Source organism: Oenanthe melanoleuca, chromosome 12 (assembly GCF_029582105.1).
Source record: "Oenanthe melanoleuca isolate GR-GAL-2019-014 chromosome 12, OMel1.0, whole genome shotgun sequence".
Classification (NCBI taxonomy): domain Eukaryota; kingdom Metazoa; phylum Chordata; class Aves; order Passeriformes; family Muscicapidae; genus Oenanthe; species Oenanthe melanoleuca.
This window is the reverse complement of record NC_079346.1, coordinates 19,913,669-19,974,318: the sequence shown is the minus strand read 5'-3', so window position 1 is coordinate 19,974,318 and position 60,650 is coordinate 19,913,669. Positions and strand designations below refer to the sequence as shown.

The 60,650-nt window shown below is 48.8% G+C and overlaps 1 protein-coding gene across 3 annotated transcripts; it reads left to right on the top strand.

Annotated features, from left to right (window-relative positions):
• Window positions 1–4,969: 4,969 nt before the first annotated feature.
• Window positions 4,970–59,348, top strand: PHF2 (PHD finger protein 2). 3 transcript variants are annotated; one of them, XM_056501945.1, is made up of 22 exons: window positions 4,972–5,538; window positions 29,471–29,556; window positions 35,343–35,457; window positions 37,759–37,919; window positions 38,441–38,582; window positions 40,877–41,063; window positions 41,619–41,781; window positions 42,555–42,642; window positions 43,180–43,286; window positions 43,578–43,669; window positions 44,068–44,157; window positions 44,915–45,277; window positions 46,061–46,180; window positions 46,785–46,903; window positions 47,240–47,418; window positions 47,625–47,698; window positions 48,770–48,927; window positions 53,184–53,461; window positions 54,431–54,526; window positions 55,400–55,509; window positions 56,653–56,914; window positions 58,468–59,348. In XM_056501945.1, the coding sequence occupies exons 1-22, from the start codon at window positions 5,441–5,443 to the stop codon at window positions 58,554–58,556; spliced, it is 3,177 nt and encodes a 1,058-aa protein (XP_056357920.1). In that variant the 5' UTR covers window positions 4,972–5,440; the 3' UTR covers window positions 58,557–59,348. The 3 variants fall into 3 exon arrangements, with proteins under 3 accessions (XP_056357921.1, XP_056357920.1, XP_056357922.1); XM_056501947.1 differs by lacking the exon at window positions 4,972–5,538 and adding an exon at window positions 6,485–6,589; XM_056501946.1 differs by lacking the exon at window positions 56,653–56,914 and having other exon boundaries at window positions 4,970–5,538; window positions 58,468–58,786.
• The last annotated feature ends 1,302 nt before the right edge of the window (window positions 59,349–60,650 follow it).

Here is a 60,650-nt window from a genome sequence, read left to right as displayed (position 1 = left end):
TCAGCGGCAGCACCGGAGCTCCTCCCTCTCTAACTCTGCGTTAAGGAGCAGCGATGCTCGGCGTGTGCCGCAGCCGGCCCCGGCAGTGCGCACTTTACCCCGGCCTTCCCCGGCTCCTCGCCCCGGCAAGGCCGGCCGGCGGCCGCGGGGCGGCTCTCGGGCCGGCGGAGCCCAGCGCAGGCGTCCCGGCCCGGTTTTGTTGTCGGCTCCCGCCTGAGAGGCGTGTCCAGGCAGCGGAGAAGGGCAGCGGTGCAAGAAGGCCCCGCCGCCGCCACGGCCATCGCCATCGCCACCGCCACTGCCATCGCCATCGTCATCGCCACTGCCACTGCCATTGCCATCGCCATCGCCACTGCCACCGCCACCGCCATCGCCACTGCCACCGCCACTGCCATCGCCACCGCCACCGCCGCTCCGCCCCTTCCTGCCCGGGGCCGGGCGGGGAGGCGGGGCCGGGCCGGCCGGGGAGGGATGCTCCCGGTCCGTGCTAGAGCTGCCGGTGGGTGTCGGGGGGCTCTTCCTCTCAGGGAACAGCTCTGGTCATCCCCGCACGGAGCCCCAGCGCCTGGTGCAGCCGGGAGGGGGAGTGGGGAGTGGGAAAATGGGGAGTGGGAGAGTGGGAGAGTGGGGAGTGGGAAAATGGGGAGTGGGGAATGGGAGAGTGGGGAGTGGGAAAATGGGGAGTGGGAAAATGGGGAGTGGGGAGTGGGGAGGGGTGAGTGGGGAATGGGGAGTGGGAAAATGGGGAGTGGGGAATGGGGAATGGGGAGTGGGGAAATGGGGAGTGGGAAAATGGGGAGTGGGGAATGGGGAGTGGGAAAATGGGGAGTGGGGAATGGGGAGTGGGGAGTGGGAAAATGGGGAGTGGGGAGTGGGGAGGGGTGAGTGGGGAGTGGGAAAATGGGGAGTGGGGAATGGGGAATGGGGAGTGGGGAATGGGGAGTGGGAAATGGGGAGTGGGGAATGGGGTGTGGGGAGTGGGGAGTGGGAAAATGGGGAGTGGGAAAATGGGGAGTGGGGAGTGGGAAAATGGGGAGTGGGGAAATGGGTGTGGGGAGGGGGGAATGGGGAGTGGGGAATGGGGAAATGGGGATTGGGGAGTGGGGAATGGGGAGTGGGGAGGGGGGAATGGGGAGTGGGGAATGGGGAATGGGGAGTGGGGAGGGGGGAATGGGGAGTGGGGAATGGGGAAATGGGGAGTGGGGAATGGGGTGTGGGGTGTGGGGAATGGGGAAATGGGGACTGAGGAGTGGGGAAAGGGGAGTAGGGAATGGGGAGTGGGGAATGGGGAGTGGGAAAATGGGGAGGGGGGAATGGGGAGTGGGGAGTGGGAAAATGGGGAGTAGGGAATGGGGAGTGGGGAGTGGAGAATGGAGAGTGGGGAATGAAGAGTGGGGGATGGGGAATGGGGAGTGGTGGATGGGGATGGGGGATGGGCATGGGGAGTGGGGAATGGGATGTGCAGCCATCACTCCTGTGCTGGGATGAGATGGGGATGGGGCTGTGGCTCGTCTTTCAGTGCTGCCGGTGTCCAGGAGCACTGTTATCCAGTTCTGCAATTATCCAGCGCCATGGCAGATGGTAGTGCTGCTGGTGGTGAGAGTCTGTGAGATCCTTTAGGTTGCACCCGGTCGCCCTGACCTGCCAAGTACAGGCAGGTCCCACCCATTGGATGGAGATGGGATGAAGTGGAACAGTGTAGGATCCCAGAAGATAAGGGGCTAATAATAATGTGTGTGTCCAAAGCACTGATAGCTGGATAGCTGTGGAGCCATCCAAGGATTGTTGGTAATAACACCCCATTGGAAAAGAGCAAGATGTGGCTGGAGAAGGGGCCATGCAGAGGGAGGGCAGCACTTTCCTGGGACAAACATCCTTATTCCACTCTCCGGAGATAAGCACAGCACAGTCCAGTGCGAGCACAGGAATGAGGCTGAGGAGTGAGCATCGGCTGTAGGAGGTGATCAAAACCACCCTCTGACCCATTTCCAGAAAGGACTGAAAGAATGGACTGCATGGAGTGGGATGGTGTAGCATGGCATGGCATGGCATGGCATGGGAGCAGAGGGCTCATCAAACAGTGATTCTTCTTTTACTTTATTCCAGTTTCTGGTTCTTAACAGCTCTCAGCAAACAGAATAAAAGTTCTAAACACTTAGAAAATCTCTTTTACCTGGGAAATTCCTGGACACTTTGAGTTTGGGAAAAGTGAACGTTCTGATGTCTCAGGAAGTGTCCTGATCCCTAGTGAGAGATTAAATTAGTGGGGATCACCCTGAGGCAGCAGTGGGCTCATGTCTCCTTCTTCTGTGGAGTTTTGGGCTAGAGAACGCTTGTGGCCATGCATAGCCACACTGTGAGGGGCTCTGCCCTCTGTTTGGGCCTGTGCTGCTTTCTCCCAGTTGGTTTAAAAATACATACTAGAACTCACTTAGGTGTTTCAAACAGTGAACTCTGTGATCAAATGATGTTTTGCTGAGGCACCTGGGCACTGCTCCACTGCTCACCCTCTCCAAAGAGCAGCCAGGCACCTTCTGGATTGAAGCATTCTGCTCATGGAGGGCTCAGGACAATGGGACAACCTCATCCATAAGTTTCTAAATCCACTAATCCCTGTTTAAACCATGAGTAAGATGTCTGAGATGCCAGAACAGAGCCTCTACATTTCCATGCAGTGTCAGCTCCAGCATCCTCCAGCACAGCTACAGATGGCCCAACTCACTATGGCACTTGGCCGTATCTGTAGAAACGTGGACACTGTAAAAAACAGGGCTAAAAACACAGACACATCACTCTGCTATTAGGTATGGCATCACCTGAGGGCTAGTAATGGACAATGGAGAGCTGGACATGATTCCAGCCCCTAGGAGCACCTGGCTGCACTCAGGCATAGCCCTCCTGCCCTTTGTAGTGAGCACCAAATCCCCAGGGCATTCAGAGGGTCAGCTCACCCAGCAGCTGGGGCACGATAACACTGGAATTCGGATGGTGCCTTGGAAATAAAGCTGTTTGCATGGAGATGCTCATGGGACTGAGGAAAGTAGATGAGAAAATTTCTTCTCAGCTGATACAGGCTGGGTGAGCAAAGCCAGTAAACAACAGGGAGAGGGAACATGGGCACAGAAAGTGGTGTGGAGGAGCTGCTTCAGGGAATAGTTATTTTGTTTAGAAAAGGCCTCCAAGATCGTGGATCCACCTGCTGCTTCCATGCTCGGTAACATGAGCACACTAGTTTCAGGAAGGGAGGGAGCTCTTCAGGTTGCAGCTGTCGGTGTGCAGGGACTGCAGAGGCAAAAAGCCCACTGTCCTCGTGACCATCCTCTACCAAAGAACGTCCCAGTCTCTAGAGGTTCATTTAAACCCTGAGATGAGTGGTGCTGAGAGATGTCCTTGGCATTGAGGAGCAGTGGAAAGGTGTGTGCAGCTCTGTGATGGCTCCCAAGCTGTTCTGCCCCATGCTGCCTTACTCCCAGGACTCACTCTTCTACTTTCTGGCTGAAGCTCTGAACATTAAACCCATGACCAATAGCTTTAACTCTAAAGAGGGCTGGTTTTAAGGAGCAGGTTCTTACATGGTGTAATGAGATGAAGAAAACAGGTCCCTTGGTAGGTAGGTACACTTTGAGACACAGAAAAGTACTGAGTGACAGTTTAGGATGCAGGCCTGGGGCCTCCCGCTGTGTCACTGCACTTCCAGCTGTGTCAGAGGCCACCTGTGGTGGGGCTGAGTGTGTCACTCACGCATAGCCCTGTGTGTGACAGTCCTGTCTGTGGCATATACATGCAGTGGGCAAGGGGAATGATCCTGACAGCCCCTCTTAAGCCATTCAACAACAGCTGCCTCTCTGTAGAAAAACTTGAAAAGGAAGTTTTTGGCTTCATGAATTACCATTATCTTCTACAGGTGATTCTGAGGAGCTTTGCAGACAGATGAAAAAAGTCTGAGAATTGTCAGTTTTAGTTTTTTGCTCAAATTCCCTTCCACACCACCAAATGTAACGGATTCAAGCTACTGAATCCATTGTAGCAAAATTAAAATCCCACATTAGTTGGGAGGCCCTTTGTGAGCACTCTGTAGGAAGCTCTCGCTCCTCAGGGGAAGGGGCCACTGGCCTTGGAATACTCTGGGAATAGAAGTCAGTCCAGAAGCCCCCAGCCCGTTTGCTTAACCCCTGTCAGAGCCTCGGAATGGCGGGGTAGCAAGGTTCTGCATCCTCAGCCCCGGCTTACTCTTCATGGAGGATCCTCTCTGGCCCCTGTGTAGGAGGAGGTCGGTGGGGCTGTGCAGTGTTGGAGTACATGGTCAGTCAGTGCCTCAGTGTCCCCCCCACAGCCCATATGGTGCTGTGATCTGGTTCTTGGTGGACAAGGTGTTTATTACCATCCCCGTGGTGTCACAGCAGGGAAAGGGCTGCTGTGAGCAGAGGTGGTGACTTTAAAAGCAGAAATCACACAAATAGAGAATCACAGGGTGCTTTGAGTTGGAGGCAATCTTAAAGACCATCTCGTTCCAGTAAACCCCTCAGGTGGTTAAACCCCCACTAAGATCATGTTACTGAATAGAAAGAAGCTCGTTCTTTTGGGTTCTTTAGATGTGAACCAGCCGCGGTGTGTTTCTGGTTGCCCCGACCGCACACCCAGCCGGGCCTTGTTCCCGCGGGTCGCACCGCACTTGCGGCCACTTCTCCGGGCTTGCTCTCCCTTGGGGCGGCCCGGAGCCCTCCGCTCCGGCGGGCACCCGTCTCCCCGCTCCCCGCGCGGGCTCTGCCCGCTGCCGCAGACACCCCCGGGCGCCCCGAGCGGGGACCCCCCGTTCCCGCAGCCCCCCGAGCGCTCCCCGCTCCCGGTCCCCCCGCACCGCCCCCCAGGCCCCCCCGGCGGGGCGGGCGGGGGCGCTCGGGCTGGGCAGCTCCCTCCCGGCAGGCGCGGGTTAACAAAAACACGCGTTTTCCGCCGAGCCCCCGCCGCGCCCCGGCCCCGAACGGGGACCCCGCTCCGCCGCGCTCCGCTCCGCCCGGCCCGGCCCCACTCGGCCCCGCTTCCTCCGGGCTGACGCAAGGCCGGGCTCGCCGCGGAGGCCGCGCCGGGCTGTCACCAGGGGGCACCGCCGCGATCGCCGAGCACCGGGAATCACCATCCTGGAGGGACAACAACAACAACAACAGAGAGCCCCGGCCCGCGGCGCCGGCGGGCGGCGGGACCTGGACATGGCCCCCGGCTCCGGGCAGCGCTTCCCTGTCCTCCGGCACCGCTCGCCCGCCCCTCTGGAGCCCTAAATCCGCTATCGCGGTTTTGTAGCGTTTTTTTATTATTTCGTATTATTTCTGTTTTTCCGCTCTCCCTCCCCCGTGTCTCCCCCCTCGGCGCCTCGGCCCCGCCGCGCTCCGCTCCGCTCGGCCGGGCGGGCGGGCGGCCGCGAGCGGAGCGGATCGGCGCGAACATGGCGACGGTGCCCGTCTATTGCATCTGCCGGTTGCCCTACGACGTGACCCGCTTCATGATCGAGTGCGACGCCTGCAAGGACTGGTTCCACGGCAGGTAACGCACCGCGCCCGGCACCCCGGCCCCGGCCCCGGCGCCCCCGGCGCTCCCGCCGCCGCGCTCCCTCCCGCAGGCCTTCCCGTAGCGGCGAAGGAGGAGCCGCGCTCCCCGGCGCCGCTCCCGCGCTCCCAGCGCGCTGGTTTTGTGTGTTTTGTGGGTTTGGAGCTGGATTCCCGACACAAAGCTGCTCCCCCCGCGGTGACACCGGAGCCCCGGGGTGGCGGGGGCCATTGTGCGCGCCCGGGGAGGGGATGGGGCCACCCCGCGCCGCCCGCCCGCGGCTCCGCGCCGCGTCCCTCCCGGAGCCGGAGCCGGGCCCGGGGCGGGCGGCGCGGAGCCGCGGCGGCGGCGGCTGCGGGGCTCGGCCGCGCTGTCAGCGGGCTCGGTCCCCGCGCCTCGGCCTCCCGTCCGGGCAGGGCTCGGGCACCTTGGCCGCGGGGTGTTCTCCGGTGACAGGGCGGCCATGGCCGGGGAGGGCCGGGGGCTGCGGGGAGCGCCCGCCCTGGCAGCCCCTCGGCGCCGCGGCCGGGCGGGGCGGGGGGAGCGGGCGTGGAGCCCTCGCTGGCGCAGCGCCCGCCCCGGGCCCCGCCGGGCAGCGCCCCCGCCCCCGGGGACCCCCGCGCACCCCCGGCTCTGCCCGGAGCCGGGGCCTGCCGTGGCGGGGCCGCGGGCAGGGGAGCGGCATGGGAGGCCGGGCGGGGCGGAGGACTCGGCTTTTCGGCTGGTTTCTCCCCAGAGCGCCTCACGGCGCGCAGACAATGGGCGGCCGCGGCGGAGTTGGGCGGGCGGCGGAACTTCGGTGGCGCCTGGTGTGATGGGGGCGAGGGCGGCGACTGGGGACCGAGAGCCTCAACAGCCACCTCAGCGGCCGGGCAGTCGTGCCGGGGACGGGGGTCACCGGGCGAAGGGGGATACACGCGGGTTCAGGCCCCCGACAGGACGCCTCACTCCCTTCGGATGTGACGGAGCAGGAGGAGGATGGAGGGTCAGCGGCATCGCAGCAATTCCCCAGGAGTGATTGAAGTGTAAAAAGTGCAATTAAAATCAGGTAAATCACCTGGATGAGCGCTTTTTACGGCAGGGGTCCGGTCGGGTTGGGCTGTCGCTCTTTCATCGGAACCAGCGCCCAGCAGCGTCTCCAAACAGCTGCGGGGGAGGCGGAGGCGAGAGGCTCTGCCTGGTGCGGCTCACGGATGCCCGAGCGGGACCTGGGGCATCCGCGGATCTTCCGTGCGCGGGATGAACTGTTCAAGACGCCTTGCCGTGGCATTAGGAATGATGCTCTGCCGTTTATTTTAGAAGCTGTGTAGAAACAGGAAGCGAAATGCAGAAACAGGCAGTCCTAGTGCCAGTGTTGGCAGAAGGGTGCTCCGCACCTGTGGTCCGGGACGTGAGGCTCGCAGGACTCCCGTTGGCCGTGCCGCTGGGGACTCGGGCACACGTGGTGAGGTGAGGCTGGAGAGAAGCCTCAAGCATGTGTACTTGAAACTTTGAAAGTTTAAGGACATGAAAAAAATAAAGATTTTCAGGCAAAGTAATGACGGAGTGGATTCCTGAAGAGTAAACAGCGAAAGGAGTTAAGGTGCCTGCACAGGATGGTGAATTTCCATTGAAACTGATGAAGAGAGGTTACTTGGAGCTGATCAAGCAAAAGATCATGTTGTGGGCAGCTCGGGGTCAATAGCACAAGGAAAGGTAGTTTAATTTTGTGGCATGAAGGGCAGAATTGATTCGTAGCGCTTCTGGGGTGGAGTCTGTACCCTTTTCCCTTAGATTATGGTAGTGTCCAGAGATCGATTTTAGAGAAAGAAAACCGAGGAGTTCACTTCTTAAAATGTCAAAACCTGAGATAATTGTATCAGAGACGTTCACGGAGTGTTAGAAGCAAACGGCTTTTCTATTGTACTGTTTGCTTTTCTTGGTAATATACAAGCAAATAAATAGAAAAAAAAAATCAGGATTTAGTTGTATAAAATCGTGTCTCTGCTGGATGCTCAAAGCGCTGATGTTAATATTTATACGGAACTGAAAAAAAAATATTCAATCTTATATAGTACTGCAACCAAAAATACAATGTTACATAGGTGTGGCAACCAAACATGAGTGTTAGTGTGCCAAGCTGCACAGTTCTCAGAAGGCTTGCCCGGTGTTTTAATCATATTTCTTTTTCTTTTTAGCATCATGTACAGTGTGCAATTCAGAAAGAAAAAGGTGTCATTTCTGGTTTGGTTTTGTAGAAGTAGATCAGTTGTTTTCATGTTTCCCTTCTGACCAAGGTTCCCAAATATTTAAAATAAATATTTTTCATGGGTTTATCCCTGCAGCAGTCACAGTCTTCCTTTCATCTAAGGCTGGGCAACATCTCTGTGGCAACTTCAGAAGTTCTGATGGCAAATTGATATTTTCAAAGTATTTAAAGTGTGTTAAACTCATGTAATGTAGTTTAGAATTTGGGCACAGGGCAGTGGAGCTCTCTGCACATCTGAGACAAATGCAGTGGGGACCCTAGGACAGTGCTGAAGTGTGCTGAGCCGTGGAGCTTTTGGTGTGGTCACAGAATCCTGTGACTCCTGAGGCTTTATCATTCCTGGTCTATCCGTTTCCCTGAGCTGCTCCAGACAAGCAGCTTCCAGCTGTCTGGAAAGGACAGAGGTGGTCTTAAAGGTGAAGGACAATAATGCCAAAGTGAGCACGGGGCTGTTTGACTCCTCTTTGTGTGTTCTTTGGTGAGGCTGTTCGGGCTGATGAAGTCCCACACACCTCAGTGCTCTGCCCTGAGCTGCCACCCTGGTGAAACCCCTCTCCCCTTGGGTCCCATCCCACGGAGGAGTCCTGGTGTTGTTCTGCCTGGCACCAGGTCTGCAGGCAGCAGGGACAGCTGGGGTGCAGAGACTGCTTGGCATGGGAGCTGGCTCTGAAGAAGACCAGGAAGGGAGGAGGAAGAGGGAGTGGTCTTGATGTGTGAAGAAGGTGAAACTCAGCAGGTGCCATGGGTAGGCCTGGCTGGACAGAAAGATTGGTGCCAGCTGTGCCACAGGCCTGGGCCAGGGTCCCTGGGCCAGCCACGTGTGCTTGGGCACAGGGGATGTGGGACAAGGGGGTTCAGCTGCGTGCTGTGACGAGCTTTGCCTTTTCCACAGCTTGCAGGTGATGCTGCTGGCTGTCCATGCCTGGTGACACTGTGCTGCCCCGCAGGGACACCCTCCATTCCCCCTTCCTAGGAGCAGGGATGGGCTTGCTGGCAAGTTGCTGGGGGCTGGAAAAAGTCCTACATGATGACAGGTCTCCAAGTGTCTCATCTGCAATGGAAACTTTACAGAATCTTGTATCCAAGACAAGTCTTCTTGTACCAGTTTGTTCAACTAGAAATCTGTTCGAGGTTACTCATTACAGCTGTAGGTGAGGGGAGGTAAATTATTCATTTTCTCTGCAGTATTTTGTTACCTGTTCTTAAAACCCACACCTGGTGCTGTAGGGTGGGATCCTGCTCACTAAATGAAACAAGTATTTTTATTACCTCGTGTATATTTAAACTTTGAACCTTATTGCTCCAGGCCCAGCAGTGGTCAATAACTTAGTAAAAGGTTTAGTTACCTAAAAGCAGCTCATGCAGTTATCAGAGCAGCCTGAAGTGGTGGTGGGAGTTACTCGGGATGCCCTGGCACACAGAGTGAACATGGCTGGCTTAAGGAAAGCACTTCTCTGTTACTCTGCAAATCTAAACCCTGTGTGTGGGCAGATTTTATGCTCATAACAGAGCATTCATCGTTTTCCCTTTCAAAAACAGGTCTGATTTTACACGGCAGCATCTAGTTCCACTCTATTACCCAGGCTTATAACTAGCTATGGGCAAATTTGGAAATCTGGCTAAAATTTGAAGATGAGGATAATCCTTAAAAGTAGCATGCTGTTTGCTTTGGTTTTATGACAGCAGAAGAAATCCCTGAGGTTAATCGTGCTGTGTCCAGAAATATTTCCTTTCTTGTGCCGAGTTCTGATAGGACCGAGGTGTGTAAGTTTTTCAAATAACTAAAAATCTTAGGTTATTTCAATTTTTCTTGTTGACATGACAGGCTCCATTTTTCTGGGAGCCTGCCCACAGCAGGTATCATGAACAAGCCATGCTAATGACTATACTAGAATGCTTTAGAAAATCCAAGTCTAATTAATACCAAGAATGTGAAAAGGCCTACATGAACATTGACTGGCCTGCTGGTACCTGAGAGCCAGTATAGATCACAGAAGATTTTTGTATATAAAGATTTTTCTAATTCTGGAAGGTTTTACCCAGATTTTATCTCTGAAAGGATTAAATGATAGAAATATTAAACACAATTCATGTTTCATTAAAAAAAGAGAGAGATACTGTGTTTTAATAAGTACTCTCTAGCAGCCCAAGGCTTTAGCTGCACTGTTTTGTGAGCAGTCCTGTGGACACCTATGTACCTGTTGAGTTCAACACTAGCAGGATGGCAGCCTTACCAGCCATGTCACAGCAAAGAAATGAGTTCTGCAAGCAGAGGAGAACTTCCTTAGTGCTGAATAGCTCCATAATAAAGGAACTTGGTAAAGATGTCTTGACAAAAATTATCAAAGGACTTTTTAACTGCATATGGGGAGATGCTGGTGAAGAGAAGAAATGTTATACAAACACTATAAGGCTTTCCAAAACTCACAGGCCACCATCTTTAATATTACCTTAATGGATTTTCTTCTTTCTGACCAATATAAATTTTGTAGTAGCAGTGTAGTATATTTACACTGAAAACTGAGGGTGTGCTCCTTGCCCAGATAGCCCTCTCCTGAATGGGGGCAGCCCTCTCTTGTATGGCAGCCTGTAGGTCTACAGTTCTCAAAATATTTTATTAAAACACAGTTTGTAGCCTTAAAAAGAGCCCTAGAAATGTGCTCTGTAACAGTGCTGGAGGTTTGTTTGTGCTACAAGTGAGCTGATGCTTTGGGATCACATGGGTTTTCATAGTGACCACTTCATGCATCTTATCAGTGACTGATAACACTGTAATGTGGGCATACATTTGCAAATCTTACACTGGCTGATTGATACCAATAGTAATTCCTGAAAAAAATCTAGGCTGGTCACAGTGTCACAGTCCATTTTACAACTTTATGCATGGCTATTTTTGGATGTTAGCTGGCTGTTGCATGCAAATACCTCTGGTATACACTATAATGCCAATGACAACGTGTTTGGCAAATCTCACCAGGTGTGTTGCGTAGATTTTTCCTGGGGTGGTGATCCCCCACCCTGTGTGATGGCTGAGCATCTTCCCCCCACCCAGAAGGGCACTCTCTGAGGGAAGGGGTATCCTGGGGGCTGTGGTCTCCAGCAGAGTGGTGTGATCAGTCTGCAGCATTTTGAGACAAATGGCTTAAGTTGTGCCAGGGGAAGTTTAGATTGGATATAGGGGAAAGTTTCTGCATCGAAAGGGTTGTCATCCCTGGCACAGACTGTCTGGAGTCAGCATCTGTGGATGGATTTAAGAGAGGTGTAGACTAGCAGTGCTAGTGGGGGTGGCTGGACCTGAAGATTTTGAGGTTTTTCCAACCCAAAGGTTTCCACAATTCTGTGATCCCCAGCTTCGTTCTGGTGCTTGGTGCTCTCCAGCACTGGGACCACAGCCTGGGGCACCCAGGGTGCCAGGGATTAATATTTGCTCCTGGGCTTGGAGAGTGCAAATCCCTCCTTGTTGCACTCTCCTGGGTCTTTGGAAGAGCTGTTGGAAGAGGCTGACAACATGTGCAGGACTCCTAGCAGCCCATGGAGGAGTTCCTCCTTCTTTTCCTCTCAGGCACATCCCCAAAAACTGACAGATGCTGCTTCTCCAGGTGAGGCCAGGCCTTAGTCCTGTGCTTACAAGCAGAACAGGAGTGAGGACATAGAGTTTCCCTGGCTGACCAAGCCAGCTAACCAAGATAGGCTTCTGCTGGGATAGTCAGCAATTTTTAGTACTTCATCCATTAGTTTTAGCAAGAAGTCAAGACGAGCAAAAAATTAAGCAATAGTAAATTTTGACAGGAAGAAATAAACCAGAACTGCAGAAACAAAGATATTTTAAAATTTCCTGTTTGCAATTGTCGACCAAGTAATCTGGAACTATGTGAGAGCTGCCTTATTGTTTTTATGGAATTGCTCATGGATTTCATTGTGTTTTCCTCTTTTAGCAAAATACACAGTACATTTACTCTCAGAGCATTTCACCTCATCTGACAGAGTGGAAGGATGTAACAAGTGAAAAAAGTGAAATACTTCTGCTAGATAGCAGTAGCTGTAATTTTTTGTTAAACCTCCATTTTTGCTGTTAACATCTCAATGGAAGGGAATGGAAATTGGCTGGAATGTTGTTCCTATGCCATATGTGCTGTGACCCTTGTATCAGCAGCACATGGAACAGCCAAGGATCCTTGTGCAGGAGCACAGTCCCCACAGCAAGGTTGTGAATGAGATTTAATGCCTTTATTGAGCATCTCAGCAAAGCCTCTGGGTCAGGGCAGGTGGTGGAAGCAAAAGGGTTTGCAGTACTGTTGCTGCTGGGCCTGTGTGTTTATAGGGACAGTGTCTCCTGGATCACCATACTATCCACTTGGGGTTTCCTCTCCATTCATGATCTCTAAGTACCCTGAAATACAATTGCAGCAGTTAATAAAGAATGTGGAGGGTATCTAGTGTACTTTTAATTTAGCCAAAAGGAGCAGTTTACTGGCTGGGAGCAGGACTACTGGAACCCCTAGCTCCTTGCAGGCCATGGGAACAGCATATGAACAGCATCTGAGTTCCTTCACATCCCAGAAGTGTTTCCCAGGGAATTAAAGAACACTGTCACCAAAGAGTCCTCCTGGTTAGCTGAATGAAAAGATATTTAGCAAAGAATGGTGAACAAGTGGGGTACTAAGTCTTTTGTTCCGTGGTCACTTCAGAAATCCCAGTCACAGAGGTGCCGTCAGAAGCCACAAGCCCCCCAGAGAGCCCAGGGGCTGCCTCTTGCCAGCCTCTGCTCTCTCATCCCTGCTGTGTGGATGGAACACTGACGTGCTACTGTGCAGCTGCTTACTGATAAGGGATTCATCATTCCAAAGACTTGACTAATTCCTGCTCTGATTTTGCCTCTCAATGAAACTTCACCCTGAGAGATGTAAAGGTGGGTAGAGCATGTGAAAGAGGGTTGGAAAATTGAGAATGCCATTTCCTTTCAGGCTAATATGGGGCTTGTTCTACAAGAGGTGGATTTGCTCTTGTTGAGATGGCTGAGGAAGTCTTAAAACACTCAGATGTGTTCTGAGAAGATCCTGAATTCACAGCTTTTGCTGCCCAAGTGGTTCTTGGCAGTATTTGGAGCTCTTATCCACCAACTCTTTTGCATCAGGACAAACACATTGGCCGAACGAAAGCACAGCTGTTCTTGAGGGAAAGTCAACAAATCCACTAATGAGTTGTCCCAATGGTTTATTAGTTCATTATTGGAAAAAATAATGTGTATTTCCAATCCAAGTTTATTTTCAGTTTCCAAGTGCTCTATTATTGCATTAGTGAAGAGCCTCTTTCTCACTGAGGTGTTTCTATCAATGTTTTGATGTACTTCTGCTCAAGTCATCTTCTTTAATTGTGAGATGATAAAATTGTTCATCTGGGTTTGGCTGAAATAGTAGAACATTTCTTCTACAGTCCAAGAAATACTCTTAATTATATAGGACCTTTTAACTTTTGACCATATTTCAGTGGATATTTTTCCCATCTCTTCTACTCCACATTCAAGTTTCCCCTTTTCTTTGTTTATATTTGCAGTAACTTATCAGACAAATGTTGGTTATCTGCATTAAATTTGTAAAGGAGCCAGGTATGGCTGCACTAGTTACTTTTTAAACAGTCTGATTTTGAAATAGGGTTTCTACCTTTGGAATGGCTCATGAATAACAACAGAAGGCCTCAGCCTTCTTCTGAGTTGAAGCAAGAAAAAACCTCTCCAGTCTGCTGAACTAGCACTGATAAGTCAAAGTGATGAAGGACCAAGGAAAGCAGAAAGAAACATGTAACAGTCCCTCAAAAACAAATTTTTAGACTGTTGCCTGGGAGTGTGACAAGTTCAGCCTGCTAGAATCACGAGGCGCTGCAGTGGGTGCACACCAGCTCCTGCTGAGGAATCCTGCCCTCGGCACTGTCCTTCCAGCACCCACAGGAGCAGGCTCCACATAAGCCAGGGCAGCAGCTCATCATGCCCTGAAACCTCACTGCCAGCTTCACCAGCACACCCTCTGCCCTGCCTGCACCACTGCACCCCTGCTCACCCCTCTGCACCACTGCACCCCTGCTCACCCCTCTGCACTTCTGCAGCCCCTGCTCACCCCTGTGCACCCCTGCTCACCCCTCTGCCTGTACCACTGCAGCCCCGCTCACCCCTGTGCACCACTGCACCCCTGCTCACCCCTCTGCCTGCACCACTGCCCCCCCTGCTCACCCCTGTGCCTGCACCACTGCACCCCTGCTCACCCCTCTGCACCACTGCACCTCCTGCTCACCCCCCTGCCCTGCCTGCACCACTGCACCCCGCTCACCCCTGTGCCTGCACCACTGCACCCCGCTCACCCCTGTGCACCACTGCACCCCTGCTCACCCCTCTGCACCACTGCACCCCCTGCTACCCCTGTGCCTGCACCACTGCACCCCTGCTCACCCCTCTGCATGCACCACTGCACCCCTGCTCACCCCTGTGCACCACTGCACCCCTGCTCACCCCTCTGCACCACTGCACCCCTGCTCACCCCTGTGCACCACTGCACCCCTGCTCACCCCTGTGCCTGCACCACTGCACCCCTGCTCACCCCTGTGCACCACTGCACCCCGCTCACCCCTGTGCCTGCACCACTGCACCCCCTGCTCACCCCTCTGCCTGCACCACTGCACCCCTGCTCACCCCTGTGCCTGCACCACTGCACCCCCTGCTCACCCCTCTGCCTGCACCACTGCACCCCGCTCACCCCTGTGCACCACTGCACCCCCTGCTCACCCCTGTGCACCACTGCACCCCCTGCTCACCCCTCTGCCTGCACCACTGCCCCCCTGCTCACCCCTCTGCCCCACTGCATCTCCTGCTCACCCCCCTGCCTGGCCTGCACCCCTGCACCCCGTGCCCCCAGCTCCAGGTGCCTCGGATGGAATGGATGTGTGTCGATAGATGCAGCAATGTCCTTAGAAATCGAGGATTGCTGGAAGGTGTGGGAGTAAAACCGCAGGGCACTATGAGCAATACCGGGGGTGAAACGCAGCTGTGGGTGGAAAACTGTTACTATTCCTGATACTGCTTGTAAATCACAGTCTGGAGGAGACAGCGCCAGGCTCGGTTTGCCAGGACATGGATGGAGAGGGCTCTCAAGCACTTGGATACATTATTTTACTTCATTCTTTGGACACAGAGTTGCTCAGGACTGTTACAAACTGAGCAAACGCTTCGGAGACATCCCAGCCCCGCTCCCGGGCTTAGCAGGACCGTTCTCTCGCAGCATTATCCGCTTTTATCAAGTTTTGCCCTCTTTTCGACACCGCACCAGACTCACCAGAGAACAGGATAATTTTGCCCAAACAGCTCCTGTAAAAGGCAGCGTGCTGAGGTTGGCTGTGCAGTGGTGATTCCCGCTCACCTGAATATCTCGGTACCTCTGCGGTGTGGCTGTGATCAGCTGTGTGCTGCTCCTGCACCTTCACTGCTCCTGGGGAGCAGGTCACAGGGATTGTGGGGATATTCCTTGGCTTTGCAGGCTGGACGCAGCCCACTGCCCCTGTGGGATGCTGTGAGTGTTACTGAAAGTGGGAGTTCACGTTACAGATTCACTTGGGATGTTTTCAGCCTGCGTGGAGAGGGGAGCAGGTAAGGAAGTGGATGCTGTGAGTGACAGCAGCAGGAGGAGATGGTGTGAAGAGCAGTCCTGCACCGAGGGTGGTGCTGGGCAGAGTGTTCTGCTCCCAGTTGCCATCTGGGGCTGCCCTGAACTGGTGTTGGCTGCTGCCTAAATCCCATATACAATTTATGTCCCTTTTTAACATACTGCTATTTTTTTCCATTTAAAAAATGCTGAACTGAAGTAATTGCAGGAATTCAGTTACAATGCTATTTGAAAAATACCCAAAGGGCTGGAACGAGCTGGAGCTGGGGTTGTTCCCTGATGCTTCCAAAGCAAGGGGCTGTAGGAAATTATCTATTCAACATGTCACTTGCAATCACAGCTCCTGTTGCCTGTAGTGTTCAATGACAAACCTTAATGTTTTTAAGTTCTCAAGCCTAAGCTTTTTCCATGGAGGCTTTCTGCAGGGAGGGTGGGCAGGTTTTGTTGTTCATTTGTGAGGTTTTTTTTGGTTGCTTGGGACTTTTTGTGTAGAACAAGCAGAAGTGTTGTTTTATGCTTTGGTGCAAGGAAGTTTTTCAGATACAAAGCACTCACAAATGTTCTTCAGAATAATTGTTTCTGCTTTTGTTGTGGTGTGAGAGTTGGCAAATGGTTTGAGGAAGGAAAGCGTGTGTCAGGGAGGTGTTTCTGAAGAGCACTTACCCAGAATCTTGCAGTGAGTGGGAGCAGAGCCAGTCTGGCTGCCTGCAGTCACAGCCTGAACCTGCTGGCTGCTGCTTCTGCCTTTTTATTGTTCCTTCTGAATTTCGTGTTTCTTTGCATTCTTGGAGATCTGAAATCCCTCTCAGAGCAGAACATGGCTGTAACTGCAAACCATGCTGATGGGGAGGCCCAGTGGCACTGGCCTGCTGGCATTCCAGGTCCTGCTCATGGCACAGGGCTTCAGGGTGACAGAAATGTCACAGAAAATGTCACAGAAAATGTAATTTTTTAAGGAAGGATGTCTTGTGGAGCACATCCTGCATGGGCTGGAAGGGTTCAGTCAGGTAAAGTTTTCCCTTTAAGAAGAGCAAGGCTGAGGTCTGATTTGTGTTGAAAAGTTACAAGCAATGAAACAGTATTAACACTTCATGTCGTGTTTGTAAAAAAGCAAGAAAAGTATCTGGAGAAAAAGAGGAAATTTATGACTTCCCATAGAATCCCAGAATAATTTGGGTGGCACCTTAAACCTCACCTTGCTCCAGCCTCCTGCCAGAATGCAATGATGTGCAGATGCCTGAATCAGCTGAAGAAAAGTGCACTTTACCTCAGTTAGCAGGTGGAGCAAATCCTTCCATGGACATGAAGGACACCATTTCACAGCAGCCCAGTGCCCAGTCTGGATGCCTGATCTGAGGATGCTCATGTGGTTTATGGCTGTTGCTACCATGGTTTTCTTTCTAAACACACAGGTTGTCTTTGTTTCCCTCTATGAAGGAGGTTATCCATCATTCCCACACGCACATGCCATGTACTGTGTCAAGGACAGCGTGGGCCTTCTCCACCGTGGCTGTTTTCAGCAGTGGGGCAGTGCTGAGCATGCCGTGGGCAGGGACCCTGTGCTGTCACCTGGTTAGTGGTTGTGGAGGCGAGCCAGCTGGAGAATGGCATGGGAAGAACATGCAGAGCATAGCATGGATGTACATGGAGACCAATAAAGCCAGTTTGCATCTTGAAATAGGAATAAAATGTGATAAAGCTGCAATTAGGTCATTTGAAATTTGATGTTAATCTTTTGAAAATGTCTTTGAAATGCTGAAAAGATACAAGAGGAGGTTATGCATTTCAACAACAGAAACAATCAAGAACAATTTGGAGGTTTTGTTAATAATTTATCATTCTTTAATTGTGTGGTTGTTTGGTTTAATACTGTAAGTTCTTTGTAAATATGCCAGTGAAAATTATTGCTGTTCCTTCTCCCTCCTTGTACTGTCGGCTCCTTTTGGAGCTTCCCCTGTGAGCACTGCAGCTGGTTCAGAGCATTTGCCATGAAAAACAGAGCATGGAAAGGTAACATCAGGATACTATCAGGATTGCCATATGTTTATATATTTATAAATATATATATATATCTATAAAGAATACATGAACATGGTCCTGTGACTGAAATGGACAGCCATTGACCAGTATTTTTAGCGAGATCTGAGCATGCTTATGCAAATTACAGTGATGTTACCTCAGATTTAAAAGTAAGTTATATAAATGGTTATATAAATGGGTGTCACAATTAAAGCAAATAAAAACCACACAATACTCAGATATGTATTAATGTGTATAAATACATACATAGGTGTATAAATACATACATGGACGTATAAATAGATATACAGGCACAAGTAGCTGTTGCTGTATGAAGTTAATGATGTCTGGGGCTTTGCTACTGTTTAGTTTATTTGCATTTATCTGTCATTTAGTCAGATACATACACTGCCCATCTCCAGCCTGCTCCTGCCATACATTTGGCTGTGGATGTTACATGCAGGAAGAGCAGATCCTTGATGTGGTCAAGAGCTGTGACGAAGGAACAGGAAGTGCAAAGGAATGGTGTTGCTCTGGGTATTGTGGCTTTTGGAGGACAAGTCACAAAATAAAAAATTCCAGAGTGATCCATTGGTTGCAGGTGTGAGTTTGTAGCAGGCCAGTGTTACAGGAGTTTGTTGAGTTGTGGGTTCTGTACAGCAGTGGTATTTATTTGCAGTAATATTCCTGTTGGAGGGAGAAATGGAATGACGGGGTCAGGGCAAGGCTCAGTTTGGAGGGGTTTTACACAGTGGCTGGTTTCCTGGTGTGTATGTGCTCATTTTTAAAAGGTAATTCCTAGAATTGCAGAGGGCGAGACATACAGAGTATGTTTTACCAAGCAGTGCTTGGTGAACACAGGTTTGCATTACAGCACAGCTGATCCTGGCTCCTGCTCCTCAGGGCTTGGGTTTAGCCCAGCTTTTGGGGTTCCTTCTGCTGTGGGGCTCTCCCAGGAAAGTGGCCTACCTGCTTGGCCACTTGGGGGGTGCCATTCCTGATAGAGATGCTTTTAATCTTCAAATCCTTGGGCCACCAGAGAAAAGCTGAGGTGAAATCCAGTCTCGTTGGCAGTGCTGCTGCTGCCATGCTGGGCTGGTGGCTGTCAGCACTGACTCAGACCTGTCTGCCCTGGGAGTTGGTTCTGTTGCTCTGTAGGGTCTGGACACGTCCTGATTAGAGAGCTGATAGTGCCCACCCTCCTCATCCCTTGTGGATGTGTGATGTCATATGGAACCTTGAAACGGAGATCGTTCTGTAGGGCCTCAAGGAACTGAGCAGTGAGCCCTGGTTGATCTTGGGGGTTCTGACTTCCAGCTTTGAATAACAGATTTGCTGCTGGCATGGACAGGTTCTAGTTAGGCCACATAACAGTATGATGCTGGCAAAGACTTGGGCTGTGCAGTAGGTGCAGTTTGCTGCCATCTAGAAACTTCATTTATTTCTGTTTGGTTGATTTCTTTTTCCCGAGGTGGGTGATATTTCTTTTATACAGTGTCACCAGTTGGTTTTTGCTGAGGAACAAAAGGCACGTGCTAATAGTAGATATTTTTGCAGAGTAATTTGGCTTGTGCTTGGGCAGAAGGTGCCCTGTGAGAGAAAACACAAGAAGGCTGGATTGCAGCCTTTCCCTGTGGAGGAGGATTTGTGCTGGGTTTGTACAAGGCTGGTCTGACAGTGGGCTGTTCCCAGGGCCTGCCTCCTGAGGCTCTTCATGGAGCAGTGGTCAACAGCTGAGGTGACATGTTGCATGAGGAAGAAGTGCTAAGACAGTAAAATCACAGAATTTTGTTGGTCATACAATAATTCAAGGATTATTTTCCCTGAGACAATTCTCCTTCCTACCCCCTTCTGCACCAGACAGAATATAGCCTGTGGTTTCTAAAATGCTCTTGAAAATCAGTTTATTTCCCGGATCTTTTGTTTACTGTTGTGCTTGCCCCAGTGCATGTGAGAGAATGCACTCTATCACTCCATCCCTCAGTTATATGCAGCAGATAAACAAGGATTTATTTGATCAACCCAGCACTAATTCCATAGAGAAGTTTTGCAGTATGTTTGGAGATAGAAGAGGAGGTTTTTAGGCATCTGAGGAGTTGTCTATGCTGACTGGGATGAGCTGAGAGCCAGAGGGAGGAAGGGTAAAGGGCAGTTTTATGCATGAGTTTCTGGTTGTATGGCCACTAACCTGACACAGCATTTTTGCCCAGGCAGAGCCTCAGGGCAGGACTCCTCCTGCAACTGCCCTTTGCTCTGTAAAACTCTCAGTGACCTCAGCAGGAACACCTCAGTGTCCACCCCACTAGTGTTTAGAAGGATATGGGGAAGCTCCTTGTGAGAGGTTATTCTGGTGACAAGGCTCTGGTTATGGGTGTCCTGTGAGGATGGCAGGTCTGAGGACATGCAGCCTGTGAGTGTCAGGCTCATGGAGCAAACTGGCAACAACCCCCAGTGCCACTGACCCCATCAGGGCATGGAGCTGTTGCTCTCTTAGGATGGAGCAGAAAGAGTTGAGGGCACTTTGGGACGTGAATTACTGGTGGCATTGGTAGTGCTGGCGTTGGATTCCATGTCCTTCAGATTCTTCTCCAATGTGAGTGATTCTGTGATTCTGTCATTCTGCTGAGCCAAGAGTCCTGTGTGGGTTGTGGGTGGAGGGGCTGCTGTGTTGGTCACAGGGTTGAGTGCTTCAGGCTGAGGAGATGAACTGTGGGGAAGGGCCCCTGCACTGCCCTGGCTGTGGCTGAGGAGCCAGGACATGCTGCCTGCTCACTGGCTTTGTTTCTGAATTCTGCAGAGTGTCTGCTCAGGTGTGTCTCTTTGAAGCTGTCTGGAAGCAGAGCAGAGCTGTGTGGATGCTGGCACAGAGTGGGACGGGTGTCTGAGGTTCTTGGCTGACACCTGTGTGTCAGTTGCAGATGAAATAGAAACCATACACAGAGAACAGAAGGTGACTGCTGAAAGGAGTGGGAGAGAGGAAGAAAGCAGCAGAGAGAAGACATGTGCAGAGCAGCTCACTTTTCACACCTGCAGCCTGTTGGCTCAGCCCCTGGGGCGGGAGCTTTGCCCTTGCAGAACCCTTTGGAGCAGGGCTGGCATGTGCTGGGTGCTGTGGAGGGCTGCACAGTGGTGTTGTCTGCTTTGTCATCTTCCCCTGCTCCCAGGCCAGGATGAGCCCTTCTTGCTTCCTGCAGTTGCAGTATGGCCACCCAGCCTGAAAAAAGTTTTGGATGTGGCCAGATTCCTTTGTGGACCAGTGCCACTTCTTTCAGTGGAGTTACACAAGGAATAAACAAAAAACCTAAGAGAATGATTTTGAGGAGAGGTTATTTTTGTTCTGTTTGTTTAATGAACTTCTTGACCTTTTGGGCTTAATTTGGGCTTGGCAATTTTTTCCTTCAGTTTTGTTTTATTCCTGCCTTTTACCACTCTCTTTCTCTGGTTCCCTCCCTCCTGGCTTATTTCCCATCTGCCTTTGGGAAACCCAGTGATGAGAAGAAGGAGAACAAACATCAGGGCAGCTGTAATCACACAGGGCTGAGCAGCTTCACTGCTGAATAGGCTGAGCCCAGTTTTCAGCAGCAGCACCTTGGCATAGTGGTGGGTCTGCAGATGTCTTGTGCCTAGCTCAGGTCCTTCACATGGCAGAGGATGGGGCTGGCACTGCCAGGGGATGGAGCAAGAGATATGCTGCTGTGCAAAAAACAGCATGAGACATTCTCCCAGTCAATGGTGAAGGTGTTCACCTCTTCAAGGTGTTGCCTCTGAGGTCATCAAGATGACAGGCATTGCAGTCAGCTGGAATTGTGAGATTGATTGTTGGGGTCAGTCTCTAAATCTTTAATTATTTTAAATTATATGACAGCAAGATTGAATCGAATTTTGAGTTGACATAAAATAATTAGGGGGAAAAGAGTCTCATCTAGCACTTTTCAGCCACGTGTGTTTCATGAGAGAGTCATTTGCCAGCAGTAGGGATCAGGAGAGCTGGGCTCCATTTCTGAAGCAGGGTGTATTTCCTTGCTGTGTACATTCCCTCAGTGAGAAAAGGTGGTTGGAAAATACAATTAGCTCTAAACTCAGCAGTAATTCTCCTTCAAATTGTATCTTAATAAAAAAGAGAACATCTTGGGCAGTTTCTGATTTAGGCACACTGCATTTTAAATCTGTCCTAATTATAGTGCTCATCGCTTAACATTCATTTAATGAAGATCCTCATTTATAAGGACAAGGTTGGCAAATAGGAATTAATGCCATTATAACCCTGAGTCTCCCAAAGGAAACAAATCAAAAGCTCTGTGAAGGAAATGAAACCTTATTATTTATAGCAAGGCAAAGCACAGAGTCACCAGCCATACCTTTGTGTATCTGGCTCAGGGGCTGCAGCAGATGTGGTTTGGAAAAGACAGTGGAGGAGTCCCCAGTCCAAGGCACCTGTCCTGCAGGTGGACCTTGGTTTTGTTTTGGTCTCAGTTTCTGATTCCAGACCAGAGCTCCTCTCATCAGCCCCAGAAATAACCATAGTGGTTCATCAAGGCCCAAAAATAAGGCTAGAAGGAAGACATCCCAGTTGTCTCTGTGGATCTGGAATGTTTTGGTGGATGCAGGTCTCTGCTGCTGTTATTTCATCTCATGCTGATGTCAGAACTGCTTGATTTGAAGGTGCACTGTCAGATTGTCTTCATAGGTGTTGATTTCAACACACACAGGAGGTGGATGGTTCCACTGGCTCCTTAAAAACCTTGGTCATCTGAACAGTGTTTCACTGGTGGAGTTCAAGTGGTGGCAGTGAGAGTTATGTACCAGCCTAAGAGCCCTCAGGGCAGTGCAGAGTGGCGCAGGCTCTTGCAACCCTTGCAAACATCTCCTTACTTACTTGGAGGCTCCAAGTCTCTGGTGACTTGAGGGCAGGGCTGGAGCTGGGCCAGGGGAGGGTCAGGCTGGATCTCAGGGAAAGGTTCTTCCCTCAGAGGGTGCTGGGCACTGCCCAGGCTCCCCTGGGAATGGGCATGGTCCCAAGCCTGCCAGAGCTCCAGGAGCTCCCAGGGATGCACAGGGTGGGATTGTTGGGGTTTCTGTGCAGGGCCAGGGCTGGACTGGGTGGTCTTTGTGGGTCCTTTGAGCTGAGGACATTCCATGATTTTATGAAGCCTCTGAAAGCTCTGTGTGGGCAGCACAGCCCAGCGCTTGGACAGAGCTGGGCATTTTCAGAGCACTGAGTGAATGTTTGTCCATTTTAGAGCAGCAACCTTGGGGCCATGGGGCAGGTGTCAGTGGTGCTGCCTGCAGGGGGAAAACTGAGTTGAAAAGCTGAGCTCATTTCCCGGGATGAAAAGCAGTCCAAGCAAACTGATGAGCACTGAGAATTTTCCCTGTCCCTGCGTTCAAGTGTGGCTGAGGCATGCTGAGCTCCTTGCAGGGACTGTGCAAACGCTGTTCAGTTTGCAAGAGGAGCCCTTTCCCTTTCCCTTTCCCTTTCCCTTTCCCTTTCCCTTTCCCTTTCCCTTTCCCTTTCCCTTTCCCTTTCCCTTTCCCTTTCCCTTTCCCTTTCCCTTTCCCTTTCCCTTTCCCTTTCCCTTTCTTGCTTCGTGTTTCTGTGAGCGAATGAGGTGATGTGAAATCCTGGCTGTCCAGTACAGCTTGAGTTCTCTCTCATTTAGGCCTTAGTTAAAGACATCCGTGCAGGGGAGCCTCAACCCTGTGCCCACACCAGCACGTGTTCCTTCTGCTGTGCTTGGTCTTGGGTCTCCTGCTGAAGTGACACCAACATGTGTCCCTGTTCTCCTGAGCTACTGAGCTTGCTGCTTTGCTTTAACTGTAGCTGACAGCAGGCTTCAGCTCTCCAAAATCTCTGTTTCATGAAAACATGACTGATTAGATGAGACAAATCCTTCTGCTTAGGAAAAGGCTGGTTTCTTTGCTCTGAAGACACTAGAGAGCACACAGAGGAGAGGTCAGGTCAGTGTTCACTCTGTAAAGCCACCAGGAAAACAGCCCAGGAGACATGAACCCATGGAACAGCTCATTTCCTTGCTCTCAAAACAACCTCCCTCTTTTCCTTTTTCTGTCTTCTATTAACTTCTCTTGTGCTCACGGTGTTGGCTGTTGCATTTTTGGATGCTGGGATGGACACTTAACATTGGCCTGGCATCAAAACATGAAGCATGAGCCTCTCCAGTGCTGGGCAGTGCTGCTTTTCTGCAGCACCTCTGGTTTTGTCTAGGTGTGGAGGCTCCTGGAACTGGACAGGTGTCTTCTGTACAAATGACACCTTGTTGGTAAGGAAGAGTGTTGTTGTGCAACAGGTGATCCGTGACACACTGAGGAATAGCAGTCATTAAGGGATGGGGATGAGCTCAGGGTAATCACTAATTGTGACCTTAAAAATGCTGGGAATTCTTCTACACTTCATGGAGCTTTGATGATTTGTCCTCGTGAGTTGGGGTGGAGCAGTGCTGGGAAGGGAAGGGAAGGGAAGGGAAGGGAAGGGAAGGGAAGGGAAGGGAAGGGAAGGGAAGGGAAGGGAAGGGAAGGGAAGGGAAGGGAAGGGAAGGGAAGGGAAGGGAACGGGAAGGGAAGGGAAGGGAAGGGAAGGGAAGAGAACTTAGCCTATTTTTTCTTCAGCTCCATATCTGTTTTCCTAAATTTGATTTTATTCCCCATCTAAGAGCCTTTTTCTTGTTTTTTTGTTTTTTTTTTGTTGTTTTTTTTTTTTTCTATGTTGTCTTCTGGTTGATAATGGAGGTGACATGGTTTTGATGGAACAGATACTACGTGGGTTAACTTTTCTCCTGAACCTACTTAAAATGTCACCTCCCTGCAGATGACAACCCAAGGTTGCCAGAAACATTCATGCTGTAAAACCATTTAATTTACACACCTTTTATTAGTGTTACCTGCATAACAAAAAAAATCATTGTTAACTTTATCAGAATATTGAAACTTGATAAATCTCTTCACTGCAAACACAGAAGCAATTTCATTTTAAAGTGGCAAAGGGCAGAGTTTCTAATAAAAATGTAATTTGTAGCCTCTGACTGCAAAAGCTTCTAATGTGCTAATTCGCCTTTAACTCTGTGTAACATGGGTGAGATATCAGTTTAAAGAGCTGCAATATCAAAGCCTTTACTTGTCATTATTATTTTTTTTCCCTACAACAGTTTTGGTAAAATTAAAATACATTTTTAATAACATTTCCCTTTTATCTCATTATCAAATTAGCTTTATGCTGCCTCAACATGAGTTAAATCACTTAATGACCATTTGAAAATCAACCATTAGGTTGGTTAAAATTGTTACAACAAGATTCCTGGATGCAGGATAATTAATCTCTTAGGCCATCTTTGCTGTGTTTGGGCAGGAGGGTTTTTTGAGCTGTGAGAGGTGGTGGTGACTGCTGCTGCAGCATCCCACATCCCTGCCCTGCACAGCAGATGCATCCCCAGTCTCTGCTGGCACGTCTGCAGCCCCCCAGGTTTAACAGCCATGGCACAGCAAGTGAGGGGCTTTGTGGGGTGCCTGGGAAGGGCTTTCTCTCACAAAAGAATTTTCCAGCCCTGGCACAGCTGCCCAGGGCACTGGTGGAGTTCCCATACCTGGAGGTATTTAACAGCTCTGTGAATGTGGCACTTGGAGACATGGGTTAGTGGTGCCTGGGCAGTACTGGGGATGTTGGACTTAATGGTCTTTGAGGGCTTTTCCAACCTATTTCTGTGTGTCCTGGTTTGAAGGACAGGTGTCTGCCAATAAGGGCAGAAGCTTCTCTTTGAAATGGAGAATGTAAACCCCCTCCCTCCAGTTTATTATGATTTTGAAGTTAAGGGGCTCTCAGGCAAAGACATGGGAATTAGCAATAACAGTTCTTTACTAGGAAAATTAAAACAGGAATACAGTATTACGAAGAACAAACCCAAAACACTGCCAGAGTCAGAATACAGTCTGACACCCTGTCAGTCAGTCAGGGTGTTGGTAGCAGTCCCATTAAATGGTGGCTACAGTCCCCCTGCAGTGACAGATGTGATTCAGTTGAAGCAGTGCTCCTGTAGAAGTTTTCCTCTGAAGGTCCAGAGATGATGTGGAAAGGTCCAGTGTTCCTCTGGAATCCAGTGGCAAGAAGGTATCGTGAGGTTCAAAATCTCAGTTTTTATCTAGGTAGGAAATGTTTGGCTCCTCCCCCTGGCTGGAGCATCTCCCAGTGGGATGATGTAATTTTATCAGTCATACAGTGGGACTCAATGGCTCAGCAGCAGATGATATCTTCCTGGAGGGAGGATGGGTTGTGGTTGTGGAAAAGATAAAGATGATTGTCCCACCTGGTCTTAAAGACGGCCCATTAGCCGATAATATGTCCCACGGAGATAAGGAAATCACTGCCCCACCAGGCTTCAACAGATGGTGATAGAATACACATTTCTGGTCACATCCTGTATTGCAACCCAACACACTGTGGAAATTCTGTGGCTCTGTGATTCTATCCTTCAACAAGCAAAAATTTTTTCCTTCTAACCCAACAGTGCTACTGAGAGCTCTTCTCAGTTCTTCCCTGACAATGGGAATGCACCCAGATCACACACTGACACTGCTGTGGGACTGCTGGATGATCCTGCTCCTGAGCACCCTGCCTGGGGCCTGAGCACCTTCCCTGAGTCCTGAGCACAGCACCTGGATCCTGAGAACAGCACCTGGATCCTGAGCACAGCACCTGGATCGCAGGCACGTCACCTGTGATCAAGCACTGGTTGTGATCACATGCCAGCTGCCTTTAGACCCATCTGATCATTTTCAAATGCTTCAAATTGAGTCTTTTTGATGTTTCTTTCTCTTGGGCAAATGGAGCTGAAAAAAAAATCTGGAGGGACCAAAGTGGAGTGTTCTCGTGAGAAAAACCAATGAATACAAACCACAGAGTGCCATTTGTGCTTCAGTTTGAGGGCTGAGGGGAAGAACACTACTCAGTCACTGTAGATGACTTGGTTTTCTTCAGCTGGAGAAATGCTTTGATTCTATATTATTGGTAATTAACCACCCTGAGAAAAAAAATACATTAGTAAATTGTGTAGGAGATGATTCAGAACTGGGCCTTGGCTTCTACCCCAGCTGGCAGTCCCCTTCTGCTTTTTATTCCCAGGTGGAAATGCTCAGATTAACCCCAGGGTCAGCACAGCCTCCTGCTACCCAAATCTTGCTCCTTAAACCCAACGCAGGCAGCGGGAGAACCTTGTTCCTCTATGGCAGGAATGGTTGCTTGGGGCTGTCTGGCAGTCTGGCTTTAACTTTTGGTGGGAATTTGGATTCCTGAGCCTGTATCCATGTGGAAGCCGCCAATGGTCCTGCTGGTGGCAGTGCCTGGAGAGCCCAGCTGTGCTGGGTGAGCAGAGCAGCACAGCCTGGAGTGGGTTGGTGTTTTGGTTCCTGATCTCTCGAGGCTGTTCAGCTGAGAGATTGCTTGGACAGTTCACACACAGAGAGGGCAGCAGCTTCTCCCTGTGAGCAGCTATAAGTGGCCAAACCTTATTCCAAAGCCGTGCTGTAGCTGGAAAAGTTGACTGTCTTGTAGGGGCCCGCTGGAGTTTGAGGTCAGTTATTTTTACTTCCCTTCCTCAGATGTTTGACTCTCTCAGAACAATGGCTCCCACCAGGCTGCAGCCATCACCCTGTGCCACAGCTGCTCAAACCTCCTCCCTTCCTGTGCCAAGGGTCTCATCTCCTTACTTTAGCTAAATATAGACTTTTCAAGCTCTTGTAGAGAGCCTAATCCATACCTTTACTGAGCTTAGCCAGCTGAATCCAGTGGCATAAGCAGCTGACACAGCTTTGTGGGTAGAGGAATCCTCTACATTCTCTTACACTGGCTCTAATCTACCAGGGTTTGTTTAAATTTTCTACTGAATAATCTGGTATTTTCTCTTAATTTTTCTGGTATTTTCTACCAATCTGATATTTTTCTCTATATATGATTCTGAGGACTGGATTGTTGTGATGGTGATTTTTCCTGTCGGCAAACTTCAGTTTTCCAGGACAGCACAATAATTTTTTATTTTTTCAAGTAACTGTTTAATGAAAAAAATCAGCCAAATCTGCAGTTGCTTTGACGCAATTCCAAAATAATGATTTCTGTTCCCAGTCTGGGTTCACAGAGATGAGAGTGTCTCTGGCTTTGGTTGCAGAGCTTCACTCACCCTGGGCTCTTTGTGTTGAAGGGAGCTGGCTCCCACATTGATAGCTGCAACAAGGCTACCATACACACCAAGGTTTCTGGCAGGGTCTTATTTTGACACAACATTTACAATGGTAATAAAAAAGATGTGTTTCTCTGTCTTAGCTAGTTTGGCCTTTCCCAGCGTGGTTGCAACCTTGGTTTTGTTGCTGCTGTTCTTGAGCAGCAGGTGTTTCTGTGGTTTGTGGTGGTGATGTGCAGCACCGTGTGCCTCAGGGTCAGCAGGGGGTTCAAAGCCACCTCTGGCAAAGGGGGCTCACAGCACATTTTAACAGCTGCTTCCCTGCCCCAGGTGTGCTTGTGTTGGTTCTTGGACACCTGCACACCCCACCAAGGGCACCCAGAGCCCTGAGCTCCTCAGGGAGCAGCTCAAGGGACTCTCATGGCAGGGGTGGGCACAGCACTCTGTGTTATCCCTCCTTTATCAGCATCTAGGTCATGGCCTTGCTGCTTCTGGACCAGCACCAGGTGCTGCTGGTGTGCCCACCCTGTATGTATTTCTCCCATTGCTGAACCCATTTTTGAACAGGCTGGTGTCCTCCAGAGCTTGAACAGAGTGAGAATGGTCTGAGGGGTTCTGTGAAGTGCTTGGAAGAACTGGCTCATGATGCTGCCTGGCCTTTGGGGTGGAGCAGCCATCCTCTGCTCTGCTTCCTCCGGGCAGAAACAGGAGCAGTAAACTCTGAACTCCTGCACTCAGCAGTGCTCAGCAGTGCTGGGGAATGCCAGGAGTCAGAGTGTGGCCTTGTGTGTGGAGGTGGCACTGTATGACCCCTGCCTATACCTTTTCCCTGGCAGAAAAGCAGTGCTGATGTTCTCTGGAGCTGAGGAGCACAGGGAGCTATTCCCTCCTCCCTGCAGAGCACCAGGGAGGCATTTCAGGCCGTGAAGTAGAGGAAGCCCTGGAGAGCTCTTGGCATGGTGTGATCCAGCCTTGCTTGTGCTGGAGCTTAAGGTGCTTCTGATGCCTCTCAGGGTGATCTTGCCTAGCTAAGCTCCCATAGAGCCAAGGCACCAGGGATGGATCCCACACCACCCCCCTGAGCCCTTTTCTCTGTGTGGTGCCTTGCAGCCTGGGCTGCTTCTGACACAGGCAGCAGGAGCAGATTTCCCTTTGACCTTCCTCTGTGGCAAGACATGCTGCAGCTGGATTCTTTGGCTGGCTGCTTGGCGCTTGGACTGTGCAGCAGCTTCTTGTCGTGGGTGCTTCAGTGCTTTGCCGTGTGTTGGGCTCCTCCCCAGCGCTGAACTCCCACAGGATTGTCCATGGGCTTGCCCAGGGCTGTGGGTGCTGCTGGTGTGTCCCACCCAAACCCACGTCAGTGGCATCCTGGCACAGCCAGCAGTGCTCAGCTTAACCTCCTCATCTTCCACATTGCAAACAGAGATGGGACCTATGGAAGCTGTGCATGTGGTATCCCTTGCCAGGATCCCTCTGGTACATCACAGCTGCCCACACGTATTTTGTGAAGGTGTGTTTTGTTGATCAGGTTTACGTGGGATGGTGCTGGGAGAACTTTGTGTAGGTGCAAAATAGTCTCCTTGGAAAAAGAAATTCTGTGGTGCTCTCTGTCACATTTTCGTGGAGTTCCGCAGTGGCAACTGTGTGGGCTTCAGGCTGGCAGCTTTTGGAGCATCTCTTCAGGCATGTAGCTACACAAACCCAGTCTGTACCTGTGCACACAGCCTCAGAGCTGGTCTGGGAGGTCAGTGCAGCTGCACGGCAAACGTGTGCAGCTGTCCTTATTCCTGGTGTGCTTGGAGATGGGCTAACATCAGATTTACCTTCTTGTGTTCCAGCTGTGTTGGTGTGGAAGAGGAGGAGGCACCAGATATTGACATCTATCATTGTCCAAATTGTGAGAAAACCCATGGAAAGTCGACCTGTAAGTACCCCTGTGCAGCCAGTCCCTGACATGCAGCAGGGTGGGGGTGTTGAAACAACAGGAGCTTTTCATTTTGGTCATTTCAAAAGGCATGCCTCAGTGTCATGTGCCATAAATATTGGAACTCAAACCAGAAGGTGAAGGAAGGTGTTTGGGAGAGGAAGGTGCGGGTTGATCACGGAGCTTTGGATGCAGTCTTAGGCATATGTGAGAGCTCATGCAGGCACTTACCTGGAAAACTGCAGTCCCCAGCCCCACAAAAACCTGAGTGTCCTTCTCTGCATGAATCATGGCCACACTCAGTCATGTGGGCTAGAAAAACCCTATGGAGGCAGCTAAGTGCTAATAGAGGGAGTTTTGGAACCTGTATGGTGTTTTCTGTCTGTAGATGAGAAGAGTAAGAAACAGTTTGTTTTGCTTGGCCTGGATATAGAATTGCAGTGATTTCAGTGTCAGTCAAAATTGTAGGATACACTGAGAGTGCCAATTCTTGCAGTTCTTTTGCAGGAAAAAGGTTCTCTTGAGCAAAAGTGACAGTTGATCTCAGTGGGAGTTTTGTCTGGGAAGGAATCGTGGGATGTGTTTGCTTTGGTCAGATTAATTCACAAATTCTTTCTATTATACAATGGAGGAAAAGAAAAAGAAAATAAACCAATTCCTGTGAAAGATGAAATGCTTTGCTTGAAAACCAGTTATTATAAATAAGCAACAGTGCTGGGGAGGATCCTGTTGCTCTGCAACCTCACAGCAGAAGAGCACTGTGCTCATCTGCTGGAGCTGAGGGAATCCTGATGACCTTTTATTTAGTGTGAAATAGGGGACAACTGGAAGGTGACTCTTGTGTTAAAATTCAGAATTTTTAACCCAAGCAATTATTTCTGTATTGCCTTAATTGTTAAAGATTAAAAAAATTCTAGTGGGAATGGAATGGAGTCTGAAGTATTTGTGGGCAAAAACAGAATTGTATTTACACTGTGATTTTTAAAAAATGAAATGTGAACTAGAAACTTGAATGACCTGCAGCTGTTTCTGTCTCCCAGAGGGTCCAACTGAGAAGCTGGCAAAATCCCTGTTGAGGGGCTGGTTCTGAAAGACTTAGCAAAATCACTATGTACCTACAAAAATGCTCTGGTTTGAAAGGATCAGCCTTTGTAGTGTTTTGTTTTCCTGGTTACACAAATAGCCACAAATCATTTTGAAATGAATGATTTGGGATTGAAGGGGGAGTGACTGCAGACACTCCCAGGCTGTTCCTAACCCAGGAGGGAAATAACAGCACAGAATCTCCAGCCTCTGAGTGTGTCAGTGCATAACACTGAGATGAGTCTGATACTTTGATTTCTTTCACTTTTTAAAAAATTATAAATGATGAAAGGCTCCTACTGTTCAGTTCAGGGGGAAAAGCCCAGACAGAAGCAGCAAAAGCCTATAATCAGGAATTGAATATCAATTCTATAAAAACTGGCGTGCGTCATCCTAGAATTCAAGACATGGCAGTTTTGATAAAAAGATTGCAAGTTTAATATACCAGTTATGATGAGGAGAGTTGAATTGACAACAACATTCTGATGCTTTTTAAAAGGTTTCTGTCTATCCAGTTATTTTTATCCAAATGAAAATCTGTTGTTGTGTCCCAGAGCACGCAGCCCAGCAGAAGGTGCTGCTGGGGCACAGTTCCACCCACTGCCATGGCAGGGACACCTTCCACTGTCCCAGGCTGCTCCAAGTCCAGTGTCCAGCCTGGCCTTGGGCACTGCCAGGGATCCTGGGGCAGCCACAGCTGCTCTGGGCACCCTGTGCCAGGGCTGCCCACCCTCACAGGGAACAATTCCTTCCCAGTATCCCATCCCTCTGGCAGTGGAAGCCATTCCCTATGTCCTGTCCCTCCATGCCTTGTCCCCAGTCCCTCTCCAGCTCTCCTGGAGCCCCTTTAGGCCCTGGCAGGGGCTCTGAGCTCTCCCTGGAGCCTTCTCCTCTCCAGCTGAGCACCCCCAGCTCTCCCAGCCTGGCTCCAGAGCAGAGAGGCTCCAGTCCTGGAGCATCTCTGTGGCCTCCTCTGGACTCTCCAGCAGCTTAGTGCCCTTGTGCTGTTGGTCCCAGGGCTGGAAGCAGCTCTGCAGGCGGGGTCTCAGAAGGTGTCCCTTGATCCTCTTCCCTCTGGGGATGCAGCATGATGGGAATACAGACCAACATCCATTCTATAGGTTAGCAAGGACACTCCTTTTCTCCCAAGAGCATAGGCAGCTTGACATGCAACACTAATCATCAAAGAAGTGAAGTGCAACAATTTTATTTTAACATAAATTATCATTCTCCTTACCTTGAGTTTTGGTGACGATGTCACTATGATTACTGCATAGTAATTTTCCCTACTAATGTGTAGAATTGTGGATCCTGTGGAAAGAGGAGGCTGTTTGGCTGTAGCCCATCCTTGCAGGGCACATCAGGCCAGGGGAGTTAAAAGCTGGATGAGGTGGAGGAGGGAGCAGCTTGCCTGGTGAATTCCATCTGCTGGAATCTGCATGGAGGATGTCCTGTGCAGGACTTGGGCACTGCTGGGAGATCATAACTGCTCCAGAATCTGTTCAGACCCATTATCCAGCACTATTAGCTCTGTAATAAAGGAGTGGGAGTTGTTCTAGTGCCAGTAGTTCACTGGTAGGATTTAATTATTGCAAGATTATCAAAGGGAAACACAGACACCAATTGTCTGTTATGCAACTTGTCTGGATTTAAAAATATAAGTGTATTTTTGGAGCTCGTCTTCTACCATATATGTTTTCCAGATGTCAAATTTAAAAATAATTTTCCTCTCCTTACATTTTTCCACATTACCACTGTGGTGAGTGGCTGCTCTCAGAAGACTGCTTCCTGTCACATGGCATTTTAAGCCATTCCTGTTTAATGAAATGTGTAGGGACTTCTCTTTGGGAAAATTGTCCATATTATCCAACATTTTCTGACATCATTTCAGTAAAATGTGAGGGCTTCATTTGGGCAGGCTTGGCTCATTTTCATAACACAGTCTGAAATGCTGGGTTTGATTGCTGCCTCATTTGCAGCAGTGAAAATCAGGAGAAATCCTTTGGAATCAGTGGAGTTACAGAGCTGCAAGTGAGCCAAAGGCTGTGGCTGTCTTTAAGTGGCTACAACCTTTGGTGTTGATCAGTAGAGAGCTCACAGGGTGCTCCTGGGTATCCCTGCTCTAGGGAAGCACCCTGGTCATGGTTGGAACAAGATGGACTTTGAAGTCCTTTCCAACTCAAACAGTCATTTAGGTTGGAAAAAACTTCAAGATGACTGAGTCCAACCTGTGACTGATCACCAGCTTGTCAAGACCAGAGCACTGAGCCATGTCCAGTTGTCCCATGAGCACTTCCAGGGATGGGCACTCCACCCCTTCCCTGGGCAGCCCTGTCCCATGCTTGACCTTTAATTCTTCCCAAGCATTCAAGTTGATGATCCCTTCTACACAAAAAGATTTGACATATAATATATGTGTTCCTGTGAATTACTCATTTTGAGATACAGTTTTTGTAAAAATTTATTCCCTTTTTCCAATGTTGGACTTCCCAATGGTAAAATTTGATCAGAAAGATCTGCAGAAAAAGAAATCTGTGATAAATTACAAAAAGGTAGCTTTTCTGGCCAGTGCTGGGATCTGCTGCACATGGGAATGAGCCTTCAGTCCTTACTGTGGTGTTCATGGCAAAGATTAAATATAGAAAGTGTGGCTGAAAATGGCCAAGACTCGAGTGTTTGATGCATGTAATGGACTCCAGCTGCCATCCAGGAGACAGCCCCTCCTGGGGAGCAATCTGGGGTGAGGAATCCCGGCTGCCTCTGCAGGAGGGCTGGGTGGGAGAGGTGGCTGGGGAGGTTCATGGGAGAGGTGGATAGGGACAGGTGGATGGGAGAGCTGGGTAGGGAGAGCTGGATAGGGAGAGATGGATGGGAGAGGTGGATGGGAGAGGTGGATGGGAGAGGTGGATGGGAGAGGTGGATGGGAGAGGTGGATGGGAGAGCTGGGTAGGGAGAGGTGGATGGGAGAGCTGGATGGGAGAGATGGATAGGGAGAGGTGGATGGGAGAGGTGGGTAGGGAGAGGTGGATGGGAGAGGTGGATGGGAGAGGTGGATGGGAGAGCTCTTGGTGCTGAGGCAAAGAGCTCCCCTGAGGTTTTGGGAGAGTTGCAGTGGATTTGTCCATTCAGTAGTGATCTGTCACTTTCATTTCCCCACGCTCTGTGCTTTCTGGAGTGTAATAAAGGAATGTGCTTAGAGGATAAGCTCTTTAATTTTCCTGTGTCAAGTGACACCTCTTTCCCTGGGACTTGCACTCAGAGTGCAAGTGCAATCAGCACACTCGTGGTGTGGATTCGGGTGTGCTGAGAGGGGGAGGAGGCAGAGGCCGGGAAGGGAGGGAGAGGAGGAAGGTTTGGCATTCAAGCCAGGCTTGTTTCCTTTGTTACCAGGAGCATTGAATTAATACACTAAGCCTGAGAGTCATTAAGATAAAGAACTAGCAGCTTTAATGAATATCTCCAGCTAGGCTGGAGCCTGCATGGAACTAATAAACCCAACATGCTTTGTGCAAAACCTGGGATGGACTCACTGGGAGATATCTTTCCGTGAGTTATTTCAGGGCTGTCGTCGGGAAAGCAAAATTTCTCTTTCCAAATCTCATGCATTATATCTCTATGCTCCAGATTCCTTTCTGAATGGAAAAGTCTGTGTGTACAAAGAGTGAGGAGTGGGTGCCATCCATGAGAAGTCTGCTGCCTTCCCTCACTGTTTTGATAAGAGGTCTGGACTTGGGGTGAAATACTGAGTTTCATGATGTAAAAGAAGGGTGGAAAATGAAAGTATGTGACATGAAAATTTTATTAACAGAGGCTTTAAATGATACAAATGTGGAAAAACCCAGTTTCCTAACAAAGTGAGTTTCTCTGGACACACTGTGGAAGCAGGAATAGCTGAGGGAGACAGTGCTGACTCAGGGGAAAAGCAGGACCAGTTTTTCTTGCTTTGTGTTATCTGGCTGTCAGAGGCAGGGCAAAACCACACTGAAACCTGACTGGCTCACGTGTGCTCACTCCTGCTAGCCCTTTATCCCTGATGGACTGTCCTGTGTGTCCATCCCTCGCTGGGAGCAGAGTCAAGCTGCAGGTCTGAGCTATAGGAAATTACCTTCCCTGCACTTCTAGCAACTAACTTCTTTCCTGCCTTTGCCTTTGCCTTTGCCTTTGCCCTTGCTTTTGGCTTTGCCTTTGGCTTTGCCTTTGGCTTTGCCTTCCCTCCCCTTCCCTTCCCTGTCCATGCTGTGTGCATGGCACACTAAAATCCATCAAACTTGGTGTCACATCTGACACTGCTGAACAGAGCTTTATTCTGAGGTAATTCCTGACGAGTGCTCTCCCACAGATCCGTCCTGCAGGCTGTCCAAGGGCCTTTCTGGGAGTTTCCTGGTGAGGATGAGGGGCTGTGTGAGAGCCCAGGGTGTCTGGAGCTGGTGCCTGTGTGAGGCTGCAGGCACTGCAGCTCAGCAATTTTACCCAACTTCTGCCCCCTGCTACAAAATGCTCACTGCTCACTCTGTAATGGATCTTCAGCTGCACCACAATTGTCTAATAGGGTATTGAGGGCAATATTAAAATGTGCAGGGCAGCATGGCAGGGGTTCCCTCCACTCTGCTCATGTGAAAAATTAAATGAAGATTCATCCTTTCTGCCAATGTCTTAATAATTATCTTCAACTTAACATAGCTGTCCAATTCATTCTTTTTCAGTGAAAAAGAAAAGAAATTGGCATAAGCATGATACTGGCCAGACAACAGAGGTGAAGCCTGTACAGAATGGGAGCCAAGTGTTTATTAAAGAGCTTCGAAGTCGGACGTTCCCCAGGTGGGTTTTGGTGTAGATGGGGGCAGGGGCAGTGCTGGGGTCTGTGAGGCTGGGAATGGTCTGTGCTTGAAGCATTGCAGAGTATTGGTGGTTAAGTCAGTGCTGTTTGACTGCAGATGTCCCAGGTTATTCCCTTTTTCACATTTGTGCAGCTTTATTCAGATCTCCTCTCAGCTGAGCCCAGTACCTGTGGATTTCCACAAATGCTGGGATTTGGGAAGGCAAGGATCATGGAATCAGAGAATGGTTTGGGTGGGAAGGGGCCTTGAAGCCCATCCAGTGCCACCCTTGCCATGGCAGGGACACCTCCCACTGCTCCCAGCCCCAGTGTCCAGTGTCCAGCCTGGCCTTGGGCACTGCCAGGGATCCAGGGGCAGCCACAGCTGCTCTGGGCACCTGTGCCAGGGCCTCACCCCCTCCCAGGGAACAGTTCCTTCCAAACATGCAATCTAAATCTCTCCTAGTTTAAAACTCTTCTCCCTTGTCCTACCACTATCTGCCTCTGTAGAAACTCACTCTTGCTGTTTTTTATAAGCCCCCTTTAAGTACTGAAAGTGGCTCTAAGATCTCCCCAGAGCCTTCTCTTCTCCAGGCTCAACCAGAGCCTCGTCCCTAGAATATCCACTTGCATAAGAAACTAACCAACTTACTGCATAGAATTCTCCAGTTCTCAAAATTCCAATGTCTTTGCTGAAGTCTGTCCCCATTTTGGACAGAACAATGACATGTTCAGCTGCTGGGTGACAAAGGCTCTCTCACTGGGGTAATGAATGGTGCTAATTGTTAGGTGACATGTCCCACATGTTATTAGGCTGCTCTACAGCCATTTGCAAGAGTCATAATTTTCTTTTTGGCTCTTTAATGTAGGCTGTAGCCAAATAAATCCTTAATTATTAATAACTAATTATTTTAGAAGAATCCTTGGAGAGTGGCAAAGTAAACACAGAACTTTTTCCTTTTTATGGAGAATTTAATTTCACATTTAATTTAAGATACTAGTCTCAGACTGCTTAAAGAAAAAGCTGAAAATAATTCTGGGAAGTGTTTTGCAGCTTTTACAGGTGTGTTTTGCTGAGCTCAGGATCCAGTATTTTTACTTGCCTTGCTATTTCCATTGGGGCCTGCAAGGTTTTTTTATCTTTGCTGTTGATTTTTTTTTAGTAATTTGTGATTTGACAGGTTGTACAGCTCATTTTTAAAAAGATTTATGGCCCAGGCAGACTGATTTCTGTGACCTCAGGTGGCCTCTGGGTCTGCAGTCACACATATAGTATCTCTGAGTCACTCCAAAATTGTTATAAATAATACAGGCCCCCATTTTTTCTCTTTGTTACTCATGAATGAGTGCATAAGAAAATCCTGCTGCCAAATGAATCTCCTGAGACAGGAGGGTCTGTAGCACAAAGAAATGCCTGCAAGACCTGGGGCTTGAGCACAAAGTCTCGTGGAGGAATTTTCTCCTCCAAAACAATGGATGGGATGTGCAGATGTGACAGACCAGCCCCAGCACTTGGCACCCAGAGGTGCTGGACTGGACAGGTGCTCAGACCAGGAGCATCACTGGTGGCTCCCAGCATGAGGCAGGGAATGAGCACAGCCAGTGTTCACAACCCCCAGTGCGTGCTTGGGAGGGTCTCAGGTCAAAAGGAACACTGAAGAGAGCATTCTCTTCATGTCATTCTGTTCTAAAGTTTAATACCAAAGTGGCACTGGAGTAGCAAGAGCAGCAGTGATAACAATTAAATTGATTATTCCCTGTGAGGGTGGGCAGGCCCTGGCAGCTGTGGCTGCCCCTGGATCCCTGGCAGTGTCCAAGGCCAGGCTGGATGGGACTTGGAGCAGCTGGGACAGTGGAAATTGTCCCTGCCACTTCAAAATGATCTGCAGCATATTTCCTGAGCACATTATTCAACTACTTTAAAATGATTTGCAAAGCATTTCTAGGGCCATTTATTTGTGATTGGGTAACGTTTTTAATCTCACCTTCTTTAGAGTGAAACATTTAACATTAATTCCTTTAATGTTGATCACTGGTAGCTATCCTACAGCTGAGGAAAGGGGTCTTTTGCTATAAGCTGTTACTTTAGGACTTCCCAGTAGTTGGAGCATGAGGCTTGAGTGATTGATGTTGCATGATTTTATTGTGCCCTTCATGCTTTGCAGTGGATGGGGTTTTGTCTTATGTACCTAATTTCCCTGTAATTCCTTTTCCACAGCGTCTGCCTTTCTGCAGTGAAATGCAGAACATTCCAAACTCAGTGTGGAGCCCCCTCATCACTGAATCTGTGTTTGCTTTTGCAGTGCTGAAGACATAGTGGTGAAAGTTCCAGGCAGCCAGCTGACAGCAGAGTATTTGGAAGAGAAGGGCTTTGCAGAGCCCATCCTGGTCCCCAAGAAGGATGGGCTGGGCCTGGCTGTGCCTGCACCCACCTTCTATGTCAGCGACGTCGAGAACTACGTCGGTGGGTGCCTGGCATTGCACTGCTGGGAGCTCAGCTGCTTTATAGAAAGAATTAGTTGTGTGGAAAATTGTAAAATGTATTGTAAAATGTTGTCTGTGCTGTGTGCTGTGCTGGTCTCAGTGTTTGTTATGTAGTGGAAGCTTGTAGTTAGCACTTAAGTCACTCTTGTTTTGTGTGGCAGCTTGGCAGTGAGGCAGAGCCAGCCTGCTCTGCTCTCCACAGCTCTGCACAAGCAGTAACAGCCAAAGTGCCATTGAGGGATGGTTTTCCCAGGGACATGACTACAAAAGCACCATTTGATGGGTATTTATGCATATGCAGGTTCTTCATGCATATGTGTCTGTGTGGGTACATACATAAGCATATATAAACATAAGCATACATAAGCAACAGGAAGGATCCAAGGGCCAGAAAATCTGAAGACTGAGATGTTTCTGGACAGGTTAACTCAGCCCAAACGTAGAAAAGGGGGCAAGGCAGACTGTCCATCAACCTGTCCTCTCCCCTGAATTCATGTGCAGGGCCAGAGCGGAGTGTTGATGTCACTGATGTCACCAAGCAGAAAGATTGCAAGATGAAGCTCAAGGAATTTGTGGATTACTACTACAGCACAAACAGGAAAAGGGTCTTAAATGTCACAAACCTGGAGTTCTCTGACACCAGGTAAGGGTTCAACCTGCAGCACAGTAATTACTACAAATTTATTTTGATTTATAATTTGTATTTAATTTATTATTTTGTATATAACATATTTCTATATAATAACATAGCTGTATACTCTGCTATACTACCCTATTTTTGAATTATATTAATATTACTTACATAGAATTATATATAATTTTAAATCATTGAATCCCACGTTGTGTCTGGGTTACATGGCTGTGTTCAGCCTTTGCCTTCCCCAGTGCTTTTTCTCCTTAGGGAAAGTTGTTTAGCAGCTTCTGGCTGCTCTGACTTTAGGTGTAGGATAACATGTCACTGGGTGTCACTGGGTGTCCTTTGAGAAGAACAACTTGGGAATTTTGTTATAATTCTGGACTCCTATGGCACTTGTTCTAGTTCTGGTTTCAGTGCTTTTGCCAGCTAACCCGTGATCTGTCTGACCACAGCTCAGGGTCAGGGTGATGCTGACTTCCCAGTGGCAGGCTGGGTGCAGATCAGAGGGATCAGATACTGGGAAGGAATTGTTTCCTGTGAGGGTGGGGAGGCCCTGGCACAGGATGCCCAGAGCAGCTGATCCCTGGAGGTGTCCCAGGCCAGGCTGGACACTGGGAGCAGTCTGGGACAGTGGGAGGTGTCCCTGCCCAGGACTAGATGGGGATGAGCTGATCTTAAGGTCCCTTCCAGCCCAAAGCACCCTGTGACTCTGTGATTAGCTGATGCCAATGCTGAGGACACTGCCTGGTGCTCTCTGCAGCTGTGCTGCCATAACTGAGCACTGCTTCCCTTCCAGCACTGGGCAGAGGCATCTCTGAGATACTGAAGACCAAAAGCTGCACGGGTTATTTTCACAGGCCCTGTATCCTTGGGGTAGCTGATGCTTCCAGAAGGGAAGCACCAGGAAAAGGAAAAGATCCTTTTACACACAAACACTATGCAGATGATAATGAATGGCAGCAGAAAAACAAAGAATGCTTGTTTTGGGGAGCACGAAGGCTGAAAAAAGAAGGCTGGTGGATAATGGCAAGCTAATTCTTCCCAGGCATTTCCCTGATCCCTGTGGCTGGAGTTTAGTGGTTCACCCCCATTGCTGCAGAGAGCAGCTCTGCTAACTTCAGGTTTGAGACCACTGGGATCCTCAGCAGAGATTTTTTCAGCTTTTTACCATTATCCCCAAATAATGGGATGTTTTTTTTCCTGAAAGACTGCTGGAGCTGTCGTTCATACTCTGCTAATCGAGACATTAATAGCAAATATTTTATTTCTTAGCATAGACAGTGACAGTTTAATTGAATGTACAGCTCCATCTTCCCTGCCATGGAGATGGAGTTATTGTCATCAGGGCTTGACACTGAGCACAAATTACATGTGGGAGCATTTAATATTGGTTTGAAGTGCAGATACTCTTACTGATGTGTCTGGCAGTGAATCTTCACCTCCTGCACTATCAGCCCAAATTTTGGACTATTTCAATCTACAATTCAGCACATTCTAGGATGAAACAGTTAATATCTGGCTGTCATGCCACTGCATTGTCTTAGCTGTGATTATAGTGTATGTTATGTATTTGACAAAAACATAGTATATGAATGATATAAATAAATAAATAGGAACATATGTTCAGTGTGAATGAAGATAATAATTCGTATAAATTTAGATACATATCCAGTAAGAGTATGTCCTTAATGTACATAAATAGATTAATTCATATAAATTATAGAAATATATATCTTATATTTAAAATATATTCACATTATCAACCCAAATTAGACTTTTTCCTTCTTCTGAGCTTTTAATATAACTTAGTCAATCTAAATAAGATTGCTGATTTTCAGCATCAGATCAAGAGTTATTTATCCACAAGCATTAATGTTACTATTATTTGGATTATTAATATTAAGCTTGACTTGCTAATTTTTACAGTTTACCAGGGGATTTCTGTCCAAGTGCACACATTTCACTTTCTGTTCTGGAGGGGGCTGGGAAAGTGGCTGTGATCACAGGAGTGTGGGTACCTGAGCCTGCTAGCAGGGGTGGAAAACTGCAACCAGCACATAGTTGATCATAGATGATACTGCTGAAAGAAGGCAAAGGATTATTGTTAAGTCATCACACTTCAAAAACCTTAAATCTCTGTCTGCAAACAGTTTTCCATCATTTTCTGAATGGAGAGCAGTTCCACTGCCACAAGAGGAGCTGCTCCAGTTTGCCATGCAAGTATTTGTCACACTCACTTCACCAGGGTTATGGTGCTCTGTTTTAAAAGCTGCCTGTCTGTTCTCCACTCTCTCTATAAGGATGTCCAGCTTTGTAGAGCCTCCTGATATCGTTAAGAAGCTGTCCTGGGTGGAAAATTATTGGCCTGATGATGCTCTGCTGGCTAAACCCAAAGTGACCAAGTACTGCTTGATCTGCGTGAAGGACAGCTACACTGACTTCCACATAGACTCTGGCGGAGCTTCTGCCTGGTACCATGTGCTCAAGGTGAGGGAGCCTGGTTTTCAGGTGTAGCTAGGAACAAACTCAGTTTTATACACAAAGCCATCACAGAATTCTCTCCAGAATTCAGCTCTCAGGTTTTTTTGTCATTGTCCTGTTGTATCTGAGCCTTAACTACTCTCAGTGCACTCCCAGAGGTGCCAGCGTCTCCTGAGTGAGGAAGCACTTGGAGCTTCATAGAAGTCCTCTGTGTATTTTCTCTCTATTAGGATTTTAATAGTAGTTTAGTATCTTCTGCACATACATTGCCCTAGGCCTTAAAGATACCACGTTCTGTGTTTGCAGTCTGGTGGAGCCTGGCATTGTAAACCTTTTGTACCATCACTCCCACAAATCTGAGCAGATGTGGTCAGCTGTGATTTAGTTGTTTCAGCCCTTCTCTACAAAGCTGACTAATTAATTTTATTTAAATGCTGCCAAAATACACATTCCATATGTGTTTAGATAAATATTTGTGTGTGTGTTTGTGTGTATGTGCGCGTGCCAGTGCAGTGTTGTTTGATTTGGCTGCTCATTGCTAATTTTATGTTTCTAATTCAGGGAGAAAAGATCTTTTATCTCATCAAACCAGCCTCTGCAAATATTTCTCTGTATGAACGCTGGCAGTCAGCAGCAAATCACAGTGAGATGTTTTTTGCAGACCAAGTAGATAAATGTTACAAGTGCACCGTTAAACAAGGCCAGACACTCTTCATCCCATCAGGTGAGCAGCTGGGGGAGGAGGGCTTTCCTCATCCTGTAGAGCAGCACATCCAAAATGCCAGAGGGATGGGATTTAACAACTTTCTCTGAAAAGTATAGTCTAATTCTCAGTAGAGGTTTTATTTAAAACAAATCAGAACTTTTACTGTTTTCTATTAATATTTAGCAGCCTTTTAAAAGTTACACTAGTAGGGAGAGTGCTTCTGTATATACCATGTCATTGCTGCTTTCTGACATCTAACAGACAATTTATATTGAATGAATTTGCATTCTGACCATGACACTCCCAAATCCTTGTTACAGACATTAATCCCCTGTGACACCCAGGAACTACAGGTGAATGTGTGAGCAGATTCTCTCAGCAAATGTTTACACACTTGAATTTTTCCTTTGGTGTAAGAAGTGGAAAGTAGGTGTTTCTCTTATGGCCATCTGTGGAGCAGATGGTGGAACAAACACAGAGCGATTTACAGAGAGTCATTAACTTGAGTAGATTTTTGTATGAAAATACATGTTTGGGAAACACCTGATTCTGACACTGTGATAAAGCACATGCCAAGGGCTGTTTCTGGTCTTTCTGGAGACAGGAAAGCAGCTGCCATTATGTAGCAAAACAAAGAAAGGACCAGTGTTCAAAGTGTGTGTGGTTCTGGGGCTGAGCTGAGTGGGTACCTGTGAGCAAGGTGCTCAGTGAAGTGCAGACATCATTTGGGATTGAAGTCTGTGCTAATGGCCTTCAAGTTCTTGTCTTGAGGACTCTTCTCTCTCTTTTAGGTTGGATTTATGCAACTCTAACACCAGTAGACTGCCTGGCCTTTGCAGGACATTTTCTACACAGTCTAAGCATGGAAATGCAGATGAGGTAATCTGTCTTTAGAATCTAAACTCATGTAGAGGCTCATTTTTAAATAAATCAGTAATAACGAATCACTGACAGTAATGCTGATGTAGCTCTTGGTCTGTTTTGGCTGGTGCACCCTCCTTTGCCCCCTCTGACTGTGTTCCCTGGTGCTGAGTTATCCTGAGGTGTCCTTATACCTTTGACAATGCACAGGAGGTGCCTGGCTTGATGTGGCCACATCCTGAAGGCAGAACTGTTGCACACTGCCTGGAGTTTTACCCTGGCACCTGCCCCTCACTGCTGGATTAGCCTGCACCTGCTCAGCTGGGCTCTTTGCCCAGTGTAAGACAATACAAGCAGTTCTTTACTGATTCTGGGCAAATAATGCAATAAGACCATCATACATCTCTATGTCAGTATTTTACCAGTGCTGTCATGCTTTGCTTTTGGCCTGAGGCCAGCCTGTGTGGTAGCAGGACAAAGAGGGGCTCACTGCAAAGTGACCCTGGCACTTCCATGACCCACGTGTGCTCAGGTTCCTGTGGCTTTGTCTTGCAGGGCATATGAAGTAGAAAGGCGTCTGAAAATCGTCAGTCTGACTCAGTTTCCCAACTTTGAAACGGCCTGTTGGTATATGGGGAAGCATCTACTGGAGAAATTTAAAGGTAAAACTGCATTTCCTTGCTCACCCTGATAGCTCAGCTTTGGGATCTGAGGACAGTTACCCTGAATTTCAGTAGCCATAACTGACAGGTGGGAAGGCTCAGCTGGATTTGGGACACAGTAAAAACACTGTTTGTTACCATCAGGTTGTAGTAGGGATTCATTTGTGGGAGCCAATTCTCAAAGAGTTAACTTCAGCTTCCCTGGTTGCAATTTTCAAATTAAATGCTTGCTGTAAACAACTGTAGCTGTCAGTGGCTGAATGACACTGGGTTTTTTTTTTCTCTGCTTAGGTTTGCATAAAGCTGGACAGCAACCTCCTGCTCATCTCCTTCAAGGAGCAAAGATTCTCAATGGTGCTTTCAGATCGTGGACTAAAAAACAGGTAGGAGAAGCAGCCTGGGTTAATATTATTTGTTTGTCAGTTGCTGGAGCAGAGTGGAAATTCTGGAACAAATAATATCTCAGTTGCAAAGCATCCAATTCTAACATGCCAAAGAGAAGGAATTGAGAGAACTGGGGGTGAGCAAAATGATGTTGCAGTTGTGAAAATGAAATAATATCTGAAAAAAGATAGTTGACTTTGTTGTTCTCTCAGGACAGCTTGTTACCATAACACCCTGAACAAGGGAATTTTTTTTTTTTTCTTATTTGAATGTCTAATGCAGTCAAGATTAATTTAAATACATAGGAAAAAATAAGGACAAGTCACTTTAAGAGGCTTTTTAAAAATTATTTTTGAAGAAAAGATGCACAGAAACATTTGGCTTTTTTGTGTTTTAGGCTTTAGCAGAGCATGAAGATGAACTGCCAGAAAACTTCAAACCAGCACAACTTATCAAGGACCTTGCCAAAGAAATAAGATTAAGTGAGGTTTGTGCTGTTTTTATAATATTTACTGTATTGGGGGTCCAGGATATAAAATACATGGAAGTACCACCCATTGAGTGTGGTGCCAAATCCTGCTGGCTGGAGATGTGTGACAGCAAAAGGTGGCCACAGCTGGCTCAGCTCCTTCAGGAAGACATTGTGCTGCATTCCATCCTGTTCGTAACCACATCCAAAGACCTCAAAACTGCAGCTATCTTGTTCTTTGATCCTCTTTGATGTAGTATTTAAGTTTTCTGATTGTCAGAATGGCAAGTTAAGCAGAAAATAATTTCTTTTTAATTAGTTAGTGTTAATTTTAATTGGGCAGCTATTTTACTGCTAATTTTTCCCAGGGGCATGAAATGTGATTCTGCTATATTTATCACATCAGAATTTAATGGAAAGGGTTTTTGCTCGAGCTGATCAGCATTTTAAGCAGAAGGCTGTTCATTTTATCCATCCTGTGTGGACAGGCCATTTAAGAGTCCCACATGATGGTACAATCCAGTGAGGGTTACATTCCTACTAAGCCTCTGGAGTTACTGCAGGCCAGGCTTGAGGAATGTGGGGGTGGGGATCGGTGAGCAGAGCCTTGGTGGGATCTTCATTCCTTGGTCAGCCTGACCTGTGCTGCAGATCCCCCTCCATCACACCCTTGGGCATCTCTGGGGTTTGTTTCCCCTTCTAACAGGGGGTGCATGTGAATATCCAAAATGGGACAGGTGTGTCTGAACACCTTGTGCTTTTTGCCAAACCACAGAACGCTTCAAAAGCCAGCAAAGCAGACTTGAGTGCCACTCCTATGGCTGAGGAGATCTGTCCTGTGGAGAAGGAGGAGGCTCCATCGCCTGTCCAAGTCACCTCTCTGCCCCCACCTGTAGAAAAGCTCCCTAAAAAAAAGACTCCCAAAACTGTGAAAACCTCCAAACAACTCAAGCCATCCAAACCCCCGAAGCCTCCCAAGCCCCCCAAACCTCCCAAAACACCGAAAGTGAAGGGAGAAGGCAAAAAGAAAGGAAAGAAGGCAAAGGAGAGCCCACCCCCAGCCATCCCCAACCTCGACCTGCTGGAGGCACACACGAAGGAGGCTCTGACCAAGATTGAGACGCCAAAGAAGGGGAAGGTGGGTCATGTTTGAACCTCTCCCTCCTCTCCCACCCTCAGAGAGATAAAATCACTCCCTAAGTCTCACACAAAAAGTAGTACGTGCAGCACACTGTGAAACCCTGGTTCTGCAGAAGCAAAGGAAAAGTTTGTTTTGCTGGCTCACTGCCCTTCTCTTACCCAGCTGGTGGGTTTGCTTTGACTGGTTGTTGGTTATTCATTGATGTGGAGCCTTCCTGGAACCCACTGATCTCAAAAGGTGTCAATGACAAAAGAACTTGTTCCTAAAGTATCTCATTTGCTTGAGATGTTACTCTAGAATGAGTGACTTAGAACAATAATTTTCTTCCAGTTTTGCCCACATAGGACAAGCTTCTTTTTGGCATCCTTTAATTCTGATGCCCTTTTATTCAGCATGAATTTTGCTACTGATTTCGGTAGGGGCCAGGATCCATCGAGGCACTGACAGAGGAATGGTTGTACACTATGAAGAAGTATCCTTAAATCTTTCCCACAATGTTTCTGAAGTTCTAACAGTTTGTGTGCAGTTTGTGAAACCTGCTGTGGGGTGACAGACAGGGAGAGGAGAGGTATATCAACGAGAAGTGCATCAAGGAGAAATGCAGCTGCTGTTCTGCACACTCTGAAGGAGCAATATTTGATTGAACCTCAATTTGGGGTTCAAAAATAAAAATTAGGGGTTTTCAAAAATATATAATGCTATTTCCCAGATAAAGCCTATGTTTGTGACATGCCAACACTCCATCCTCATTCAGAGGACTTTTTCCTGACTTTTTCCCAGGCTGCAAAGAATGTTTTAAGTGTTCCCAATAAGGAATCCGCAAGCAAGCAGAATGAGGTGGAGAAATTTGAAGTTCGAGAACAAAATAAAAGCAAAACAGAAGCCAAATGGAAATACAAGGTAATGTCTCCTGTTAAATTCTGCCACATGATGATAAGCCATGGGTAGGGAATTGTTTGTGGCTCTGCTTCAGTGGAGAGAATGAGGCACTGATAGTTCCCAAAGAAAAGAAAATTAAGCAGGAAATCATCAATTAATCCCTTATAAAGGAAGAGGGGGTGGATGGATTCCCCAGAAGCATGTGCTGAATTGTCCATTTGTCCATAGTGACACCAGACTGTTAGCAGGGAGATGGTTCAGTGTTGATCCCTTTTGTGACCCTTGCTCTGACACAGTTCTACTAGTTTAAGTCTGAAATCAATGAGAGATCAAGAACTAATCAATAACTAACTAATAGCTAATAATCAATAATTAATTTCAATGGCATAAGATGAGAGACATCTGAATTATGCCCTATGGATTAAAAGATTGCCTTTCTTGAGGGCTAATGCAGGGTGGGTGAAATTCACTCATGGAATGGAACATTTTGTCTGCAGGGAATTTAATAGGGTTTTTAATAAGGGACAATTTAACAGGCTTAGATTCTGAGGGTACCTGGGAAGCTGAGACATAAGTGACTCATTTAACAGATTTATTTATTTTGTTTTGGTCTTTTGCCTTTCAGAACAGTAAACCTGATTCACTTCTAAAAATGGAAGAGGAACACAAATCAGAAAAGACACCTTTACCAGGAAATAAAGACAACAAATTCACATTCTCTTTCTCTAATAAGAAGTTGCTTGGGTAAGTAAAAATATGACAACACATATCAACTAAAAAAAGAAATTGAAAGGTCATTATTTATATTTTTTGTACAAGATGATGAAAATCTGCCTTTCTGGTCAATGTAGAAAATACCCTATCATTAAAACTTCTTCTAGTGCTCTAGTCATAGTCCTATTTTGAGATATAAATCGTAGGTTCAGAAATGTGTTAGTAAAATTATTCTAGTTGCTTTGGCACCCCTGAAAGAATTTGATTTGACTGAGATTTCTGCATAGAGATACTCATTGTCTGTCAAGTCACAAGCTATTTTCTACTCAGTGTTGTTACTGATTTGTAAATTTTATTTTTTTTCAGTTCAAAGGGAGTAAAAACTCATCTGAATACCAGTGTGTTTGGGTCACTACAGAATTTTAAAGAGGACAAATCCAAACCTGTACGGGATGAATATGAATATGTGTCAGATGATGGTGAACTAAAAATTGATGAGTTTCCAATCAGAAGAAAGAAAAACACTGCAAAAAGAGAACTGCCCTGTAAGGATATTTCCTGGTTTGTCTTTATTTGCTCAACAAGGTCTTAGGTAGTGATTGTCTGAAACAATTGATATAATCTTTGAAATATGTGTGATTTATAATAAAGAAAGCCATGTCTTACCAGTCAGTCAAATGTGAGTGGAACAGGAGGGCTAGTTTTTGAAGGGAAAAACCTCATGACTATTTGTTTCTTTTTATTTATTCAGTTTTATCAGATAAAAAGGAAGCCCTGCAGCACACTCCTGTGAAGAAGCCGAAGGTGGAGTCAGCACCCTACAAGGTATGAGGTTATTGTACCTTCACAAGGAGGCACTCCTACAACATGAGACTCTCTGAGGTCCTTTCCAACCCAAACCATTCTGTGATTCTCGTCCTGTGTAGCAACTCAAGTGTTTGTTTTGTGCCACTTGGCAGACCCTCTCTGCCCATTATGGACTGAGATTTAGAACACTGCAGAGCCAGGTGAGCCCAGCCCAGCCCCTGCAGTGTCTGTGAGCCTGGATGGAGTTCACCTGCAGGATGGGACAGCCCACATGGGAGTTTGCTCTGTGTCTGAAGCTCAGTGTTGGAAATCAAATGACATTGAAATCAAATGTTTTGCCCAGGTGTGGTTAATACAAATTCATGTTATAGTATCAGAATAAATTGAAAAAAGAAAAATAGTTTGTTAAGACAGAACCAAAGATGACCAAAGTGTTTGACCTTCAGTACCAAGGAGTTCTTTTCACCCTGGTTTGTGTCTGGGACATTCAGGAGGAAGTGCAGACCTGTTTGAGTCAGTACCTGAGGTCTGGGGCCGGGGGTGTCTGCCTGTGCAGGAGCCCAAGGAGGGAATCCCTGAAGACAACAGATTGGCACCCCAAGCAGTAAGGGCTGGTGCTATACCAGCCTGAAAGCAGGGCAGGAAGGGGCACCAGTCTACAGTGCCTAGAAATCCCAGCCCCAGAGAGAGGGCCAGATGTAGGCAGCTCCCTTTCAGAGCCTCACATGACACTGTTCCTACATATCTGTCCCATCCTTCTGCCTGATCCTCCCAGTCTGCTGCTGTGCAGATGGAAACACCCTTTAAAGGGAATTGATCCCATCAACAGGATCAGACCTCCAAGATTTGGAAGGGGAGATAAAAACATACCATGCCTACAGGCTACAAGGAAATGGATTTTTACCATGTACTTGGTTTTGTGTGGTTGTTTGTTTGGTTGGTTGGTTTTGGTTTTGTTTTTTGTTTAAAGAAAGCAAATTCCAAAGGCTAGACCCATGTCTAGCAGCAGGCTGCAGAAATCACTGTGCTATTCTTGGGGACCAGCTCAGTGAGTTTCCACCTTTTTTAGCCCTTTCCTTGTTTTTGCAGAGCGAGGACTCATCAGATGAAGATTTGCTTCACATTGACACAGAGGCAAAGCCAGGACGCAATTCCAAAGTAAAGAAAGAGAGTGGAAGTTCAGCAGGAATTCTTGATCTTTTGCAGGCAAGCAAAGAAGTTGGGGGTTTAGAGTATAACACCAACAGGTATGCACCAGGGGATGCTTTTCCCTCTTACCCGTGAACAAAATTGCTCTTTTGTGATTGTGTGTGAGTGAGAATGAATTTTGTAGCTTGGTAACTGCTTTTTCTCATATAAGCAAACTCCTCCTTTATCTTGTGATCTGGAGGGAGACAGAAGAAAGGTCTTGGTGGTATAATTTGAACAAAAAAGGATTTCACATCTGTAGATGCTGAAGATCAGTTTTAGCAATAATGCTGTCATAGATTAATAATTCAAAAGAAGGAGAGAGTTAAGTGACTGCAGCTTGAGAGTGGGAATTATGGTTTTTAATGTAGTGAGATTGCAGTAAAGTAATCTAAATGGCCAGCATTTCTCCCATAAGGCATTCTAAGGTGCCACAAATACCAGGTGTTTGAAAGAAGGATATAGGAAACTGTCTGCCCTCCTTGCCTCCCATCTCTGGTTATTCTTCTTCCCACCAAAAAATGAGGCTTGGGGAAAAAAGCAAACTCTTTGGTGAGAACTTCTGTACCTGAAATGGAAATGTCTGCCTGGGCTTAGTGGTGTCTTATGTGGAACGTGGAAGCTGATGCTGGATGTTTTGGGCTATATCCAGTAAGGTACAGCACCAGATCCTGCAGTCATCCAAACAGTAAGTGGTGGACAAATAATCCCATTAACACTTGTCTGCTTGACCATCCCTGTGAATTCCTTGCCCATTCTGCATTATGGTCCATGATGGGATGAGTGTTTATGTTGATTTTTCAGTTACATTTTGGCAGCTGATTAGACACATCAAAAGGCAGTTAGGTGTGTCTGATGCTGTAATAAAGTTGCCGGGCTAATAAAACTCCCATGCTGGAAGTTTGGTATGAAAAAAGAAAATGTATCAACTCCTAAGAACTTAAAGAAATCTTCCTTGGCCCTGTGTACACTGCTGGCCATTATGTGGATAACACAGCTCACTACGTTCTTTGAAATGGCCCTTGACAATTGTCTGCCTTGCTCAGGGTGTGTTTTGCTGTCTGCAAGGGGTTAAACCAGAATAGAGCAGGACTCAGGCCTTTGCTTTCCACCCTCAGCCTGAGTTCTGTACCCAGGGTGTTTGAAGGCTCTGTGGTTTCTGAAATCAAAGTCCCACACACAGTCCCATCACCAGTCTCGGCTCACTTACTGCTCTGTGTGTGGTGGCTCACTGGGAATGTGTCATACCAGTGCTGGCTCTGGGATAAACACTGCATTTTGGCAGTGTGTGCTGCATCTTGATTGGAAAAAGCCCCTGGTAAATGTAATTACTGTGTTTCATTTCATAATTACACTGGGCTTTTTAAATGGCCATAATGTGCCTTTTGAAAAGAAAGCGGAAGAAACACAATATGCAAACATGCTGTGTCACAGCATGAGGCACTGTGGTCATGTCTGACTCTCAGGAGCAATTCCCACCTTTCTCTTCTTGCAGGGCAGATGAAGGGTAGGGAATGTGTGTATTTATAGATCTGTAAGTGTACATTGTGGATGCTGTGGAATGGCCCTGTGTCACTGTGGAATCTCCTCCCACAGTGTCTCCATGCCTATCAGACCACTGCCTGTTCCCAGCAAGTCAAGGCTTTTTGTGATAGTGGCCTTATCTGAATCATGGCAAACCTTATTCTGTATAATACTGGGCTCTCACTAGCAGATGGCCACCCCAGAGGCCCTGATGGCATTACCTAGAGTGTTCTAGAGAACTGAAGCTCAACTATGTGTGTCAGCAAGGCAAGGAAAGGGAAGGACAGAGCTCCTGCAGAAAGGCTGCTGTGAGTGTGGGAATAGGCTGAAAGAAGGGAAATGGAATATGGAAATAGCTTGGAGGGCTGGTCATCACCTGAGCTTGAAAAAAGTGACTTGTTTCCAGGTCTGACTCAAAAATGGAGGAAAACACTGGGTTTGTACTTGAAATTGTTGGAGTTCTTTACTTTTATACAACTATGACTTCTCCAGAGCAACTGCTCAATCAGTAATATTCTCCTGAAATATTAAAAATTCAGTTTCTAAATATGAGGATACAGGTAGGAGACTCAGTAATTGCTGATGGCAGGAAGGGGATGATCTGCCTGGGGAGGGTGAACCCTTGGAGAGAAATGGCAGTGGTAGAGTTGGTGGTGCAAAGCAAGGCACTGGCTCCCTACACAATATCCTGCATGATGCAGGGTGCTGGGATCATTCCTGTGCCCAGCTCACTGAGGAGGTAAAACTTGAGTCCATCAGTGCTTGTTCCTGTCCCCAGCACAGCTGTTTGCCTGCTCCGCCTCCCATGCCAGGGACAGGATGGCAAATCTGGGTACCGCAGTCCCCCTGAACTTCCTTTCCTCAGACTGAGCCCCTTTCCCAGCTCCCCCAGCCCTTCTCCAGGTCTGCTCCCTTCTCTGGACATGCTCCAGCCCCTCGATGTCCTTCTTGACATGAGAAGCCCAAAACTGGCCCCAGGACTCAAGGTGGGGTCTCAGCAGTGCCAGCACAGGGGACGGGCACTGCACTGGTCCTGCTGCCACACCAGGGCTGCCACCAGCCAGATGAAGGCACAAGCCCTTCTTGTGTCTGGCTGTGTCTGTCAGAGTGTCCTCCTCTCTGTGCACCCACAAGAGCAGCTGTCATCCTGAGGACAGGACAAGAAGGCTGCTGGGCTGGAGGCAGGGCTGAGCTATCCCCCAGGGCCACCTCCTGTGTGTTTGGAGGTGGCAGTGGGGATACAGCAGGGGCAGAAGCACTTTGGCTGCGTTGTTCCTGCTCCAGTACTCTTTTAAAATGTTTTTTCTAAGCCAAAATTGTACTCACTGTTAGTTTACTTCCATAAATGTGGTTTTTAAAAAAATCATTGCTGAAGCTACAGAAAGGGGATATGGCTCTTCCAGAGCTTCAAAATTGCTTCCTGAATCTTCTTGAATTTTTTTTGGCTTAGAAAGCTGAAATACTCCTGATGGAAGCACACCAGGCACATGCCCTAATGAGAAACACTCTGCCCTGTGTGCAGCTCTGAGACATTTCCCCCTTCTCAGGTTGGTGTTTGACTCTCAGAACCACTGGTTTTGATCATATCCCACAATTTATTTGTTGAAGTTTGTGTTGCTTAAGGCAGTTCCTCTCTGATTTGCCCATTTAGTGGTCAGTATTTGATGGTCTGTTTGCAGTGTTTTGAGAGTCCAGTGTTTGGAAAAACAGTTCAGGGAAAAAGGCTGGAAGAAAATAAAATAATTTCTTGTAGATGATGCAAAATATTTCTTTGCCAGGGAGAAGGCAGAAGAGAAGGCATGATATTGGAGGGATTTAAATGTCTCTTTCCTAAATAAGTTTTTTGATGTTCGTCTTTTTGTTGAGTTGTGAACTAACACTAGTCTTTACTCATTTTCAGGATTGTGACTAAAGGCTGTTAGTGCCCAGAAACTTCCTTTGTGGTCTTGTACATTATTCAGAGCCCAGATTAAGCTCAAGTAGGAGAAAGTGACATGGTGCTGTTAATTCTCTCCTATGTTTGTGGCTTCTATTGCACAACAAATGTGTAACTAGTGTAACAAATATTATTGCCACAGCAAGGTTTTTTTGCATTTCACTACTTGCCCAAACTCCAGACTTCTGGAAATACTGGATAATGTATTCTGCCAATCTCAGAATTAATTTCCAGCGGCTCCTGGAGTGGTGACAGCCCATGATGTGAACTGGGACCAAAAACTTCCAGGCAGTTTTGAGCAGAGCCCCCCAGACATCCCCCACCAGTGCTGATGCATAAGCTCTTCTTTTATAGGAGTGGTAGTATAGATTATAAATAATACTATTAAAATGTGATGAGGAGGAGGATGATTTGATAGTACAGAAAAATAGCATTATTAAAGATAGATGGGTAGATAGATAGATAGATAGATAGATAGATTGATAGATTTTGATGAGGAGGAGGAAGAGGAGGAGGAGGAGGATGATGATGATGATGATGGTAGTTGGTATAGAGACACTGCTCTGTCAGGAATTCTGCTGTGGGCTTTGGGAAGTTCCTTGAGCTCTGCCTAAAGCACTGACAGCCCCAGGGACCTGCCCACATCTCCCTGGCTCTTGGGCCATCAACGCCACATCTGAGGTGCTCTCTGTGGTACTCCATAAAATTCCCCACTGGCCCTGGTGGTATGAGGCTACTCAGAGGAATCAGGGGCTCTCTCCTAGCACAAGTGTCGTGGCAGGAGCGAGCTGGCTGCCAGGGGTTGGTGTTTGTGCAATCACCAAGTGCTGTGGTGTCTCTCCCTGTGTCCCACAGCCAGCCACCTGCCTCCCCCAGCACGCAGGAAGCCATCCAGGGCATGCTCTCCATGGCAAACCTCCAGGCCTCAGAGTCCTGCCTGCAGACGTCGTGGGGCACCAATCAGGCGAAGAACAACTCCTTCTCCACACAAAACTCAAAAAAACCTGGTGGTGGTGGCAGCAAAAACGCTGGGAAGCGGCTGCTGAAGAAAAGCACAAAGAACAGCATTGACATTGAGGATTACGATGAGGACCAGGACCACTTGGATGCCTGTTTTAAGGACTCAGATTATGGTGAGTAGGAGGGAAGCAGAGTGAAGGTGTGCCTGGGGATGCATGAACACACGTGTGCCTGTTGGCAAATGTCCCTTTGCTCATGGGTGCTGCCTCCTGCTCTGCCACCCTGGGATCGGCCGGGTATGGAACAGGGATCTGCACCCCAAAGGAAGCAAAGACAAGTGACAGCAGACTGGCTGCAGAGCCCAGGGTCACTCCAACATTCAGGGCAGGCTGGATTTGAGGCGTGGCACAATGAGAAGCTCTCAAGAAACATGGAGAGCCCCCGAAACCACAGCAGACAACCCATAAACGGGGGACTGTGGTAGAAATGTGGGTCAGGTACTGCTATTTGTGACAGAAATGTCTTTGTCTGCACAGTAGCAATTAAACCTCCAGCTGAGAGGAGTAGAAGTTGAATTTGGGCATGGAAAAGGGATCCAATGCTATTTTGAGTTTTGGCAGAGAAGGCAAGCATCTGCAGCAGAAATGGGCACAAAGCCAGTTTGCACCAATTGCATCAGTTCTACCGTAATTATTGTGGAATCACAGAGGGGTTTGGGTTGGAAGGGACCTTCAAGGCCATCTAGTTTCACCCTCTGATGTAGGCAGGGATATTTTCCACTAGACCAGGATGCTACAAGCCCTGTCCAGCCTGGCCTTGGACACTTGCAGAGGTGCAGCAGCCACAGCTTTTCTGGGCAACTGAGTTGTACTCAATCATTTTTTGGCTCCCTTGCAGCTGAGGATGTTCTGTGATTATGAAGGAATATAGAGAGTCAGTCACAGTTTAATGACAGCAGCTCCCAAGAGTAATGTGTGGATGAGAGCAGAGGAAAGTCCCATAAGTGTCACAGCTGTGACAGAAGTGCTCAATGGCACTTCTGGGGACGATTCAGCTGTGGTGCCTGTGGTCACTGCACCTGGACAGAGCAAAGGTAGAACTGTTTCCTAAACTGAAACTCTTGCCTTTGTTTCCTACTGTAGTTTACCCTTCTCTCGAATCAGATGAAGATAATCCAGTATTCAAATCCCGATCAAAGAAAAGGAAAAGTTCAGATGATGCCCCTTACAGTCCGACAGGTAAGTCCATGTGGTCTGTGATGCCCAGATTTGGGCTAAGGTACACAAATCTCTAAAACTCAGCCATTTTTCAAGGAGTGTGGAAACTGTAACACACAATTAGTGATTTCTTTAGCACATGAAGGATTAACCCTTTCCAGGGCAGTGGGAGGTGATCCAGGCGCTGGGATTCCTGCCAAGCAGTTTTAGCCTTCCTCCTGCAATCAGCTGGCAGAAGAAATTATTTCCTTGGTTGCTTTATTTTTCCTCATGCTCTTAGTGATAGATCACTTGGTTGCCACCTTAGCAGTGGTGTAACAGTGAATCGATCCCTGGACAGCTGGCTTGCTGTGGATTTCAGGTGTTGAATGGGAATAGTGAGAGAGCAGGCATAGTCTCCTCCAGATTCAGCTGAAGCTCAGGATCTGGAAGGGTTTGGTCTGCCCTGGGTTTGTTGGAGCTCACCAGGGGCAGTGACAGGGGAGAGGGCCCCTTGACTCCTTTGACCCCTGTGGCCCATGAGCACAGCACCCTCTGTGTGTGCTGTGTGTGACAAGCAGCCCATGTGTGGTCTCATCAGCTTGTGGCCCTGCATGTCCTCTCCCAGCTGCAGATGAGCACTGCCCCTTTGGAAATGACACTCATAATCCAGGATGTGGATCCAAACCTGCGTGGCTTTGGCTTCAAGTGGCTGTGGAGCTGCTCAGCTGTGTGACATCTCTATCAGCAGCTTCTGCCCCTGCCGCCGTGCCTTCACTTACACGTGGGGAAGGGAAGGGCAGAGGCTGTCCCCATCTCTCCTGGCTGAGCAGGGCAGAGCCTGCTGCCCTGTGGTGGCTGCGCTGGTGTCACGGGCACGTTGCTGCCCCTCACCTGCCTCTGCTCTCCTTGCAGCACGCGTTGGCCCCTCGGTGCCCCGGCAGGACAGGCCAGTGCGAGAGGGCACCAGAGTCGCCTCCATCGAAACTGGACTCGCCGCTGCCGCTGCCAAGCTGTCACAGCAGGTGAGAGGCTGCCTGGGGAGGAGGAGCTGTCAGGAACGGAGAGCCCTGTCCCCAGCAACAGAGCCGTGCCCGAGCCTAGTGCCAGCCTTGCGTAGTGTTTGGTCCTGCCAGTGACACAAGGCTCTGCAGCCTCAGGGAAATAAACGGGATTCAAGCCCAGCGCTGTCACAACACACTTAAGCACATCACAAGGCAGCAAGGGACAGAGAAGAGCACAGGGAAGAATGAGGGAGTGAGAATGACTACTGGGGTAGAACAGGAGAAGGCTGCCCCAAAGGAGTGTATTTGATGTGTACTTGAGAGCCTGACTGGTGCGACTGCTTGTACGTGCAGATTGGCTGCTGGGAAGTGTCAGGGTTTGCTTCCAAAGGTTGGTGAACAAAGAGTCAGTTTAGGAAAGGAACTGGGGCAGTTTGGATGTTTGGGAAGTGTCTGGTCTCTGAAGGGGTCAGAGAAGCCCCATAAAGGTAACATGGTGAGATGCTGAGGTGACAAGGCCTGCTGGAGTGAGGTTGTTGAGGCACCTCAGCAAGCTGGTGGAGATGCAGGTTGTGGTGCCCTTGGGCTTCTGCGATGTGGACTCTTGAGCAGAAGAGCTTTACGGATGGTGGCAGGGTTTCAAGAAGAAGGAACTGAAAGTAGACAAGGGACACAGGACAGTAGCAGACCTCTGCCATCCCAGTGTGCATGTGCAGGTGCAGTTACAGGTCAGGAGATGATGTGTGTGTCCTAGCAGGAAGCAGAGACTGGATCAGTGGGATGTTTAATATCCTTCATGCTGTTGTGCAAGGGTGTGAAGATCCCTGAAGATAGGAGGTGCCAGTTTTTGTGGAAGATGGAAAGATTTGCCCATGCTGACCACGCTGCTGTGCCAGGGCAGTGTCGGTGTGGCCCCGGCTGGCTCCTGCTCGCCGCAGTGGTAAGGAACGAGGAGACCCCGCACAGAGCGAGGATGTAGAGGCACGAGAGGCAAACGTGTGTGTGCAGCTGTGAGCCAGACGTGTCGGAGCAGCCCCCGAGCGCTTGTCCGTGGCCAACTCCTGGGGTGTCGTTGTATCAGGACCCTAAGCAACACCGCTGGCCCTTGCCCTAGCTAAAGGTCTTCTGGGGATTAATCTGAGCTTCATCTTTGTCATTTTAAAGGAGGAACAAAAAGGCAAGAAGAAAAAAAATACCAAAAAGAAGCTTTCAGCCCCCAACGCAAGCAAAGTGGCTCAGGAAGGCAGCTCCCCCGAGCCGAAGCTGGAGTCACAGGCCAGCAGCCTCACAGATCACGAGTACACCGCAGGAGCCAGCACCTTTGGCGTCGCCCAGCCTAACAGGGGATCGCAGCCGATGGCACCTGGTGTTTTCCTCACACAGAGGAGACCCTCATCATCCTCGCAGAACAATGCCTCCGCCAAAGGTACCAGGAAACGCCGGGGTTGTGGTGCAGGAGTGGGGAAGGGTGCAGGGCCACGGAACCTGAGCCCTCCGCAGGGCTCTGCTGCCGTGTGCGGAGTGGGCAGGCACAGGTGCAGGTGTGTGGATGCAAGTCAGAGCTGGTCAGGAATAGGGCCTGTGGCTTTGACTGTCCTGGCACTGGGGGGCCAAACAGGTGATTTTCTGCTGGGCTGTTGGTCACAGGGTGTGAGGTATCCCATGGCAGGAGCACTGCCCAACATGGCCCCAGCTCAGGAGGAGCACCTGCAGGGTCACATCCCAGACAGCCTGTATGGATGTAGGGAGCCTTGGCCAGGGGAGGATGCATCCATGAAGGCTGTTCTGCCCAGGGCTGGGGCAGGCACTACACTGTTGGTGGTGACTGTACCCCAGTTCTGTGCTGACTATAGCTGAGGACAGTCCTCCCAGGACATGTAGAGCTGGGCACACTGCAGATCTCTCTGGACAGTTGCTGCAAGGGTGCAGAGGAATATCAAACTTTGGTAGTAACACAGCTACAACCAAAGGCAGGAGAGAGGAAGAGGTTGCTTGCTGTCTGCCATAGGGAAAGGGTGAGAAAGCTGAGGCTGTCCCAGAGTCTGGGCTGAGACCTCCTGCTCTCCACTTGAACTTGGCTCAAGAAGTGTAACTGAGGCAGGTGTGAGGGAAAGGCGCTGTGTAGCATAAAAATTGTGTGTGATCCCACTGGGAAAGGCCCCAGTGACAAGTGAGGCAATGTGGCAGATGTTTCCTGAATTCCATGTATTCAAGTGAAGCAGAGTAGAGGAGGTGCCCTGCAGCTTGGAAGGCCATAGGGCAGGATGTGTGTAGCCTGTGGGCTGGGATCCTGCCAGAAGCTGGTGGTACCAGTGGCTCTCTACAGAGCTGGAGTGGAAAAAATGTATTTGCCTGGAATTGTGCTTTTGTGGTGAAATGGAGGGGAACAGGTGCAAGGCAGAGAGGTGCCCAGGAGCCTGGAGCTGTGGAGAGCTGTGGGGCATGTATGTGGCTGTGTCTGTGTGTCTGTATGTCTATGTGTCTGTGTGTCTTGTGTGTCTGTGTGTGTGTGCAGCCTCTCCCTTAGGAGCAGGATGGCACTGGTGGGGCTGGGTTTGACTGTCACCTACTTGTGGGCAAACAGGTGACCATGAGTGGTGAGCCAGGGCAGGTGAGGGCAGGGCAGCAGGGCTGGCACTGCAGGGACAGGAGAGTTGTGGGGACAGAGGGTGCTCAGCAGAGCTGTGGGGACAGGGGGGTGCCCGGCAGAGCTGTGCCTCCCTGGAGCAGGTGTGGATGTGTTCATGGGAATGGGTGTGCACTGTGCTCCTGGCTCAGCAGGGCTGACTCTCCAGGGCTGTGCTCCCAGCCAAACCCTGTCCTATGGCCAGCAACCCCATTCCTGAGGGGTGCTGCTGGATGTCCTCGAAGGTGCTGGGCAGAGCTGGTGGCAGGGCCGTGGAGGCAGCTGGAGGGTCTGTGTCTGTGGGTGGTGTGGGGTGGGTGTGGGTCCTCACCCCAACCCTGCTCTCCTTCCAGGGAAGCGTACGAAGAAGGGGATGGCCACGGCCAAGCAGCGGCTCGGCAAGATCCTGAAGATCCACCGGAACGGGAAGCTGCTGCTCTAGTGGCCCCGGGCACACTGCCACCCAGTTGTGGGCCACCACCACAATAATCCTTTAACTTTCAGCGGTCGGACTGTACAGAATCCTGGTATAAATATTTTTTAATATAGATGTCCTTTCTCAGAATGCTGAGAGTGACTAGCCGCAAAAAGTTAATACTAATCTTGGCCACCGAGGGGTGCATGGGGCGCCCCTGCTGCGGCCCTGGGCCCCTCTCCCTGCCCGGCACAGCAGGGCGGGTACCGCCGCCGCGGAGGCAGCGCCAGGCAGCGGAGCCACGGCGGGAGGGGAGCGCAGGACTGGAGGCGGCAGGCAGGGAGGCACCGCGCTGCCCTGGGCCCCTTTTCCTAGAATGTAGCTTGTACATAGCTTTTGGAATAACCACCGCCGGGTTTTTATATGGGGAGGGTCTCTCCGGGCGCTGCCCACCGGTACCAGCTCTTTGCGTAACTTCTTGTACGAGGAGGGAGACAGTTATTTTACTAGCACCTTGTGGAGTGTTTCCGTGTTTTGTGACAATGTAATTTATTAATGTTTGTAGCTTTTTATATTTGTACATTTCTTATGGGCTTTGTTTATATACACACATTACCGGGGCACGGCGCCTGAGGGGAACCAGAGCCACCTGCCGCTGAGTGCCAGGGCCACCACTGCGGCCACCACCAGGGCCACCAGGGCCGCGCCAGCCTGGGCGTCGCGCCTGCTTTTTTTATTATGATTATGATTATTATTATTAGTATTATTATTTTTTCGCGACATGTACATTTCTAACAAAGTTTATCGTGGCTATCTATCTATGACGGTGTTTTATTTACCGATTCATATCAAATGCTCTTGTATCAACTTCACAAAATCTTAAGTAAACATAGAGCAAAGTTTAAAAAAAGAAAAAAAAAAAGAAAAAAAAAAAGAAAGCAAAGTAAAACTATTTCAGGTTTTGTACACAATTGCCTGGGCCTGGCCTTTTTGTGGGGTCGGCAAAGGAGGGGTGGGGAGGCAGCTGGGGGTCCCTGAGGGTGGGTGAAGGAGCCAGCAGGGACGCACAGCTGGCACAGACAGTGGATGGCTTTGCTGCCAGTGTAACTCCCTCTCTTACACACCTCTGCTTGCTACAGCACCATGAGAAGCCCCAGTTAGTTGGGCATGGTCTGCAGTGCCCTGGTAAGATACCTCACGGTCCATCCAAAGGTTCACCCACTGCCCAGCACATCATCCACCTCCCATGGACGAACATACATGCCTGTTTCCCTCTGCTTCCTCCCTCTTGGGGTCACCAGGTGCTCCAGCCTTTCCCCTTCTTTGTGCTCACTGAAACATGCAGCACCTCACCATTTATTCTTAGCGACATGCACAACCTGCATTTTTCTCTTTGCCGATGCAAGGCCATTCCCACCTCCCACACTGCTCCCTGCTCTTGGACACCTTATGCTGGCAGTGACAGCGAGCCACCTGCAGCCTGCACAGTTAGCTGTTCCCTGTGATGGCCCCAGCAGCCCCCAGGTGCAGCCCCTGGCTCCGGACCGAGCGCTCGTTGCCGGCTCCGCGGCTCTGGGGAATCCTCGCAGGCCGCTCTCGCAGGGACATTTCGTGCGGAGCGCGGTGGCTGGTGGCGATATCGAGCGATCGCCAGCTGGGGGAGTTCACAGTTCAGAAACAGCTGCAGCCGGGAAAATGGGACCCGTCGGAATGGAACCTCCCGGGGACAAGCGAGCAGCCCTGGCTCATCATAAACTATCCCGGGCTGGAAGGGACCCGCAAGGATCACCAGCTGAGGATGCGCTGTGACAGGTGAAAGTGAACACCCACCCAGGGCTCCCACCCAGGGCCCACCGCCGGCTCTGGCCCAGCCCCGCAGAGCCTGGACGCTGCAGCGGGGGGGGAACCATGGCCTGGAAAACCAGGGCAGAGCCACCGCTCCCATCCAGGGACAAGGGGGAACAGCGCAGGAGCCCAGGGCTGGCACAAGGTCCTAAGTGCCAGTGTGGGACAATCAGCTCGCCTCAGGTATTACCCTTGCAGTGACCGGCACCTGGGAATCCATACACGTGCTGCTCGATCACAGTGGATGGCCCGGCCGGGGAGGTGTTTTCTATGTAC

Excerpts from the sequence above, each read along its gene's own strand:
- PHF2 (XM_056501945.1), top strand. The coding sequence starts at position 5,441 with ATGGCGACGGTGCCCGTCTATTGCATCTGCCGGTTGCCCTACGACGTG. Across the intron at positions 45,278-46,060 it reads AGACGCCAAAGAAGGGGAAG|GCTGCAAAGAATGTTTTAAG; the intron begins GTGGGTCATGTT and ends ACTTTTTCCCAG. Across the intron at positions 54,527-55,399 it reads TGCCCCTTACAGTCCGACAG|CACGCGTTGGCCCCTCGGTG; the intron begins GTAAGTCCATGT and ends CTCTCCTTGCAG.